This window comes from Nelumbo nucifera, chromosome 1 (assembly GCF_055504915.1).
Source record: "Nelumbo nucifera cultivar China Antique chromosome 1, China Antique-T2T, whole genome shotgun sequence".
NCBI lineage: Eukaryota > Viridiplantae > Streptophyta > Magnoliopsida > Proteales > Nelumbonaceae > Nelumbo > Nelumbo nucifera.
Window position 1 is genome coordinate 110,204,855 of NC_142649.1, and position 72,089 is coordinate 110,276,943.

The window sequence follows — 72,089 nt, forward strand, 5'->3', positions numbered from 1 at the left end:
ATTCAAGTAATCCCATACTGCATGTGCCTTGGGTCTTACCCTGGTGGCTGAGACAGGCCATCCAAACATTTGGTGGCACACCAGTATCAGCCTTGGCAGGATAAATCTTCCCAGACTTATCCAACGGCTGTGAATATTTAAAACTAATACCTGTCTCTATAAGTGTCCTGTTTTAGGGTCTTACACAGAATTAAACCAAACAACATGAAACAAACATGGACTTTATTTATTTCCACTAAATAACAAAAGTACATCAAATCGGATTGAAGCTATGGGCATACAAAAACTGTCTAACATCTTTTTGGGACAATTGTTCATGACAGCCATTGACCAATGTTTTAACTTGGTTCAACCTAAAGAAATCGATGGAACAAGATTCAGTAATTGCAGCTATCTCAATTATTGTTATTTTGGTTTAACTATTTTCACAAATCTTAATGCTATCACTGTTTAACATGGAATGCTATCGTACCCAGTTGAGTGGTGATAAGGGTTGATCGAATGCTGGGTTTGGTCAACTGAATTAGGAAAACACAAGGTTTATTATGGCTATCCTAATAAATCTAAGGTTAAATGCTTGAATGGCAAGAATGCTGAAATTTACCTAGGATCGATGGCCAATCGATTCAACCCGAACCCTTGAACCAGAATTCGGTAAGACTGATTTTCTCTTGTTTGTTTAGTTTGTTATTGCTTTCTTATTCTTTTAATTTTAGTTATTAAATTTTCCCACTCAATTATATTATCTATTCGGCTAAGAGATTATTGTTTAGCTCCCTGTGGGATTCGACCTAGTACCACTTTTACTACAAATATTTTATTGTGGGACTAGTATTAATTTTGAGGGCTTCGACAACCCATCAAAAATTTTGGCACCGTTGCCGGGGAGCAACTTTAATTTCTTAGCTATTACCTTCTTTTTGTTAACCTTCTTGTTTTATGACTCGTGCTTCTCAATGAGGTGAACTCGAGTAGAACCCCGAAATTGAGAGGACCACCCGTCGTTTAAGGAAGGAGGCGAAACAAATGAAGGATCGTTCACCTAAAAGGGTGAACTCAGATTGCGATTTATCTGCTTGTAATCTACTCATCTTCGAAGAAGAAGAAAAAATGGCTGATAGAGAGAGGACATTAAGGGAGTTGGCTGCACCGATTATGAACCAACAACCCTTATGCATAACGTATCCCACTCTTGAGGTAGCCTTTGAACTCAAATCTGGTTTGATTCAACTATTGCCTATATTTCATGGTTTTCCAGGTGAGGACCCTCATAAGCATCTAAAGGAATTCCATGTCGTTTGTTCGAGCATGAAGCCCCAAGGTATGACCGAGGACCAAGTAAAACTCATAGCCTTTCCATTTACTTTAAGAGATAAAGCAAAGGATTGGTTGTATATTCTTCCTCCCGGTTCAGTACGCACATGGGATGAGATGAATAGGATATTCTTGGACAAATGTTTTCCTGCATTCCGGGCTGCAAATATAAGAAAAGAAATATGTGGAGTTCGGCACTTTGGTGGTGAGACACTTTATGAATATTGGGAAAGATTTAAACAACTTGTTGCTAGCTGTCCACATCACCAAATACCCGAATAATTGTTAATCCAATACTTCTACGAAGGGCTGCAGCCCATGGATAGAAGTATGGTCGATGTAGCCAGTGGAGAAGCCTTGGTGAACAAGACACCCAAAGCGGCCAGGGAGTTAATTGTTGGACAGTTTTGTATGCCCTTAGCTTCAATCATTTTGATGTACTTTTGTTATTTAGTGGAAATAAATAAAGTGCATGTTTGATTCATGTTGTTTGGTTTAATTCTGTGTAAAACCCTAAAACTGGACATTTGTAGAGACTCATGTTAGTTTTAAATGTTCACAGCCGTTGGATAAGTCTGGGGAGATTTATCCTGTCAAGGCTGATACTGGTGTGCCACCAAGTGTTGGGATGGCCTGTCTCAGCCATCAGGGTAAGACCCGAGGCACATACAGCATGGGATTACTTGAATCCTTGAACCGGACCAGATTTCCAGTCTTGCCCTGGACCTTGGAGATAGATGGGCAAAACTGGAAAGTTACACCTGACCCCTAGACTCGATTATGACACTTCACTAGGTGCTGGATCAGGATGCCTTTGATATGCCAATCAGTGAGATCCTTAGTGGGGATCAAAACCTGGGTATGTTGGGGCAGTTTGAGAAATCATCTGAGTGGGTGGTCATAGTGACAGAATCAGCCACTTTGTCGGACAAAGGGTAATGATCGGGAATGCACTCTCTCTGATGGAAACCAAACTGCCGGCAGTTGATTTCAATCGTTGGAATTTTGTTTTTGCAAAATTAATATATTTACATATATATGTACGGTTTCAAAATGTTTGCAAATGGTTTTAATTCCCGGGATCCATGTGAGAGGAGAGTGCGGCACTGTTCCTTGCAGCCGAGGGAGAGGTCCTCTCTTGTCGGGCAGTGCTTGATCATTAAGGGCTGAGAGGTTAAGTGTAAGACCATTTAGGATAATACCTGATGGGCTAATCTTGCACCTGCCCACAGTCCCTGGGTTTTTATAAGATGGCTTGGCCCAGGAACCACTTAATGTAAGTGTTGGGCCCATAGGGTTCATACGATGGACTCAAGGGGTTCATTGAGATTTTCAGTGAATTTGGCTGGGCCTTGTATTAAAGGCTGGGCCGAACCCATGTGGCTGGTGTGTAGATCAATGCTTGGGTCCCACGCCATACAAAGAAGCCCAACTGGGCAGCAGATTGGAAACTAATTAAACACTGAATACTTAATGGGCCAAAAGCCCATTTCGAAGTGGGCTGATATGATCACCCATCAATGGGGCGAATTTGAGATTGAAGTTAGCAAAAAGGATTGGGCTCTTAGCCTTATCCACTCTTAGAGACCAAATTCAAATCAGATTTGAATCTGGTAACCTCCTGATAAGATCAGGAGTAAGCTAACTCTATCTGGGAAAGGGATTAAGATTATCCCCTATCCAAATACTGATTTGGATTGGGATAACTCCTAATTAGGAGATTTCTTAATCAAGAAGAAAAAAGAGGTTCTGGTAAGCAAGAAAGGTTCCTGCGAATTGAGATTAGATCTCATTCTCTCCAGAAAAGAAAACAGTTCAGCCTTTTCATTTCTGGAAATCTCCTCCTGCCGCCGCCATCTGCATTATTGCAAGATTTGATCTTTGCAGAAAAGAAAGTCAAGAAACCAGTTCTTGACATCAGTCTTGCAAGAAAGACTGAAAGAATTCAGTGTTTAGTACATCCAGGGGATTCTTGTGAAGGATCCAGTGTGTAGGACGCACCCTGCTGGTTCTGTTCCATCCACAGCTGTGTCATCTTCAGCAGGGACAGATCTTGGAGCATTCTTTGGGCGTGAACACCAACTTTGGGAGATACTGCTTCTCCGGATCAGGTATAATCCTCTCATTTATCTTTTGGTACAGATCTGGTTTGATTAAGGTTCAAGTAGATCCTTGAATATTGTATTCTAAATTCAGGGAATATGATTCCCAGTTGGGAGAAGGTAGGAAATTTTTGAAATTCGCCCCACCCATTCCGTAACCTTTATGGCGTCCATTAGATGGATCCTACCATTCTTTCATTAATCTCCAACATGGCCAAAAATTCACAGCATTTCGGTGCAAGGACAGACGGTACCATTAGAAGGGTTAATGAGGTAAGCCATGTAAATTTAGAAAATCAGATTTCTGACTTGACTACTTTGGTAAGACAACTCGCTGCAGGACATTTACAAACTGCTAGGGTGTGTGGTATTTGTTCGATTCCTGGCCTTCCTACGGACATGTGTCCATCATTACAGGATGGGTCGATTCAGCAAGTGAGTGCCGTAGGAGGATTCTCGGACCAGCCCCAACGAAAGTATGATCCCTACTCCAATTACTACAATCTGGGGTGGAGAGATCATCCAAACCTAAGCTACGGGAACCAAGGAGAACAACAGCAATATCAGCCCCATTTTTTTAGTCGACAGCCCCAGTTTTCATCACCCATCACAGCGCAAGGCCCACCCCCGCAGATACGTCATTAGAAGATATAGTTAAGGCTCTAGCTACTAATACTCAGCAATTTCAACAGGAAACAAGAGCCAGCATTCAGAATTTGGGGAACCAAATCAGCCAACTTGCCACTTCCATTAGCAAGTTGGAGGTGCAGAGCTCCGGGAAACTACCATCACAAACGGTAGTCAACCCCAAGGAGAGTGTAAGTGCAGTGGTGCGAAGAAGCGGGAAGGAACTACAGCTAGAACCTACCTCACCAAGGAAGGTGGATAAAGGATAGGAAGAAGAGAAGGTGCAGGACTCAAGAGTTAGAGAGAACGTTTCAGCCGTGATCAAGAGGACCTTACCAGAAAAACATGCTGATCCAGGTATGTTCACCCTACCTTGTGTGATTGGCAATAAGCAAATCGAGCATGCCATGCTAGACTTAGGTGCATCTATCAACGTCATGCCATACTCGATTTACTATGCTTTGAGATTTGGTCCTTTAAGGGAAACTAGAGCTGTTATCCAATTAGCTGATCGTTCTAATGCCTACCCAGAAGGGATTGTTGAGAATGTAATGGTGCAGGTTAACGATTTAATTTTCCCAGCTGATTTTTACATTCTGAAGATGGAGGAGAACACGACCGAAGGTTCAGCCCCACTTCTATTAGGCAGGCCATTCATGAAAACGGCCAAGACCAAAATAGATGTGGATGAGGGTACCCTCTCCGTCGAATGTGACGGAGAGACTATTAAATTTAATATTTTTTAAGCTATGAAGTACCCAATTGAAGACCATTTGATCTATTCGGTTGACACTTTTGACCCAACTGTGCAGGAAATTTTTGAAAAATATATGAATGAGGAGCTAGAATCGAGTGCACAATTGGATACGAAGGCCCCTATTCCATATTTGAACCCGCCCATGATGGATGGAAGGGGAGCACACCAGAAGCTGCAACCACAAGAGTTAGGGTAGCAAGGGAGAACGTCGAGCATAACGACGTTAAACAATTGCGCTTGTGGGAGGCAACCCATTGTGTTTAGCTAATTTCGTTATTTTGTTTGATTTTGATTTTTTGTGTTTAGCAGGAATCCAACAAGACAAACAGGGAAATACCCCCAAATCCTTCTACTTTATGCATAATCACATACATTGGGGACAATGTATAACTTAAGTGTGGGGGCATTAGGAAAATCTGATGGAAATTTGGGATACCTTACCTTCTTGAAATTTCTGCTCCCTGGAAGCTTGTCCTTGAATGATTTCAACTTATCAAGAATCATGTGCTTAGGCTGAATAGATAAAATAGGATGCAAGCATGACTAACTGAATCTTTCTTGGCTGAATATGGTACCTCATGATTTTAATCGATCAATAGGCAAGATGCATAATTGATTTTCACATAATTATCTGTCAAACATGAGTTGATTATTCTAGAACTTGCTATGTTAGGCATATTGAGACCACGATCAATGAATTCATGGATCAGGAGGTGAGACCCATTGATTCTTGTGCAAAAAAAAAAAAAGAAAAAAATCGTGACTAATGTGAGATGGAGCATAAAATGCACTCACATCTAGAAACGAAAGCAAGTGTGAGATGGAGAATAAAATGCACTCACATCTTGAAAAGATGGCAAGGGTGAGATGGAGCATAAAATGCACTCACCCTAGAACCCCAACCCCATTCTCACCTTCAGATCCTAGGAATTCATACTAAGTGGTGGAGATGTGATACATAACAAGCTTATGGCAATAAGCACATCTTGCTTTGGCTTAAGAAACAAAGAAAGGTAAGTGAATCTGGCTGTATTGGTTTGTTAAAAGCAATGAGTACCCGTTCAGCCAGGGAGTTTCAGCCGGGAAGGTTTGTCTCCTTGACTGTCAATTTAACCTGGGACCATGAAGAAGGGTGATTTGCGATCACTCTTGGATGAGAAGAAGGGGAGAAGGAGATGGAAGAGGGAAGGTTACCAAGTCTGAACTAAAGCATGCAATGAACCAGGCCTCATGTAGAGAAAAAGAAATATTGAAAATCAGTAGTTGGTTTCTTTTGTGTTACTTGAGTTTTTGCCTTGCTCGAGGACGGGCAAAGTTTAAGTGTGGAGGGGTTTGATGAGACTGAAAAGAACCTATTTTTGTCCCCTAATTTTCAACTTTTTACATTATTTTAACACTTAAATGCACTCATTACTCTTGTATTTCGATTCAGGGCAATAAAAAAGGCAATTGGAAGGAAACATGCCAATTCGGGTGATTTTGCACAATTTCGGCGACACTCAGTGATCTGGGCCTAACTCACAATTCCGGACTCCGAATTGGGCAATTTAAGAAGCATTAGAAATAAGAAAGAAAGGCCCACAACTTTTATGTTTTGGGCTTTGACTGATTCGGTCCGCATCGAGTACGAAACTGGGCCTGAAGTCGGAGCAAGTTTGCAGCCAGGCCCATTTAACAGCTGAAGCCCAACTCGTAGAAGAACCTGGAAGCAGCCCAAGTAGCAGAATGCGATTAATTCAAAGAAGATCAAGACTCCCTAAAGATAAGATGATCTCCTAGAAGAAGTTGGAAAACAGCCCTCTCCTTTGGCTATATAAAGAGGGGGGCGAACCAGCTCTAGCATCACTCACTCTCAGATCCAAGAGATCATCAAGAAGACCAAGAAGCTCAAGAAGGCAGTTCGGCTATGGAGAAGCAAAGCAGGGAGATTGCATAGATCATGAGTAGCTGAGCTTCTTTTTTCTGGTTCAAGGGGGGAGGTTCTTTTTTCTGGTTCAAGGGGGGAGGTTCGATTAAACCAGAATTCGGTAAGACTGATTTTCTCTTGTTTAAGTTGCTATTTATTTTCTTTTCTTTTAATTTCAGTATTTAAATTTTCCCACTCAATTATATTATCCATTCGGCTAAGAGATTAATGTTTAGCTCCCTGTGGGATTCGACCTAGTACCACTTTTACTACAAATATTTTATTGTGGGACTAGTATTAATTTTGAGGGCTTCGACAAACCCGTCACCATGCTGTATCTTTTGACTATTTTGTCAATGTAAGCAGATTAGGATAATCCTATTATCCGCTTCAATCTATCTCTATAGAGTCGAAGACCTAGTATATAGGAGGCTTCTCCAAGTTCTTTCATGGAGAATGGTTGTGAAAGCCATACTTTCACCATAGTTAACATTCCTACATCATTCCCAATGAGTAGAATGTCATCTACATACAGAACCAAGAAGGTAACCTTATCTCCACTGTACTTCCTGTAGACACAGGGTTCATCTGGATTCTGCTTGAAGTCAAACGATTTGACAGCAGAGTCAAAACGGATGTTCCAACTTCTAGAAGCTTGCTTAAGTCCATAAATGGATCTATTAAGTTTACATACTTAAGTCCATAAATGGATCTATTAAGTTTACATACAATGTTTTCCTGACCTGTAGCAATGAAGCCTTGCGGCTGGTGGATATAGATATCTTCAGTAAGATCTCCATTCAGGAATGCAGTTTTGACATCCATCTGCCAAATCTCAAAATCATGGTATGCTGCTACAGCTAGCAGGATCCTAATGGATTTAAGCATGGCCACAGGCAAAAATGGGTTCTATGGGCCCAATACTTACCCTAAGTGGTCCCTGGGCCAAGACACCTTGTAACACCCAGGGACTGTGGGCAAATGCAAGATTAGCCCATCAGGTATTATCCTCAATGGTCTTACACTTAACCTCTCAGCCCATAATGATCATATACTGCCCGACAAGAGAGGACCTCTCCCTCGGCTGCAAGGAATAGGGTTGCACTCTCTTCTTATATGGATCCCGGGAATTAAAACCTTCTTACAAACATTTTAGAAACCATAATATATATACTTTTATATCTCATATAAAATATACTTTGCAAAACAAATCTCAACGAATGAAATCGGCTACCGGCAGTCTTGGTTTTCATCAGTGAGAGTGCATCCCCAATCATTACCTTTGTCCGACAAAGGGGCTGATCCTGTCACTATGATCACCCACTCAGAAAAATTCTCAGACTGTCCCAACATACCCAGGTTTTGACCCCCGCTAAGGATCTCACTGATTGGTACATCAAAGACAGCCCAATCTGGCACCTAGTGCAGTATCATAATCGAGTCTAGGGGTCGGGTGTAACTTTCCAGTTTTGCCCATTAATCTCCAAGGTCCAGGGCAATACTAGAAATCTGGTCCAGTTCAAAGATTCAATTAATCCTACAATGTATGTGCCTAGGGTCTCACCCTGGCAGCTGAGACAGGCCACCCCAACTGACTTGGTGACACCACAGTGTCAGCCTTATCAGGATAGGTCTCCCCAGACCGACCCACTGGCTGTGAACATTCTAAACTAACAAATGTCTCATTAAGTGTCCAGTTTAAGGGTATTACACAGAAACATACCAAGGGAACATGAATCAAATATGCACTTTTATTCATTTACAATAAACTCATAAAGTACATCATTCTGATTGAAGCTAAGGGCATACAAAACTGTCTTACACTCATAGCATTCAACTGAACTGGTAAGAGGACTTTGGACGGAGTTTTATTAAGTTGGTTTGGTTAGCATTACATAGTTTCCTAGAAAACTTTATAAAACAGAGCATAGTTGGGGCCAAATTTTAGTCACACCTCCTGTAGTTTACCAAACAAATTTTGAAGTACATACACCTTCTAATTGATTAAGGGTCCGTTTGGTTTGCAGCCGTAAATGGAGGGATGACTAGCAAATAAATGGAGAATGCATGACTAGAACTACAGTCGAAAGTCTAAATGTAGATATGTGGTAATCGAACTATACCTCTTATGGCATGAAATGAGAAACGATGATGCAAAGAATGTGGAAAACTCAGCCTCTCGATGAACTCTCTTTAGCAGTGGAACATTTGTTTGGGCTTTGCTAGAAGTAGCTTTTCTCTTCAAATTTGATGAGGACTGAGATAACCTTCGATTGCTTTTTCTTCTTTCAGAGCTCTCTCACAGTCTTCTCTCCTCTCTTGAGACCTTTGTCCATCCCTCTCTATTTTCTTCTCTCCTTCCTAGCTCTCTTTCTCTCTTATGGGCCCTCTCTATTTTTCTTTTCTTAGAGCTCTCTCTCGACTCTCCATTCGGTAGCCTTCAGGCTTCCCAAAGGAAAATGGCGAGAGAGTGAAACCCCCTTTCCAGCTTCTCTCCTTCGACCCCCTTTGTTAGGAATAGTGCTTCCTATTTATAATGGGAAGGAAGGGGGTTTCTAAACAAAAACTAAGAGAAAGGGGGTTTTTGGTAGGTAAGCTAGGGTTTGGGGGTATTATAGTAATTAGGTCAGAGGGTATTTTGGGAATTGGTTAAAGGGGTAATTTGGGTAACCTGGTCAAGGGTATTTTGGTCATTTGGGTGAAGGGGGCAAATGAAGGGTATTTCAATAATTTTAAAAGAAGGGGTATTTTGGTAATTTTGGAATGGGATATTTTGGTAATTAGGTCAGAGGGTATTTTGGGAATTGGTTACAGGGGTAGTTCGGGTAACCTGGTCAAGGGTATTTTGGTCATTTGGGTGAAGGGGCAAATAAAGGGTGTTTTGGTCATTTGGGTGAAGGAGGCAAATGAAGGGTATTTTAGTAATTTTGAAAGAAGGGGTATTTTGGTAATTTTGGAAGAAGGGTATTTTGGTAATTTTGGGAGGGGTATTAGGTCAGAGGGTATTTTGGAAATTGGACAAAGAGGTAATTTAAGTAACTTGGTCAAGGGTATTTTGGTCATTGGATGAAGTGGCAAATGAAGCGTATTTTTGGTAATTTTGAAAGAAGGGGTTTTTGTACATTTTGGGTCAATTGGTGGGGTCAGATTAGACCAACTGGGCCTGGATTGGGCAGATTTAGAAAAAGTTTGATACGGCTAATCTAGGGCTTCGAAACAAAATCTAGGTGCGATCAAGGGGCAAACTTGGTCTGTTTTGGATGAAACTTCTCATGGTATGGTTTTTGGGTAGTCTAAGGTGATTGGTAAGGTCAAATCGGGTCAAATGAGCTCAGATTGGAAGGGCTTAGGATTCGGTCAATCTGGAGCCTTGAAATGGAACCTTGGTATGATTGAGGGTAAATGGGGGGTATTTTTGGTGAAAATTGGTAAGGTGAAGTATTTGGGGGTTTTGGACTAATTGGCGGGTTAGATTGGTCCAAATGAGTTCTGATCAAGCAAATCTGGAAAGGGCTTGATTCAATTAATCTAGAGCTTCAAAATAGAACCATGGTGTAATGGAGAGGTAAACAAAGGTGTTTTGGGTTGAAATTGTTAGACAGTGTATGCCCTTAGCTCCGATCTGAATGATATACCTTATGACATTTAATGTAAATGAATAAAGTACATATTTGATTCGTGTTATTATGGTATGTTTCTGTGTAATACCCTTAAACTGGACACATATGAGACTCGTGTTAGACAGTTTTGTATGCCCTTAGCTTCAATCCGATTTGATGTACTTTTGATATCTAGTGTAAATAAATAAAGTGCATGTTTGATTCATGTTGTTTGGTATAATTCTGTGTAAGACCCTAAAACTGGACACTTATAGAGACTCGTGTTAGTTTTAAATGTTCACATCCATTGGATAAGTCTGGGGAGATTTTTCCTGCCAAGGCTAATACTGGTGTGCCACCAAGTGTTGGGATGGCCTGTCTCGGCCACCAGGGTAAGACCCAAGGCACATGCAGTATGGGCAAAACTGGAAAGTTACACCTGACCCCTAGACTCGATTATGACACTTCACTAGGTGTCGAATCGGGCTGTCTTTGATATGCCAATCATTGAGATCCTTAGCGGGATCAAAACCTGGGTATGTTGGGACAGTCTGAGAATTCATCTGAGTGGGTGATCATTGTGACAGGATCAGCCCATTTGTCGGACAAAGGTAATGATCGGGAATGCACTCTCTCTTCTGCTCCAGTAAGACTGACGCCATCTTCTGCTCTTGCCTTCTCCTCCTGCTGCCGCCATTGCCAGTTCGTTCTCCACCTGTAGGAGCGATCAAGAAGCGTTCTTGATATCAGTTTTTGGTGAAAAACTGATCTTAAGTCGTGGTCACTCACTCTCCATCGAATTCTTGCTAAAGAGTTTGGTTCTTGTAGAAGAACCACCTGCTGATTCTGCTCCACCCTACGTTGTGTCATCTTCTGTGGGAGCAGTCTTTGGCGTTTTCCTTGGGTGTGAACACCTTCATTGGGAGTTACTGTTACTCCGTATCAGGTATATCCCTTTCCTACCTTTTGGTTTTAGATCTGGTCCGGTTTAGGTTCAAGATTGATCCTTGAAAATGCAGATTTTCTAAAATAGGGAATGTGATTCCCACATGGGAGAGAGAAATTTTTAAAATTTCGCCCCACCTACTTGCAGGGTTTGGCTATCCATATGATGGATCTCTCATCCCTTCAATGGTATCAAATCCATGGTTCAAATATTGAACCAAAATAAATCAGATCTAAACCTGCGCAAATGGGCAGAAGGCGTTCTACCCGATTTGCGCAGATAATTGATTTTCTGGGAAATCAGTTCCCAGATTAAGGGTTGTTGATCTGAAATTAAATCTTTATAAATCTGAATTATATTTAGAATAGTTCTTTATATTTTTCTTGATTTATGGGTTGTTCGTACGGTGGAGATCGAAGTCTTTATTGGCGCAGCAAATCTGCCATTTTGCAGTTCTATTACTTTTTGTCTGTAATTATTTTTTTTTTAATTTCTAGACTGAATGTATAGGAATTCGATCTGATGTAATATTAATAGAAAATTAGGGTTTTTCTACTTTATTTTATTCAAGATCGAAGCTGATTGCGTAGAAGGAGGAGATTTCGCAAATGGAGAAATTGCTATCTACGATTGCAGTTTGAGAAACTGAAAACTGTGATCTAACATTTGTTTTGTAGGTAGCAGATGTGCGAACAGCCTTGGTTCTAATTCTTGATTGTCTTTAATCAGTGATTTAATTTTTCAGATCAAATCTTGAATTAATTCTTGAATTAAAAATCAAACCCTAGACCTATTCAAACCAGATTGCACCCACACCTGTAAAGCCCAGTTTTAAAGTGTTAAAACTGCTTAAGCCCACTAATTGTTTAAAAGCCATATGGGCCGAACTGCTCACTGCTACTCAGTCCATATACCTAATATTATGGATCAAATTGGGATTTAATAATGGGTTTTACAGATATTAATTGATTGGATCAATTTTATCTCTGCATGTGATGTATGGATGTGTGATGTGCAACGTTCATGGGCCATAAGTACTTCGCCCATGCTGATACGACAATGGCTCTTGCGCACAACATGGCTGAATGCACATCATTGCCATGGTGTCCCTAAAGATCATTAGATGATCTCCCTTTGTGGTGGGCCCCACACCTCCCTAAAGAGGATCCGTGTGGAACCCTAGCCGTTTAAGGCCCACCGAAATATGGCTTTATGAAAGTCAGTGGGAGCCACTTTGGTTTGACCTAAATTAAACTAGGGCATAACTTTTGTTCCCTCCTGAAATATGAGTGCATGTGATAGGGAGATTCATACGATGAACTCTCTAAAGGTCTTCCATCATTAGCATGAAGATGGGTCCTTCAAGTAATGAGGAAACACACTATAAAATTGGGTTATCCATGTTAGACAATTTTGTATGCACTTAGCTTCAATCAGAATGATGTACTTTATGAGTTTATTGTAAATGAAAAAAAGTGCTTATTTGATTCATGTTCCCTTGGTATGTTTCTGTGTAATACCCTTAAACTGGACACTTAATGAGACTTGTGTTAGTTTAGAATGTTCACAGCCAGTGGATCGGTCTGGGGAGACCTATCCTGATAAGGCTGACACTGTGGTGCCACCAAGTTGGTTGGGGTGGCCTGTCTCAGTTGCCAGGGTGAGACCCTAGGCACATACAGTGTAGGATAAATTGAATCTTTGAACTGGACCAGAATTCCAGTATTGCCCCGGACCTTGGAGATTAATGGGCAAAACTGGAATGTTACACCCGACCCCTAGACTCAATTATGATACTGCACAGGGTGTCGAATTGGGCTGTGTTTGATGTACCAATCAGTGAGATCCTTAGCGGGGGTCAAAACCTGGGTATGTTGGGACAGTCTGAGAATTCATCTAAGTGGGTGATCATAGTGAGAGGATCAGCCCCTTTGTTGGACAAAGGTAATGATCGGGGATGCACTCTCACTGATGGAAACCAAGACTGCCGGCAGCCGATTTCAATCGTTGAGATTTGTTTTGCAAAGTATATTTTATATGAGATATAAAAGTATATATTATGGTTTCTAAAATGTTTGCAAGAAGGTTTTAATTCCCGGGATCCATATAAGCAGAGAGTGCAACACTGTTCCTTGCAGCTGAGGGAGAGGTCATCTCTTGTTGGGCAGTGTATGATCATTATGGGGTGAGAGGTTAAGTGTAACACCATTGAGGATAATACCTGATGGGCTAATCTTGCATCTGGCCACAGTCCCTGGGTGTTACAAGGTGGCTTGGCCCAGGGACCACTTAGGGTAAGTGTTGGGCCCATAGAGCCCATTTGATGGGTTTCAGAGGGTGCATTGTCCATAATAGTGTATTCGGCCAGGCCTTGTGACAAAGGCTGGGCCGAACCCATGTGGCTGATGTGTAGATCAATGCTTGGGTCCCACGCCATCCAAGGAAGTCCAACTGGCCAGCAGTTAGGAAGGTTAAGTTAGCACATAAGCTTAATGGGCCTAAAGCCCATTTCGAACTGAGCTATTTAATTAGTTAAATATGGGGCGAATTCTGAGATGGACTAGCAGATAGGATAGGGTAGGGTCTTAACCCTATCCACTCAAAGAGTCCTGATCGGAATGTGATTCAGATCTAGAAACCTCCGAATGAGATTAGGAGAAGGCTAATCTAATCTGCAGATAAGATAAGGGTTTATCCTTATCACCTAAAGGGATGTCTGATCCAAATCAGATTTGGATAAGCAAGTCCTAATTGGATTAGGAGCTGATCCTTTAGGGTTACAAGAAAAGAAAGGGGCGGCAGCCTTTGGAAGAGACATTCACATCCTCTTTAGTGCTGAAAACACATAAGAAAGAATTAAGCAATCCTGCAGAATTCTTTCTTGCCGCCTCCTTGTTCTTGCCGCCCTGTTTGCCAGTTCGATCTCCAGTTGTGGGAGAAGTCAAGATTCGATCTTGACATCAGTTCTTTGAGAAAGGATTGATAGGAAGTTGTGCTCACGTGCTATCCTGTTGTTTCTTGCGAATGACGGAATTCTTGGAGAAGAATACTGTTGATTCTGCTCCATCCTGCACTGCGCCATCTTTAGTGGGAGCAGTCTTTGGATCCTTCCTGGGGCGTGAACACCTTCGTTGGGGGATACTATTTCTCCGTATCAGGTACAATCCTCTCCTACTCCTTTTGGTTCAGATCTGGTTCAGTTTATGGTTCAAGAATGATCCTTGAAAATATGATTTTCTAAAGAGGGAATGCGATTCCCAGTTGAAGGGAGAAAAAAAAAATTGAAATTCACCCCTTTATTTCGCAAGATTTGGGCGTCCATACGATGGATCTCTCATCCCTTTAGTGGTATCAGAGCCATGGTTCAAATCTTCAACCAATTTGTTTCAGATCTGAACCTGCGCAAATGGGAGAATTACAATTTGCGATTTGCAGTTTATGAAACTGCAAACTGTGATCTAACCTCTGTTTTGCAGGATGGATTGTGCGAACAGCCCTGTTTGACTGATTCTTGATTTTCTTTTATCAGTATTTAATTTCAGATTATTTTCTTGAATTAAAGATTTAATTAAAGATCAAACCCTAGACCCATTCGAACCAAGATTGGTTCAAATTGTTTGGACCGAATCTAGGGTTTAATCAAGGCTGAAAGTCAACCCTAATTTTTCCCACTAATGGGCCTGAGGATTGATGTTCAATTAAATGGTTAATTTGGCCCAACCTGTAAAGGCACAGTTTTAAATAGTTAAAACTGCTAGAAGCCCACTTAACTCTTAAAGCTATATGGGCTGAACCAATCAACTCTAATTCGGCCCATATACTTAGATAATATTATGGATTTAAATTGGGCTTCAAATGGGCCTTACAGATGATTAATTGATTGGATCAATTTATCCCTGCAAGAGATGTATGGATGTGTGATGTGCTACGAACATGGGCCGTAAGTGCTTGGCCCATGCTCAATCGACAGTGGCTCTTGCGTACACCATGGCTGAATGCACATCATTGCCATGGTGTCCCTTTTGGTCATTGGATGACCTCCCTTTGTGGTGGGCCCCACACCTCATGGAGAGGTTACGTGCGGAACCCCAGTCGATTAAGGCCCACCAAAATCTGGCTTTATGAAAGTCAGTGGGAGCCACTTTGGTTTGACCTAGATTAAACTAGGGCGTAATTAATTGTTCCCTCCAACTAATTGTTAGACAGTTTTGTATGCCGTTAGCTTCAATCAGAATGATGTACATTATGAGTTTATTGTAAATGAATAAAAGTGCATATTTGATTCATGTTCCCTTGGTATGTTTCTGTGTAATGCCCTTAAACTGGATACTTAATGAGACTCGTGTTAGTTTAGAATGTTCACAGCCAGTGGATCGGTCTGGGGAGACCTATCCTGACAAGGCTGACATTGTGGTGCCACCAAGTCGGTTGGGGTGGCCTGTCTCAGCTACCAGGGTGAGACCCTAGGCACATACAGTGTAGGATAAATTGAATCTTTGAACTGGACCAGATTTCCAGTATTACCCTGGACCTTGGAGATTGATGGGCAAAACTGAAAAGTTACACCCGACCCTAGACTCGATTATGATACTGCACTAGGTGTCGGATTGAGTTGTCTTTGATGTACCATTCAGTGAGATCCTTAGCAGGGGTCAAAACCTGGGTATGTTGGGATAGTCCGAGAATTCATTTGAGTGGGTGATCATAGTGACAGGATCAGCCCCTTTGTCGGACAAAGGTAATGATCGGGAATGCACTCTCGCTGATGGAAACCAAGACTGCCGGCAGCCGATTTCAATCGTTGAGATTTGTTTTGCAAAGTATATTTTATATGAGATATAAAAGTATATATTATGGTTTCTAAAATGTTTGCAAGAAGGTTTTAATTCCCGGGATCCATATAAGCAGAGAGTGCAACACTGCTCCTTGCAGCTGAGGGAGAGGTCCTCTCTTGTCGGGCAGTGTATGATCATTATGGGCTGAGAGGTTAAGTGTAAGACCATTGAGGATAATACCTGATGGGCTAATCTTGCATCTGGCCACAGTCCCTGGGTGTTACAAGGTGGCATGGCCCAGGGACCACTTAGGGTAAGTGTTGGGCCCATAGAGCCCATTGGATGGGTTTCAAGGGGTGCACTGTCCATAACAGTGTATTCGGCCAGGCCTTGTGAAAAAGGCTGGGCCGAACCCATGTGGCTGATGTGTAGATCAATGCTTTGGTCTCACGCCATCCAAGGAAGCCCAACTGGCCAGTAGTTAGGAAGGTTAAGTGACCACATATGCTTAATGGGCCTAAAGCCCATTTCGAACTGGGCCATTTAATTAGTTAAATATGGGGCGAATTTTTAGATGGATTAGCAGATAGGATAGGGTCTTAGCCTTATCCACTCAGAGAGTCCAGATTTGAATGTGATTCAGATCTAGAAACCTCCTAATGAGATTAGGAGAAGGCTAATCTAATATGCAGATAAGATAAGGGTTTATCCTTATCACCTAAAGGGATGTCTGATCCAAATCAGATTTAGATCAGCAAGTCCTAATTGGATTAGGAGCTGATCCTTTAGGGTTACAAGAGAAGAAAGGGGCGGCACCCTTTGGAAGAGACATTCACATCCTCTTTAGTGCTGAAAACACTGAAGAAAGAATTAAGCAATCCTACAGAATTCTTTCTTGCCGCCTCATTGTTCTTGCCGCCCTGTTTGCCAGTTCGATCTCCAGTTGTGGAAGAAGTCAAGATTCGATCTTGACATTAGTTCTTTGAGAAAGGAATGATAGGAAGCTGTGCTCACGTGCCATCCTGCTATTTCTTGCGAAGGACAGAATTCTTGGAGAAGAATACTGCTGATTCTGCTCCATCCTGCACTGCGCCATCTTCAGTGGGAGCAGTCTTTGGATCCTTCCTTGGGCATGAACACCTTCATTGGGGGATACTGTTTCTCCGTATCAGGTATAATCCTCTCCTACTCCTTTTGGTTCAGATCTGGTTCAGTTTATGGTTCAAGAATGATCTTTGAAAATATGATTTTCTAAATAGGGAATGTGATTCCCAATTGAAGGGAGAAAAAAAAATTTGAAATTCGCCCCTTTATTCCGCAAGATTTGGGCGTCCATACAATGGATCTCTCATCCCTTCAATCCATTTGCTGTTGGATCTGTTGGAATGTTTCATAAGATGATAGAGGCGTCATAGACCGATGTGGGAGGGGCCTATCCTAAAATGGAAGACTCTCTCACGGTACCTTGGCGTTCACGAATATGATGGGTGAGTACTCACTGGACAGAAAGGTTTAACCTAAAATGGCAATGAACCTTGTCTGATAGAGGCGAAAGGGAAAGCTCATACGATGAGTGGATATGATCCTTCATAGAAAGGTAGTGGGGTTATGCAGCTGAAACAGTTGGTTCCATGCACCCTATGTGATTTCCCACATTTCCAAAGACAATTCGCAGTCTCCGTCACTGAGATGGGAGGGAAATCTCGGAGATGACTAAATGGAAATGGAACATAGATTAAAAGCCATATCTATGTAGATAACATGAATCAAATTAGGTTGTGGACTAATGTTTGCTCTTTATCAGAAATGGCAAACGGACAATTCGCTAAGCTGTTGGACGACAACAAACTTAAGGGACCTAACTCTACTGACTAGTACCGTAATCTTATGTTGTTCCTCACTTCTGAGAAGTTGGACAAAGTAGCTAAGAATCCTGCTCCGGAGCGTCCGGGTGATAGGGGTTCTGAGGCCTGTGGGAGGGACTATTTGGAATGGGAAGAGAAGAATTTCCTAGCCCGCTTCTACATCATAGCCTCCTTGGATAATCCAATACAAAGGCAGTTCAATTAGATTGAATTGTCCAAGGACATATTGGATAGTCTGAGAATGATGTATGAGAAGCATAATCGTTCTACTCGTTAGAAGGTCCTGAAACAGTTCATGACCGCGCAGATGTCCAAGAACCAGCATGTTCATGACCATTGTCTTTGGATGATGGGTTACATCAATGAACTTGAGGCTCTTGGATCCAAGCTTGACCATGTCATGAAGGTAGACGCCATCCTAAATTCTCTGCCCTCTACCTTCAATCAGTTCATCATGAATTACAACATGAACAAGCTGTTTGCATCCAAGAACTCAGCAATATGTTGCAGAGGGCCGAGGAACTGATAAAGAATGAAGGATGAGCCCCTTGCTATGCTTGTTGAAGCTAGCAAATCAGGCAAGAAAAAGATGAAGGCTCAGAGAAAGTCTCAGAAGAAAGTTGCTAAGCCCAAGAAGCAGAAGAAGGACAAAGCATCAGATGCTTGTCACTTCTGCAGACAAATCAGCCATTGGAAGAGGAACTATCCTCAATACCTGGAATCCAAGAAACAAGGTAATTTCGAATCCTATGTCATAGAAACCAATTTGTTGGTAACTTTTGCTTCCTGGTGTACTGACTCCGGGGCTTCGACTCATGCGTGTAACTCACTGCAAGGGTTCAAGATAAGCAGAAGACTGAGTGATGGAGAAGTAACTCTTTACTTGGAGATTTCTGCAAGTGTTGCAGCTACGGCTATAGGAACCGTAGAGTTAATTTTCAGAGAAAGAACAGTTGTACTGAAAGATTGTCTCTATGTACAAAATTTGAGAAGAAATTTGATTTCTATTACAAAATTGTGTGCGGATGGATATTCTGTTTTCTTTATTAATACGATTACTATCAAAAGAAATAACAAATTCATCGCATACGGAGAACTTGAGAATGGTCTCTATGTTCTCCATCCTTTTTTGGAAACTAACATAACTAAAACTACGTCGGTCGATATCCCCAAGAAAAGAACCCGTGATACAGTTAATCTCATGTGCCTGTGGCATTACCGACTTGGCCATATTAACATAGATCGTATGACAAGGTTGGTAAAGAATGGTTCTTTGGATTTTCTAACTATAGAAGATCTTTCCACCTGTGAACCTTGCCTTCATGGTAAGATGACGAAATGACCATTTAACGGTAAGCCTGAAAGATGTACGGGCACGCTTGACCTCATACAGACTGATGTATGTGGTCCCCTAAGTGTTAGGACACGTAACCAGCACGTTTATTTTATAACATTCACCGATGACTACTCTCGGTATGGTTACGTGTACCTAATGAAACATAAGTCTGAATCCTTTGAAAAGTTCAAGGAGTTCAGACAAGAGGTCGAGAAATAGTTAGGGAGAGAAATTAAATCCCTTCGATTAGATCGAGGTGGCGAGTATCTCTCTGATGAATTCAGGAACTACTTGAAGGTCAGCGGGATAGTATCACAGTTGGCTCCTCCTGCTACACCACAGCTAAACAGTGTTTCAGAGAGGAGGAATAGGACCCTATTGGATATGGTTCGGTCACTTCTCGTGCACTCAGACTTACCCACATCCTTTTGGGGTTACGTATTGGAGACTGCATATACGTGCTGAACCGGATTCCAACCAAATCAGTTCCGAAGACTCCCTATGAGCTTTGGACCGGAAAGAAACCAAGTGTAAGACACTTGAAGATTTGGGGTTGTTCAGCACATGTTAAAAGAATGAGTGCGGACAAATTGGAATCCAAGACCAGTCGTTGCCTATTCATAGGCTACCCTAAAGGCTTTGTGGGTTACATATTCTATGACCTAAGAGAACAGAAGGTGTTCTGTAGCCGAAATGCCCATTTCTTGGAGGATGATTACATCCTGAACAATCATCGTCAAGAAGTTGTTTTTGATGAGGAGAACTCAGGGGTAGTGGGAGGTGTCCCACAAGTTACAGGTAGTGACCAACCTAGAAGATCTACCTGTTGGAAAGGAAGGATCCATCATATGGACGCCCGGATATAGCGGAATTGAATGGGCGAATTTCAAACATTTCTTTCCTTCCTACAACTGGGAATCGCATTCCCTATTTTAGAAATCTAATTTTCAAGGATCAATCTTGAATCAAGAACCGAACCAGATCTGAAACAAAATGGTATGAGAGGGAAATACATGATACAGAGAATTAGTATCCCCCAACGAAGGTGTTCACGCCCAGAAAAGTCACCAAAGATTGCTCCCACTGAAGATGGCGCAGTGTAGAATGGAGCAGAATCAACAATGTTCTTCGCAAGAACTGGATCCTTCGCAAGAACCCACTGGACGACAGGCGAGCACAACTTCTTTTCAATTCTTTCACAAAGAACTAAAACCAAGAACGCTTCTTGATGACTCCTACGTGAGTGGAGATGAACTGCTAATGGTGGCGGCGGCAAGAAGGAGGCGGCAGAGAGAAATTGGCAGTCTTACTGTATGCTGATTTCTCTCTTCTATGTTGTGTCTATATCTCAGATGAGTGCGTTTTGAAGCTGCCGCCCCCTCCTCCTTTTATAACCCTAAAGGGATCAGCTCCTAATCCTATTAGGAGATGTTGATCCCCTTAAGTGATAAGGTAAGGACCTAAGGACCTTATCTAATCTGTAGATCATGATCAGCCCTCCTAATTTAATTAGGAGTTTCCAGTTTTGAATCATATTCAGATCTGGACTCTTACTGAGTGGATAGGGACTTTCCCTTATCCTTTAAGGCTGGTCCATATCTCGGATTCGCCCCATTCAAGCCAATTCTAATTAGCCCAGTTCGAATTGGGCTTTTGGCCCATTAAATGCATGTGCTCACTTAAGCCTTCCAAATTGCTGCCCAATTGGGCTTTCTCTGTCACAAGGCCTAGCCGAATTCACTAGAGAGCCCAATGAACCCCTTGAGCCCATCATATGGACTCTATGGGCCTAACACTTACACTAAGTGGTCCTTGGGCCAAGCCACCTTGTAACACCCAAGGACTGTGGACAGATGCAAGATTAGCTCATCAGGTTTAACCCTCAATGGCCTTACACTTAACCTCTCAGCCCATAATGATCAAACACTGCCTGACAAGGGAGGACCTCTCCCCCGACTGCAAAGTACAGTGCTGCACTCTCCTCTTACATGGACCCCGGGGATTAAAACCTTTTGCAAACAATTTTGGAAACCTATAGTATATATATTATATAAATATATTTTGCAAAACAAAATTTCAACGATTGAAATCAATTGTCGGCAGTTTTGGTTTCCAACAGAGAGAGTGCATTTCCCTGATCATTACCTTTGTCCGAAAAAGGGACTGATCCTGTCACTATGATCACCCACTTAGATGGGTTCATGAATCATTTCAACATACCCAGGTTTTGACCCATTCTGACAATAAAAATTACAGGCAAAAACATGAGTATGTGAGGTCCATTAAGCAATATCATATGTGTTATGTCATTCTAGCGTGTAATTCATACGACCCAAAAATGGAACCGTTCTGGCCATCGGCTTTTGGGTTGACAGTTCGATTGTCCAGTTCGGATGGCCCATTCTGACAACAAAATTAAAAAATAAAAAAAAAACAATCAAAAACCATTGAATGGGTCAATGGTTCGACTACCCGAGTCAATGAGACATTGACTGATTCAACAGTTTTTGGCCAGGGACCCGGATTGGGATAAAACAGAACCAGTTGCCTGGACAATTCCCAATTAAAAAAATTAAAAAACGGCCAAAAATCATTGAATGTGTCAACAGGTCAACGGTTCGACCTCTCGAGTCAATGGGTCGTTGACTGATTCAACGGTTTTTGGTCAGAGACTAGGATTGGGGTAAAATGGAACCGGTTGCCTGGACGGTTCCTGGGCCAAAATGCTCGACGGTTCGAGTGTGTGTGGTATGTTCCTTTTTTTTTCATTTTACTGCTTTTTTTTTGTGTTTGGTCTTCTTTAAGATCCTCCAAAATGGTCTAGGGTTTACCACCATTTTATTTCTTTCCTTTAGGTTTTTCTTTAGGTTTTCTTTTGTAATGTTTTTTTTAGTTTTCGTACAAGACAATCTGCTTTATCTCTTTCTTTGATTGCATGTATGTTTAGCTCTGATTCAAAGCTGAACTTTGGACTCGATTTTCTAATTTTTTTCCCTTGGTTTTTCCAGTTTTGTGGATTTACCGCCAATTTTTTTCCGTGTTTAAGGTCACTTTGGATTTGTCGAAAGGTTTTGGATTCCCTTGCAATGTCCACCCTTCCCATGACTATGACTACAAAGTTATTTTGTCTAATTATTGACATATAGAAAAAATGACCCGGAAACAGAATTGTTCTGGCCATTGGTTTCCAGGTCGACGGTTCAATTGTCTGGTTCAAATGGATGGCCCATTTTGACAACAAAAATTAAAAATAAAAATGGCCAAAAACCGTTGAACGGGTCGATGGGTTGATGGTTCGACCATATGCGTCAATTGGTTGTTGACTGATTCAACGATTTTTGGCCAAGGACTGGGTTTGGGGTAAAATGGAACTGGTTGCCTGGACGGTTCCCGGGCTGAACGGTCATACCGTCCAGGTCAACTAGGAGTTTTCGATGTGAAACAAAGGACAACTATGAAGTAGAACTCAAAACTATCACTGTATGATCGTATTCTTTTGTATGAGATGTTTTGTTGAAGCAATATTTAAAAAACGAGCACATGATAATCTCTTTTAAGTCTTTATATGAGTTTTAAGACTTGAGTGCCTATAATTGTAAGTTTCTTATTAAAAAACCATTGTCTTAATGGAATTATCTTTTTTAATGTACAATTCCATTCCAACCCTTGCGAAGTAGGGCCCCTCCGCTAGTATATTTAATTATAATATATTATAAATTCAAAAACGGGTAAAAAATACAAACCAATCAACCGGTTAACCCAATTAGAAAACCATTAATAAATTCATTTGTTTTTAACCTTTAAAAGTTACAACCTAATATCATACGGAAAAAACACCATAGCTTTTTACATGGTTTTCAAAATCGGACCGAACTAGAAAAACCAGGAACTGGTCACCTGACCGGTTCAATTTTTCCCCAAAACTGTTGATTTTGGTAAGCAAACCGCTGAACCGGCCAGTTAACTATTCAAACCGTTTGAATGGTTTAGACTATTTTTCAAATTTTTAAATTTTTTTATTGTTTTGTCAAAACGGGCCAACCATTTGGTTCGACCCGGTAACTAGACCCCTAACTAGTTCGGTCATCGGGTAATTGGTTCCGTTTCAACCTAAAATCATTTTTTAGCCAAAAACCATTGATTTATTCAGTGACCTACTCACTTGGGCAGTCAAACCATTGACATGAACGATGATTTTTTGGTCATTTTTTTTTAAATCAGAATTGGTCATCCATTCGAACCGGATGGTTGGACTGTTCGACCTGGGAACCAGTCCCCTAGAACGATTCCCTATCCCGTCGAATTTTAAAAATCTTGATTGAATGCTATCAATTTTTTAATTTTCATCTTATTAATATTTTGTATTATACAAGGATGTTCTTAGCCTTTTTTTTTTCTTTACATGAAACATACCAACCAATTAAGTAGGGGGGCAATTCGGTGGGTTTGGGTTGAGCTTTATCCCAACTCGTTCAACCCATCAACCCATTAATGTGACCCATTTAAAAAGGAATATAAGTGGGCCGGTTGAACCCAAAGCCACCTTGACCCAATCCAATCGACCCAGCCAATTAATTTGTTAAGTCATTAAAAACAAAATTGTAACCGAAACTAGGAACTGGCATGAGGAAAAATGTAACAGAACGAAGCAAAAAGGAAAAGAAAACAATTTGACCGTTAAGAGAGATCTATTCCATATCGTATTGGATTCGATCTTGATCTCATTTACCACTTTTTAAGTCTTCGGACTGAAACGATGAAGAGCCGAGGTGAAATCGAAGGAAGATTGGGTCTGGTCTGGATTGTGACAAAATACGAAGGGAACAAGAAAACTGAGGAAGTACAGTCAAGGCAGCAGCAAATATTTGTTGCAACGAGCAACGGTTTTGGTCTTGAAGGCTTGAAGGAAAGGACATTTTGGTGTCTTAGAGCAGAAGAGAGGAAAAGATGGCGAAAGCTGCATCAGAGGTTGAAGAACTGCCGAAGGCTATCGTGCGCAGAGTTGTGAAGGATAAACTCGCTGGTCCGTCCAATCAAGACGAAATCAATGCCACAAAGATGCTCTCCTCGCTTTCTCCGAGAGCGCCAGGATCTTCGTTCATTGCGACGTAAGACTTGCTTCCAAATCTTTTTCCGCCCTCCCTCTTTCTCTGTGTTTTTTTGGATCTGGGATTCCAATTAAAATCAACGCTCGTCAAATAATATTACGTCGGGGAAATCGTCTTGTCTTGAATCTTTTTTAGGGTTTCCTGAATTAGCGGCATTTCTTTTCTCCCAACTTTCAATTGTATCTTTATTTCAGATGATTAGGAGCAGATTTTGTTATTGTGGATGGATTATGACTGTTATTTGGGAAATCATTTTGGTGTCTTAGAGGAGAAGAGAGGAAAAGATGGCGAAAGCTGCATTAGAGGAGGAAGAGCTGTCGAAGGCTATCGTGCGCAGAGTTGTGAAGGATAAACTCGCTCGTTCGTCCGATCAAGACGAAATCAATGTCCACAAAGATGCTCTCCTTGATTTGTCCGAGAGCGCCAGGATCTTCGTTCACTACCTCTCTGCTACGTAAGACTTACTTTCAAATCTTTTTCCGCCCTCCCTCTTTCTCTGTTTTTTATTTTATTTTATTTTATTTATTTTTGGGGCTGGGATTCCAATTAAAATCAACGCTTGTCAAATAATTTTGGGTCGGGGAAATTGTCAAATAATCTTTTTCCGGGTTTCCTGAATTAGCGTTTACTTCGGGCTGCATTTCTTTTGTGTTAATTTTTAATAGTATCTTTATTTCAGATGATTAGGAGCGGATATCGTTATTGTGGATGGATTATGACTGTTATTTGGGAAATCAGTAGCATAGTGTCACGGGGCTAACCGGCGAGGCCCCGTGACGTTGTTTTTATTTGGAATTTTTTCAAACATTGTACTCCACCCATCCTATAGCCAATTTCCCCTTTTCTTATTGTGTAATGGACTACGAAATTTTTATGTGTTTGCTTGTAAAGTCTGCACATACTGTGTAATAAGGATAATTTATGCTCTACTGTAGTATGATTAGAATCTTTAAAAGCCACAGACCTCTAGTTAAATGTGGATAAACTTAGACGAAATCCATCAGACTATTCATAGATCATATCAAAATTATCATCTTGAGATTCTTAGCTCCAGTTGGGGAGGGCACATCACGTAGGGCTGGGCATCTTGTGTTTTTACAAGGTCAAAAGCTGGTTCAGGTTCCTATTTAGAGAAGTGAAAGTATGCATCTAGTTTGAAAAATCAGTTAGGTTGATTCCTGGATAGGATAAGAGTATTAATTTGTTTGCAAAAGAAGAGGTTGGGATGGTTGAATTACTGGTGGGGGCTCCAGGTCCCGGGATGCAACAAGAGGCTAATCTCTCTCTCCACCCCTCTGTTTTACTTGTGATTTGCACTTAGTTTGTTTCAGTTATATTCTGTATATAGTCCCCTGCATTTGAATCTTTCCTGAATGGAGGAGTTTCTTCTTCATTGTTAATAAAATTTCTATTTTTATTGCTAATGATAGAAAAAAGGATAAAAAAGGCAGTGGGTCTCTTTCATGCATTTCTTAGTCCTAGGTTTAAAATAAAACACATTGGATGAAGCTTACACCTAACCAGTTGCATTCTTCCACACAATATCAAGAAGAAAAGGATATGAGAGAAGATTTTGGCCAACTCCTTTGGACAAGTCCAAATCTGATGGTGGCTATGTTTGTCCAGTGGGTTGATTTCAGAACTTGAAGATCTTATAAGTGGACAAGTCCAAATCTGTTGTAGAGAAATTGTTGCCAACAAGGGAACAATTTTAAATAGCCAAAGTCTGCATTATTTTTCTTTTGTTCTCTTTTCCTCCGTCCTTCCCTCTCTCTGTCTTTCATCCCAAACACATCTAAGCTAATCCAGCCTTGTTTATATGTTTATCTAATGGGGAAACATATTCTAAATGTTCCATTTCTTTTTTCTTTTGTCTTTTGTCAATGCTTTCGTGAATGCCGATTCCAGCCACGTAACTGTCTAATTTTGTGGCGGTGTTTATTTTTATGAATTCTGTTTGCACATGCTTAGTGGATTTCCTCTTCCATCATTTTGGCGGCTAAGTCGATGATTGTTCCTTCCGAAGCTTCAAATGGTTGTTGCTTTGGAAGTTTGCTACTCAAGATAGGGCTTCCAATGGGTTGGGTTTTGGTAGAACCAGCCTCGAATCGATTATTATTACTATGGACAAATTCATAGACCCGGAACTGAAAACAAGAAGTATTTATTTAAAGAATAAATTAAAATTTGAATTTTGATAATTTAACCTTAATAAAATTTACAGAAATGATTATTATTGATATATTATAAATTAAACATCTTCGCCTTAATGGACAGAAGTGATTCAGAACTGGGCGAGCCGCTTACACCGTTTCTGTATAGGCCTGGCTTCCTTTACCTTCGGAAGCAGGTAAGTGAAATTAATCCTTGGTTTCCTTTTCTAATTTTATGTTGTCCTTGGTTTCTTTTGCTTTATAGGAAAGTTTGAGTCAGCAACTGTGGTAACCATGATGTTCAATGAGGGAATCAAGAAATATTTTGATATGACCCTTCTTTCTTGTGCCTATGCTAGAACTAGGGAACGTACTCAAGGTCTTGTATCTTTTTTTGGTCACACCTATAGATTACTTTTAGCATTCAAAGCTGTTGAAAATATGTTTTGATACAAGTTTAGAATCTTCTAGGTTACTGGTTTAACATCTTGACATGGGTGAGACTCACCAAGGTCTTGCTGTTCTTATTATTGCATGGGTTGAAATTTTTGAAGATTTGGGTCTTGGGACGGAGATTGGATCATTAGAACATTTATTACATTATGAAGAGCAGAACACCTAGAGGGTAGTTCCTTTAGTTCTTCGTCTCCTTTGCATTTGCAACCTGAAGGTATGCCATATGTGATATACAATGTTGTTGAATCCATATAGCATTCAACTGAACTCAAAAGAGGGCTTTGGACGGAGTTTTATTAGGTTGGTTTGGTTAGCATTGCATAGTTTCCAAGAAACCTAATGTGTGGTTTGCTGTTGTGGAGAAGTTGTTGCCAACAATGGAACAATTTTAAACAACCAAAGTCTGCATTCTTTTTCTTTTGTTCTCTTTCCCTCCTTCCTTCCCTCTCTCTGTCCCTCATCCCAAACACATCTAAGCTAATCCATCATTGTTTATATGTTTGTCTAATGGGGAAACATATGGCAAATGTTCTGTTTCATTTTTCTTTTGTCAATGCTTTCGTGAATGCCAATTCCAGCCACGTAACTGTCTAATCATGTGGCGGTGTTTATTTTTATGAATTCTGTTTCCACATGCTTAGTGGAATTCCTCTTCCATCATTTTGTCGGCTAAGTCGATGATTGTTCCTTCCGAATCTTCAAATGGTTGTTGCTTTGGAAGTTTGCTACTCAAGATAGGGCTTCCAATGGGTTGGGTTTTGGTAGAACCAGCCTCGAATCGATTATTATTACTATGGATAAATTCATAGACCCAGAACTGAAAACTAGAAGTATTTATTTAAAGAATAAATTAAATTTTGAATTTCAATAATATAACCTTAATAAAATTTACAGAAAATGATTATTATTGATATATTAATAAATTAAATATTTTAACTAATATTGTCTATCATAATTGGCATTTATAACATAAAATATGGTAAAAGATATTGGAGAATTAAGAAAATCTTGTACATACTTTATAAAACAACTGGTTCCGGGTATGAATTGGTTCAGGACAGGGAATACCATGCACCGACCCAATTATTATTTGAGACAAAATCATGGAACCAGAACCATTATAATTCTAGAACTGTTATAATTCTAGAATTGTAAACGGTTCTGATCTGTTTGTGTTCACTGGGCAAATGCGACCCACTGGCTGCCCTAATTCTTCAATAAGGATCATGGGAAGACAGGAGCTGCAATAAGTCTGGTATTTCTTTTCCTTCTCCACGAGGATTTTTTTTTCTTGGTTGTGACCTTTTCAACGCATTGCCAATGTTGAAACGTTTGCTGTTGTAGGGTATGATTGTATAGTGGGATGTTGATTTTGGACCCAAACAAATCGATAAGTACTTCCACAAAATGACAACCATGCCAATGTGTGTGCATTATTAGTAGTTGGCATTGTCAACTCCAGTATAAAGAATGTCCGTAGGGCTTGTAAGCCAACATTTTTTTTATATGCCAAAAGTTTTTTATATGCTAACATTTCCTTATTGTTGTTTTTATTGTCAATTTTGTTTTGTGTTGTTTTCTTAAACTAATCCGAGACATCTTCAAGCATTGACACTTGTAGGAGGTTATGTCGACGCAAATGATTCAAGTATTTGAGTTGGTGTGTAATAGTTGGCCTTGGCGTTGCATTTGCAGGAACACAAGATTAGAAGGTGAAGTATCTCTGTTTTCACCCGTAGAGTGACATTTTGTTTCATAAAAGCATTTTCAAAGCCTAGTTTCTAAAGTTTTAGAGAAAAAGATTACCAAACTATTAGGCCAATTCTTTATCACAAATGGGTTGGAATATGGTTCAAGGGGATTTTGCTGAACATCTGTTAAACACCTTTCGTCGGGAATATTATTTGTTGTTGATGTTTTTGCGACTCAAAACTAATTGAATGGTTAAGCTTGCTCTATTTAGTACGCTTTTGCCCGTTATGGTAATGTATCATAACATATGTTGTATAGTGTTTATTGTTTTTTAGAATTTTGATGAATTAAATATGCAGCTCAATTTGAAGCTTACTTTATTTTATTAACAGACAAAAAGGAAATCATCTCCAATTTTGGAAGATGCAAAATCTTCAATTGATGTGATTTTCTTCACCACGATCTCATCGGGCTTTATTTGTGTTGCGTCTTGTAGGGAAGATATTACTTGAGCTATTATCTTTGCCTTAATGGACAGAAGTGATTCAGAACTGGGCGAGCCGTACACTGTTTCTGTATAGGCCTTGGCTTCCTTTACCTTTGGAAGCAGGTAAGTGAAATTAATCCTTGGTTTCATTTTCTAATTTTATGTTGCCCTTAGTTTCCTTTGTTTTATAGGAATGTTAGAGGTAGCAACTGTTGTATGCATGTTGTTCAATGAGGGAATCAAGAAATATTTTGATATAACCTTCTTTCTTGTGCCTATGCTAGAACTAAGGAACGTACTCAAGGTCTTGTATCTATATTTTGGTCACATCTATATATTACTTTTAGCATTCAAAGATGTTGACAATATGTTTTGATACAGGTTTAGAATCTTCTAGGTTATTGGGCCAACATCTTGACATGGGTGAGACTCACCAAGGTCTTGCTGTTCTTGTTATTGTATGGGTTGAAATTTTTGAAGATTTGGGTCTTGGGATGGAGATTGGATCATTAGAACATTTATTACATTATGAAGAGCAGAACACCTTGAGGGTAGTTTCTTTAGTTCTTTGTCTCCTTTGCATTTGCAATTTTGAAGGTAAGCCATATGTGATATACAAGTTTGTTGAATCCTCATAGCATTCAACTGAACTGGAAAGAGGGCTTTGGACAGAGTTTTGTTAGGTTGGTTTGGATAGCATTGCATAGTTTCCTAGAAACCTTTAGAAAACAGAGCATAGTTTTATTCTAATGTGTGGTTTGCTATTGTGGAGAAGTTGTTGTCAACAAGAGAACAATTTTAATCAGCCAAAGTCTGCATTTTTTTTCTTTTGTTCTCTTTCCCTTCTTCCTTCCCTCTCTCTATCTCTCATCCCAAACACATCTAAGCTAATCCATCATTGTTTATATGTTTGTCTAATGGGGAAACATATGGCAAATGTTCTGTTTCATTTTTCTTTTGTCAATGCTTTCGTGAATGCCGATTCCAGCCCCCTAACTGTCTAATCATGTGGCGGTGTTTATTTTTATGAATTCTGTTTCCACATGCTTAGTGGAATTCCTCTTCCATCATTTTGTCGGTTAAGTCGTTGATTGCTCCTTTCGAAGCTTCAAATGGTTGTGGCTTTGGAAGTTTGCTACTCACGATAGGGCTTCCAATGGGTTGGGTTTTGGTAGAACCAGCCTCGAATCGATTATTATTACTATGGATAAATTCATAGACCCGGAACTAAAAAGTAGAAGTATTTATTTAAAGAATAAATTAAATTTTGAATTTCGATAATATAACCTTAATAAAATTTCAGAAAATGATTATTATTGATATATTAATAAATTAAATATTTTAACTAATATTATCTATCATATTTAGCATTGATAACATAAAATATATTAAAAGATATTGGAGAATTAAGAAAATCTTGTACATACTTTATAAAACAACTGGTTCCAGGTATGGATTGGTTCAGGACAGGGAATACCATGCACCGACCCAATTATTATTTGAGACAAAATCATGGAACCAAAACCGTTATAATTGTAGAATTGTAAACGGTTCTGATCTGTTTGTGTTCACTGGGCAAATGCGACCCACTGGCTGCCCTAATTCTTCAATAAGGATCATGGGAAGACAGGAGCTGCAATAAGTCTGGTATTTCTTTTCCTTCTCCACGAGGATTTGCTTTTCTTGGTTGTGACCTTTTCAACGCATTGCCAATGTTAAAACTTTTGTTGTTGTAGGGTATGATTGTATAGTGGGATGTTGATTTTGGACCCCAACAAATCGATAAGTACTTCCACAAAATGACAACCATGCCAATGTGTGTGATTTATTAGTAGTTGGCATTGTCAACTACAGTATAAAGAATGACCGTAGGGCTTTGTAAGCCAACATTTTTTTTATATGCCAAAAGTTTTTTATATGCTAACATTTCCTTATTGTTGCTTTTATTGTCAATTTTGTTTTGTGTTGTTTTCTTAAACTAATCCGAGACATCTTCAAGCATTGACACTTGTCGGAGGTTTTGTCGACGCAAATGATTCAAGTATTTGAGTTGGTGTGTAATAGTTGTCCTTGGCGTTGCATATGCAGGAACACAGGATTAGATGGTGAAGTATCTCAGTTTTCACCCGTGGAGTGACATTTTGTTTCATAAAAGCATTTTCAAAGCTGAAGATGATCAAGACTGCTATCAGTCTTGGACACTAAGGTATTTCAGGTTCGAACAAAAGAGAAAGTGAAGAAGAAAGATGAGAAAGATTAGTGAGAGAGCAGTAGAACACAGGTTTGAAAGGAATGACAGATTCAGAATGATCTGCCGCCGCCACTTCAATTTAATATTTATATGTTATGCTAGTTACATGAAAGGACATATTTGCCCTTGGTGTTTACATCATAACACTTAACAATATAAAAAACTAAAAAATAAATAACAGAACTAGAATAATAGAATAATATAACAGATAAACTAGGTATATTTTACCCTACGGACAGAGTGATGTGGGGCCCACACCAGTTTCTCTACACTCCCCCTCAAGTTGGGAGTAAATGTTTATCAATCCCAACTTGGATAGATCCGCTTCTAGCTTCTTTCTTGATACAACTTTAGTGAGGATATCTGCTAGTTGCATACTGGATGTGATGTAAGGGAGGCATATTTTTGAGATGAGACCCTCTCTCGTTCAAAATGTCGATCAACTTCAATGTGTTTGGTTCTGTCATGCTGCACTGGATTATGTGCTATATTAATTGCTGCTTGATTATCACAATACAGCATCAGAGGCTTCTCATACTCAATACCCAACTCCTCAAGTAGAGATCTTAGCCATAGGATTTCAGTCACTCCGTTGGCCATGGACCTGTATTCTATTTTAGCACTAGACCGGGAGACAATACTTTGTTTCTTACTTCTCCAGGAGACAATGTTTCCTCCCACAAGTGCACAATATCCTGAGGTAGATCGTCTGTCATCAACACTCCCAGCCCAATCGGCATCTGTATAGACCTCCACCTTCATGTGGTTATTGTTCTTGAACGGTATACCCCTACCCGGGCATCTCTTCAAGTAGGCTAAAATTCTTTTTACTGCAAGAAGATGTGTGGTTCTAGGAGAATGCATGTACTAGCTGACAACACTAACAACATAAGTAATATCTGGCCGAGTGAGGCAGAGATATAGGAGCTTTCCTACCAACCGCTGGAACATAACTTTGTCTTCAAGCAGCTCCCCACTCTTTGCACTAATCCTGTGGTTCTGTTCAATGGGTGTATCTGCAGGTTTGACACCCAGCTTTCCAGTTTCAGCCAACAGATCTAAAACATATTTCCTCTAAGAGACAAAGATCCCATGTTTAGATCTAACAACCTCAATGCCCAAAAAATACCGTAGTGTACCCAGATCTTTCACCTCAAACTCTTGATGAAGGAGTTGTTTAAGGGACTCAATCTCATATCTGTCATTTCCTGTCACCACAATATCATCAACATATACTGCAAGTAGTGTCAGTGAAGACTCCACCCTCTTGATGAACAGTGTATGATCTGACTGGGCCTGTACATAACCGAACTTTCCAAGAGCTAGTCTGAATCTGTCGAACCAAGCTCTACGTGATTGTTTCAAACCATACAATGCCTTATTGAGCCGGCAGACCTTCTTACATGTCTCTGTATCATAGTATCCAGGAGGCAACTGCATGTAAACCTCTTCTTGCAAATCCCCATTCAGTAAGGCATTTTTAACATCCATTTGGTACAAAGGCCATGTGTGGCTTGCTGCAAGAGATAATAGAACCCGAATGGTGGTCATCTTGGCTACTGGGGCAAATGTCTCCAAGTAATCTATACCATAATTTTGAGTGAACCCTTTTGCAACTAGCCGAGTTTTGTATCTCTCAATGGATCCATCCGCATTGTGCTTCACAGTAAATACCCATCTGCATCCAACTGGCCTCTTTCCATTGGGCAAGTCAACTAGCTCACAGTAAATACCCATCTGCATCCAACTAGCCGAGCTTTTATAGGAATGTTTGAGGCAGCAATTGTGGTATCCCTGATTTTTAATGAAGAAATCAAAAAACATTTTGATACGACCCTTCTTTCTTGTGCCTATGCTAGAACTTGGAAACGTACTCAAGGTCTTGTATCTGTATTTTGGTCACGCCTATAGATTACTTTTAGCATTCAAAGTTGTTGACAATATGTTTTGATACAGATTTAAAATCGTCCTGGTTACTGGGCTCACATCTTGACATGGGTGAGACTCACCAAGGTCTTGCTGTTCTTGTTATTGCATGGGTTGAAATTTTTGAAAATTTGTGTCCTGGGACGGAGATTGGATCATTAGAACATTTATTACATTATGAAGAGCAGAACACCTAGAGGGTAGTTCCTTTAGTTCTTCGTCTCCTTTGCATTTGCAATATGAAGGTAAGCCATATGTGATATACAAGTTTGTTGAATCCTAATAACACTCAACTGAATTGAAAAAGGGCTTTGGACGGAGTTTTATTAGGTTGGTTTGGTTAGCATTGCATAGTTTCCTAGAAACCTTTAGAAAACAGAGCATAGTTTTATTCTAATGTGTGGTTTGCTGTTGTGGAGAAGTTATTGCCAACAAGGGAACATTTTTAAACAGCAAAAGTGTCCATTCTTTTTCTTTTGTTTTTTTTCCCTCCTTCCTTCCCTCTCTCTGTCCCTCATCCCAAACACATCTAAGCTAATCCATCCTTGTTTATATGTTTGTCTAATGGGGAAACATATGGCAAATGTTCTGTTTCATTTTTCTTTTGTCAATGCTTTCGTGAATGTCGATTCCAGCCACGTAACTGTCTAATCATGTGGCGGTGTATATTTTTATGAATTCTATTCATGCTTAGTGGAAATCCTCTTCCATCATTTTGTCGGCTAAGTCGATGATTGTTCCTTCCTTCCGAAACTTCAAATGGTTTTTGCTTTGGAAGTTTGCTACTCAAGATAAGGCTTCCAATGGGTTGGGTTTTGGTAGAACCAGCCTCGAATCGATTATTATTACTATGGATAAATTCATAGACCCGGAACTGAAAACTAGAAGTATATATTTAAAGAATAAATTAAATTTTGAATTTCGATAATATAACCCCAATAAAATTTACAAAAAATGATTATTATTGATATATTAATAAATTAAATATTTTAACTAATATTATCTATCATAATTGGCATTTATAAGATAAAATGTGCTAAAAGATATTGGAGAATTAAGAAAATCTTGTACACACTTTAGAAAACAACTGGTTCCGGGTATGAATTGGTTCAGGACAGGGAATACCATGCACCGATCGAATTATTATTTGAGACAAAATCATGGAACCAGAACCGTTATAATTCTAGAATTATAAACGGTTCTGATCTGTTTGTGTTCAGCGGGCAAATGCGACCCACTGGCTGCCCTAATTTTTGAATAAGGTTAATGGGAAGACAGGAGCTGCAATAAGTCTGGTATTTCTTTTCCTTCTCCACGAGGATTTTCTTTTCTTGGTTGTGACCTTTTCAACGCATTGCCAATGTTGAAACCTTTGCTGTTGTAGGGTATGATTGTATAATGGGATGTTGATTTTAGACCAAAACAAATCGATAAATACTTCCACAAAATGACAACCATGCCAATGTGTGTGCATTATTAGTAGTTGGCATTGTCAACTACAGTATAAAGAATGACCGTAGGGCTTGTAAACCAACATTTTTTTTATATGCCAAAAGTTTTTTATAGGCTTAACATTTCCTTATTGTTGTTTTTATTTTCAATTTTCTTCTGTGTTGTTTTCTTAAACTAATCCGAGATATCTTCAAGCATTGACACTTGTAGGAGGTTATGTCGACGCAAATGATTCAAGTATTTGAGTTGGTGTGTAATAGTTGGCCTTGGCGTTGCATATGTAGGAACACAGGATTAGAAGGTGAAGTATCTCAGTTGTCACCCGTAGAGTGACATTTTGTTTCATAAAAGCATTTTCAAAGCCTAGTTTCTAAAGTCTAAGTGAAGAAGTTTACAAAACTATTAGGCCAAATCTTTATCACAAATGGGTTGGGATATGGTTCGAGGGGATTTTGCTATACATCTGTTAAACACCATTCGTCGGGAATATTATTTGTTGTTGAAGTTTTTACGACTCAAAACTAATTGAATGGTTAAGCATGCTCTATTTAGTACGCTTTTACCCGTTATGGTATTGTATCAGAACATATGTTGTATAGGGTTTATTGTTTTTTGTAACTTTATTTTATTAACAGACAAAAAGGAAATCTTCTCCAATTTTGGAAGATGCAAAATCTTCAATTGATGTGATTTTCTTCACCACGATATCATTGGGCTGTATTTGTGTTGTGTCTTGCAGGGAAGATATTACTCGAGCTATTATCTTTGCCTTAACGGACAGAAGTGATTCAGAACTGGGCGAGTTCCTTACATTGTTTCTGTATAGGCCTTGGCTTCCTTTACCTTTGGAAGCAGGTAATTGAAATTAATCCTTAGTTTAGTTTTCTAATTTTATGTTGTCCTTGGTTTCATTTGTTTTATAGGAATGTTTGTGGCAGCAATTGTGGTATCCCTGATGTTCAATGAAGAAATCAAAAAATATTTTGATACGGCTCTTCTTTCTTGTGCCCATGCTAGAACTTGGAAACGTACTCAAGGTCTTATATCTGTATTTTGGTCACGCCTATAGATTACTTTTAGCGTTCAAAGTTGTTGACAATATGTTTTGATACAGATTTAAAATCGTCCTGGTTACTGGGCTCACATCTTGACATGGGTGAGACTCACCAAGGTCTTGCTGTTCTTGTTATTGCATGGGTTGAAATTTTTGAAAATTAGTGTCTTGGGACAGAGATTTGATCATTAGAACATTTATTACATTATGAAGAGCAGTACACCTGGAGGGTAGTTCCTTTAGTTCTTCGTCTCCTTTGCATTTGCAATATGAAGGTAAGCCATATGTGAAATACAAATTTGTTGAATCCTAATAGCATTCAACTGAACTGAAAAAGGGCTTTGGATAGAGTTTTATTAGGTTGGTTTGGTTAGCATTGCATAGTTTCCTAGAAACCTTTAGAAAACAGAGCATTGTTTTATTCTAAAGTGTGGTTTGTTGTTGTGGAGAAGTTGTTGCCAACAAGGGAACATTTTTAAACAGCAAAAGTCTCCATTCTTTTTCTTTTGTTCTCTTTCCCTCCTTCCTTCCCTCCTTCCTTCCCTCCCTCTGTCCCTCATCCCAAACACATCTAAGCTAATCCATGCTTGTTTATATGTTTGTCTAATGGGGAAACATATGGCAAATGTTCTGTTTCATTTTTCTTTTGTCAATGCTTTCGTGAATGCCGATTCCAGCCACGTAACTGTCTAATCATGTGGCGGTGTTTATTTTTATGAATTCTGTTTCCACAAGCTTAGTGGAATTCCTCTTCCATCATTTTGTCGGCTACGTCGATGAATGTTCCTTCCTTCCGAAACTTCAAATGGTTGTTGCTTTGGAAGTTTGCTACTCAAGATAAGGCTTCCAGTGGGTTGGGATTTGGTAGAACCAACATCGAATCGATTATTATTACTATGGATAAATTCATAGACCCGGAACTGAAAACTAGAAGTATTTATTTAAAGTATAAATTAAATTTTGAATTTCGATAATATAACCCTAATAAAATTTATAGAAAATGATTATTATTGATATATTAATAAATTAAATATTTTAACTAATATTATCTATCATAATTGGCATTTATAACATAAAATGTGCTAAAAGATTTTGGAGAATTAAGAAAATCTTGTACATACTTTAGAAAACAACTGGTTCCGGGTATGAATTGGTTCAGGACAGGGAATACCATGCACCGACCCAATTATTATTTGAGACAAAATCATGGAACCAGAACCATTGTAATTCTAGAATTATAAACGGTTCTGATCTGTTTGTGTTCACTAGGCAAATGCAACCCACTGGCTGCCCTAATTTTTGAATAAGGTTCATGGGAAGACAGGAGCTGCAATAAGTCTGGTATTTCTTTTCCTTCTCCACGAGGATTCTCTTTTTTGGTTGTGACCTTTTCAACGCATTGCCAATGTTGAAACCTTCGCTGTTGTAGGGTATGATTGTATAGTGTGATGTTGATTTTGGACCAAAACAAATCGATAAGTACTTCCTCAAAATGACAACCATGCCAATGTGTGTGCATTATTAGTTGTTGGCATTGTCAACTACAGTATAAAGAATGACAGTAGGGCTTGTAAACCAACATTTTTTTTATATGCCAAAAGTTTTTTATATGCTTAACATTTCTTTATTGTTGTTTTTATTGTCAATTTTCTTTTGTATTGTTTTCTTAAACTAATCCGAGATATCTTCAAGCATTGACACTTGTAGGAGGTTATGTCGACGCAAATGATTCAAGTATTTGAGTTGGTGTGTAATAGTTGGCCTTGGTGTTGCATATGCAGGAACACAGAATTAGAAGGTGAAGTATCTCCGTTGTCACCCATAGAGTGACATTTTGTTTCATAAAAGCATTTTCAAAGCCTAGTTTCTAAAATCTAAGTGAAGAAGTTTACCAAACTATTAGGCCAAATCTTTATCACAAATGAGTTGGAATATGGTTCGAGGGGATTTTGCTATACATCTGTTAAACACCATTCGTAGGGAATATTATTTGTTGTTGAAGTTTTTGCGACACAAAACTAATTGAATGGTTAAGCATGCTCTATTTAGTACGGTTTTGCCGGTTATGGTATTGTATCAGAACATATGTTGTATAGTGTTTATTGTTTTTTAGAATTTTGAGGAATTAAAAATCCAGTTCCATTTGTAGCTTACTTTATTTTATTAACTGACAAAAAGGAAATCATCTCCAACTTTGGAAGATGCAAAATCTTCAATTGATGTGATTTTCTTCACCACGATCTCATTGGGCTTTATTTGTGTTGTGTCTTGCAGGGAAGATATTACTCGAGCTATTATCTTTGCCTTAATGGACAGAAGTGATTCAGAACTAGGCGAGCTGCTTACATTGTTTCTGTATAGGCCTTAGCTTCCTAATAGCATTCAACTGAACTGAAAAAGGGCTTTAGACAGAGTTTTATTAGGTTGGTTTGGTTAGCATTGCATAGTTTCCTAGAAACCTTTAAAAAACAGAGCATAGTTTTATTCTAATGTGTGGTTTGCTGTTGTGGAGAAGTTGTTGCCAACAAGGGAACAATTTTAAACAGCAAAAGTCTCCATTCTTTTTCTTTTGTTCTCTTTCCCTCCTTCCTTCCCTCTCTCTGTCCCTCATCCCAAACACATCTTAGCTAATCCATCCTTGTTTATATGTTTGTCTAATGGGGAAACATATGGCTAATGTTCTGTTTCATTTTTCTTTTGTCAATGCTTTCGCGAATGCCGATTCCAACCACGTAACTGTCTAATCATGTGGCGGTGTTTGTTTTTATGAATTCTGTTTCCACAGGCTTAGTGGAGTTCCTCTTCCATCATTTTGTCGGCTAAGTCGATGATTGTTCCTTCCTTCCGAAGCTTCAAATGGTTGTTGCTTTGGAAGTTTGCTACTCAATAAGGCTTCCAATGGGTTGGGTTTTGGTAGAACCAGCCTCGAATCGATTATTATTATTATGGATAAATTCATTGACCCGGAACTGAAAACTAGAAATATTTATTTAAAGAATAAATTAAATTTTGAATTTCGATAACATAACCCTAATAAAATTTACAGAAAATGACTATTATTGATATATTCTTAAATTAAATATTTTAACTAATATTATCTATCATAAATGGCATTTATAACATAAAATATGCTAAAAGATATTGGAGAATTAAGAAAATCTTGTACATACTTTAGAAAACAACTGGTTCCAGGTATGAATTGATTCAGGACAGGGAATACCATGCACCGACCCAATTATTATTCTAGACAAAATCATGGAACCAGAACCGTTATAATTCTAGAATTATAAATGGTTCTGATCTGTTTGTGTTCACCGGGCAAATGCGACCCACTGGTGGCCCTAATTCTTGAATAAGGTTCATGGGAAGACAGGAGCTGCAATAAGTTTGGTATTTCTTTTCCTTCTTACGAGGATTTTCTTTTCTTGGTTGTGACCTTTTCAACGCATTGCCAATGTTGAAACCTTTGCTGTTGTAGTGTATGATTGTATAGTGGGATGTTGATTTTGGACCAAAACAAATCGATAAGTACTTCCACAAAATGACAACCATGCCAATGTGTGTTCGTTATTAGTAGTTGGCATTGTTAACTACTGTATAAAGAATGACCGTAGGCTTGTAAGCCAACATTTTTTTTATATGCCAAAAGTTTATTATATGCTAACTTTTCCTTATTGTTGTTTTTATTGTCAATTTTCTTTTGTGTTGTTTTCTTAAACTAATCCAAGATATCTTCAGGCATTAACACTTGTAGGAGGTTATGTCGACGCAAATGATTCAAGTATTTGAGTTGGTTTGTAATAGTTGGCCTTGGCGTTGCATATGCAAGAACATTGGATTAGAAGGTGAAGTATCTAGTTGTCACCTGTAGAGTGACATTTTGTTTCATAAAAGCATTTTCAAAGCATTGTTTCTAAAGTCTTAGTGAAGAAGTTTACCAAACTATTAGGCCAAATCTTTATCACAAATGGATTGGAATATGGTTCGAGGGGATTTTGCTATACATCTGTTAAACACCTTTCGCCGGGAATATTTTTTGTTGTTGAAGTTTTTGCGACTCAAAACTAATTGTATGGTTAACCATGCTCAATTTAGTACGCTTTTGCCCGTTATGGTATTGTATCAGAACATATGTAGTATAGTGTTTATTGTTTTTTAGAATTTTGATGAATTAAATATGCAGTTCCATTTGAAGCTTACTTTATTTTATTAACAGACAAAAAGGAAATCATCTCCAATTTTGGAAGATGCAAAATCTTCAATTGATGTGATTTTCTTCACCACGATCTCATTGGGCTTTATTTCTGTTGTGTCTTGCAGGGAAGATATTACTCGAGCTATTATCTTTGCCTTAATGGACAGAAGTGATTTAGAACTGGGCGAGCCGCTTCCTCTGTTTTTGTATAGGCCTTGGCTTCCTTTACCTTTGGAAGCAGGTAAGTGAAATTAATCCTTGGTTTAATTTTCTAATTTTATGTTGTCCTTGGTTTCATTTGTTTTATAAGAATGTTTGAGGCAGCAACTGTGGTATTCCTGATGTTCAATGAAGAAATCAAGAAATATTTTGATATGACCCTTCTTTCTTATGCCTATGCTAGAACTTGGAAAGGTACTCAAGGTCTTGTATCTGTATTTTGGTCAGGCCTATAGATTACTTTTAGCATTCAAAGTTGTTGACAATATGTTTTGATACAGATTTAAAATCGTCTATGTTACTGGGCTCACATCTTGACATGGGTGAGTCTCACCAAGGTCTTGCTGTTCTTGTTATCGCATGGGTTGAAATTTTTGAAGATTTGTGTCTTGGGACGGATATTGGATCATTAGAACATTTATTACATTATGAAGAGCAGAACAGCCAGAGTGTAGTTCCTTTAGTTCTTCGTCTCCTTTGCATTTGCAATACGACGGTAAGCCATATGTGATATACAAGTTTGTTGAATCCTAATAGCATTCAACTGAACTGAAAAAGGGCTTTGGACGGAGTTTTATTAGGTTGGTTTGGTTAACATTGCATAGTTTCCTAGAAACCTTTAGAAAACAGAGCATAGTTTTATTCTAATGTGTGGTTCGCTGTTGTGGAGAAGTTGTTGCCAACAAGGGAACAATTTTAAACAGCAAAAGTCTGCATTCTTTTTCTTTTGTTCTCTTTCCCTCCTTCCTTCCCTCTCTCTGTCCCTCATCCCAAACACATCTAAGCTAATCCATCCTTGTTTATATGTTTGTCTAATGGGGAAACATATGGCAAATGTTCTGTTTCATTTTTCTTTTGTTAATGCTTTGGTGAATGCCGATTCCAGCCACGTAACTATCTAATCATGTGGCGGTGTTTATTTTTATGAATTCTGTTTCCACATGCTTAGTGGAATTCCTCTTCCATCATTTTGTCGGCTAAGTCGATGATTGTTCCTTCCGAAGCTTCAAATGGTTGTTGCTTCGGAAGTTTGCTACTCAAGATAAGGCTTCCAATGGGTTGGGTTTTGGTAGAACCAACCTCGAATCGATTATTATTACTATGGATAAATTCATAGACCCGGAACTGAAAAATAGAAGTATTTATTTAAAGAATAAATTAAATTTTGAATTACGATAATATAACCCTAATAAAATTTACAGAAAATGATTATTATTGATATATTAATAAATTAAATATTTTAACTAATATTATCTATCATAATTGGCATTTATAACATAAAATATGGTAAAAGATATTGGAGAATGAAGAAAATCTTGTACATACTTTATAAAACAACTGGTTCCGGGTATGAGTTGGTTCAGGACAGGGAATACCATGCACCGACCCAATTATTATTTGAGACAAAATCATGGAACCAGAACCATTATAATTCTAGAATTATAAACGGTTCTGATCTGTTTGTGTTCACCGGGCAAATGCGACCCACTGGCTGCCCTAATTCTTGAATAAGGTTCATGGGAAGACAGGAGCTGCAATAAGTCTGGTATTTCTTTTCCTTCTCACGAGGATTTTCTTTTCTTGGTTGTAACCTTTTCAAAGCATTGCCAATGTTGATACCTTTGATGTTGTAGGGTATGATTGTATAGTGGGATGTTGATTTTGGACCAAAACAAATCGATAAGTACTTCCACAAAATGACAACCATGCCAATGTGTGTGCATTATTAGTAGTTGGCATTGTCAATTACAGTATAAAGAATGACCATAGTGCTTGTAAGCTAACATTTTTTTTATATGCCAAAAGTTTTTTATATGCTTAACATTTCCTTATTGTTGTTTTTATTGTCAATTTTCTTTTGTGTTGTTTTCTTAAACTAATCCGAGATATCTTCAGGCATTGACACTTGTAGGAGGTTATGTCGACGCAAATGATTCAAGTATTTGAGTTGGTGTGTAATAGTTTGTTAGACAGTTTTGTATGCCCTTAGCTTCAATCAGAATGATGTACTTTATGAGTTTATTGTAAATGAATAAAGATACATATTTGATTCATGTTCCCTTGGTATGTTTCTGTGTAATACCCTTAAACTGGACACTTAATGAGACTCGTATTAGTTTAGAATGTTCATAACCAGTGGGTCGGTCTGGGGAGACCTATCCTGACAAGGCTGACACTGTGGTGCCACCACGTCGGTTGGGGTGGCCTGTCTCAGCTGCCAGGGTAAGACCCTAGGCACATACAGTGTAGGATTAATTGAATCTTTGAACTGGACCAGATTTCAAGTATTGCCCTGGACCTTGGAGATTGATGGGCAAAACTGGAAAGTTACACCCGACCCCTAGACTCGATTATGATACTGCACTAGGTGTCAGATTGGGCTATCTTTGATGTACCAATCAGTGAGATCCTTAGCGGGGGTCAAAACCTGGGTATGTTGGGACAGTCCGAAAATTCATCTGAGTGTGTGATCATAGTGACAGGATCAGCCCCTTTGTCGGACAAAGGTAATGATCAGAGATGCACTCTCACTGATGGAAACCAAGACTGCCGACAGCCGATTTCAACCGTTGAGATTTGTTTTGCAAAATATATTTTATATAAGATATAAAAGTATATATATTATGGTTTCTAAAATGTTTGCAAGAAGGTTTTAATTCCCGAGATCCATATGAGTGGAGAGTGCAACACTGTTCCTTGCAGCCAAGTGGAGAGTGTATGATCATTATGGGCTGAGAGGTTAAGTGTAAGACCATTGAGGATAACACCGGATGGGCTAATCTTGCATCTGCCCACAGTCCCTGGGTGTTACAAGGTGGCTTGGCCCAGGGACCACTTAGTGTAAGTGTTGGGGCCATAGAGCCCATTTGATGGGTTTCAGGGGGTACACTGTCTTCAGCAGTGCATTCAGCCAGGCCTTGTAACAAAGGCTGGGCTGAACCCATGTGGCTGATGTGTATATCAATTCTTGGGTCCCACGCCATACAAGGAAGCCCAATTGGGCAGCAGTTTGGAAGGCTTTTTGAGTACATAACCTTAAATGGGCCTTAAGCCCATTTCGAACTTGGCTGATTTGATCAATCATTTAAAGGGGGCGAATTCTGAAGCGGGTCAGCTAAAAGGATTGGGCTTAGACCCTATCCACTTAGAGAGTCCAAGATCTTAATGAGATTTAGATCTAAAAACCTCCTAATTATATTAGGAGATAGCTGATCTGATCTGCAGATAAGATAAGGATTATCCCTTATCACTAAGGGACTTCTAATCCAAATATGATTTGGATTAGCAACTCCTAATCTGATTAGGAGCTGATCCCTTTGAGATTATAAAAGGGGAAAGGGGCGGCAGCCTTTTACACGATGATCAACAGCATTCTTCTCTTTGAAGAAAGAGAGATTGAAAGATTTCCTGCATACTACGAATTCTCTCCTGCTGCCACCTTCCTGCCATTGCCATTCCTTCAGTTCGATCTCCAGTTCTTGGGAGCAATCAAGATTTGATTTTGATCTCAATCTTTTGGGAAAAGATTGGTTGGAGCTGTACTCACAAGCCGTCTAGTTGATTCTTGCGAAGGGTCAAATTCTTTTGAAGAACATTGTTGATTCTGCTCCATCCTTTACTGCGCCATCTTCAGTGGGAGCAGATTTTGGATCATTCCTTGGGCGTGAACACCTCCATTGGGAGATAGTATTTCTCCGTATCAGGTATAATTCTCTCCCACTCCTTTTTGGTTCAGATCTTGTTCAGTTTATGGTTCAAGATTGATCCTTGAAAATATGATTTTCTAAATAGGGAATACGATTCCTAGTTGAAGGAAGAGATAAATTTTTGAAATTCGCCCCTTATTCCGCAATCTTTGGGCGTCCATAGGATGGATCTCTCATTCCCTTCAGTGGTATCAGAGCCATGGTTCAAATCTTGAACCATCTAGTTTCAGATCTGAACCTGCGCAAATGGGCAGAAGGTGTTCTACCCGATTTGCGCAGATATGGGTTTTGGGAAATTTTGTTCCCAAAATTAATGGGCGAATAATCTGAAATTAATTTTATATAAATCTGATTATTATTTAGAATTTTTCTTTATGATTTTCTTGATTTATGGGCTGTTCGTACAAGAGGAGATCGAAATCTTGGTTTGCGCAGGGAACCTGCAAGATTTGCAGTTTCTTGATTTATTTATTACATTTGGTCTGTAAATAATTTTTTTTATTTTCTAGACTCAATGTATAAGTATTCGATCTGATGTAATTATTAATAGAAATAGGGTTTCTATTTATTTTAATTTTGGATCGAAGATGGCGGTGCAGAAAGGGAGATTTCGCAGAGAAGAAGATTTCGCAGATGGGAGAATCGCTATCTGCGATTTGCAGTTTGTGAAACTGCATTCTGTAATCTAACCTCTGTTTTGCATGATGGATTGTGCGAACAACCCTGTTTGACTGATTCTTGATTTTCTTTTATCATTAATTAATTTCATATTATTTTCTTGAATTAAAGATTTAATTAAAGATCAAACCCTAGACCCATTCGAACCAATATTGGTTCAAACTGTTTGGACCGAATCTAGGGTTTAATCAAGGCTGAAAGTCAGCCCTAATTTTCCCACTAATGGGCCTAAGGATTGATATTTAATTGAATGGTTAATTCGGCCCAACCTGTAAAGGCCGAGTTTTAAACAGTTAAAACTACTAAAAGCCCACTTAACCATTAAAGCTATATGGGTTGAACCATTCGGCCCATATACCAAGATAATATTAATGGTTAATATTATGGATTTAAAATGGGCTTCAAATGGGCTTTACAGATAATTAATTGATTGGATCAATTTATCCCTGCATGTGATGTATGGATGTGTGATGTGCTACGTACATGGGCCATAAGTACTTGGCCCATGCTCAATCGACAGTGGTTCTTTCGCACACCATGGCTGAAGGCACATCATTGCCATGGTGTCCCTTTTGGTCATTGGATGACCTCCCTCAGTGGTGGGCCCCACACCTCAACATGAGGTCTCGTGCGGAACCCTAGCCAATTTAGGCCCACCAAAATCTAGCTTTATGAAAGTCAGTGAGAGCCACTTTGGTTTGACCTAAAGATAGAACTAGGGCGTAATTATCTGTTCCCTCGAGATAATATGAGTGCAAGTGATAGGGAGATTCATATGATGAACTCTCTAAAGGCCTTCCATCATTAGCACGAGGATGGGTCCTTCAGTAATGAGGAAACGCACCAGAAAATGGGCTATCCATTTTCTGTTGGGCTTGTCTAAGTGTTTCAGAAGATGATAGGGGTGAGACTCACCAAGGTCTTGCTGTTCTTGTTATCGCATGGGTCGAAATTTTTGAAGATTTGTGTCTTGGGACGGAGATTGGATCATTAGAACATTGATAACATTATGAAGAGCAGAACACCTAGAGGGTAGTTCCTTTAGTTCTTCGTCTCCTTTGCATTTGCAATATGAAGGTAAGCCATATGTGATATACAAGTTTGTTGAATCCTAATAGCATTCAACTGAACTGAAAAAGGGCATTGGATGGAATTTTATTAGGTTGGTTTGGTTAGCATTGCATAATTTCCTAAAAACCTTTAGAAAACAGAGCATAGTTTTATTCTAATGTGAGGTTTGCAGTTGTGGAGAAGTTGTTGCCAACAAGGGAACAATTTTAAACAGCAAAAGTCTGCATTCTTTTTCTTTTGTGCTTTTTCCCTCCTTCCTTCCCTCTCTCTGTCCCTCATCCCAAACACATCTAAGCTAATCCATCCTTGTTTATATGTTTGTCTAATGGGGAAACATATGGCAAATGTTCTGTTTCATTTTTCTTTTGTCAATGCTTTCGTGAATGCCGATTCCAGCCATGTAACTGTCTAATCATGTGGCGGTGTTTATTTTTATGAATTCTATTCATGCTTAGTGGAAATCCTCTTCCATCATTTTGTCAGCTAAGTTGATGATTGTTCCTTCCAAAGCTTCAAATGGTTGTTGCTTTGGAAGTTTGCTACTCAAGATAAGGCTTCCAATGGGTTAGGTTTTGGTAGAACCAGCCTCGAATCGATTATTATTACTATGGATAAATTCATAGACCCGGAACTGAAAACTAGAAGTATTTATTTAAAGAATAAATTAAATTTTGAATTTCGATAATATAACCCTAATAAAATTTACAGAAAATGATTATTATTGATATATTAATAAATTAAATATTTTAACAAATATTATCTATCAGAATTGGCATTTATAACATAAAATATGCTAAAAGATATTGGAGAATGAAGAAAATCTTGTACATACTTTAGAAAACAACTGGTTCCGGGTATGAATTGGTTCAGGACAGGGAATACCATGCACCGACCCAATTATTATTAGAGACAAAATCATGGAACCAGAATCGTTATAATTCTAGAATTATAAACGGTTCTGATCTGTTTGTGTTCACCGGGCAAATGCGACCCACTGGCTGCCCTAATTTTTTAATAAGGTTCATGGGAAGACAGGAGCTGCAATAAGTCTGGTATTTCTTTTCCTTCTCCACGAGGATTTTCTTTTCTTGGTTGTGACCTTTTCAACGCATTGCCAATGTCGAAACCTTTGCTGTAGTAGGGTATGATTGTATAGTGGGATGTTGATTTTGGACCAAAACAAATCGATAAGTACATCCACAAAATGACAACCATGCCAATGTGTGTGCATTATTAATAGTTGGCATTGTCAACTACAGTATAAAGAATGACCGTAGGGCTTGTAAGCCAACATTTTTTTTATATGCCAAAAGTTTTTTCTATGCTAACATTTCCTTGTTGTTGTTTTTATTGTCAATTTTCTTTTGTGTTGTTTTCTTAAATTAATCCGAGATATCTTCAGTTATTGACACTTGTAGGAGGTTATGTCGACACAAATGATTCAAGTATTTGAGTTGGTGTGTAATAGTTGGCCTTGGTGTTGCATATGCAGGAAGACAGGATTAGAAGGTGAAGTATCTCAGTTGTCACCCGTAGAGTGACATTTTGTTTCATAAAAGGATTAGCCTAGTTTCTAAAGTCTTAGTGAAGAAGTTTACCAAACTATTAGAACAAATCTTTATCACAAATGGGTTGGAATATGGTTCGAGGGGATTTTGCTATACATCTGTTAAACACCTTTCGTTGGGAATATTATTTGTTCTTGAAATTTTTGCGACTCAAAACTAATTGAATGGTTAAGCATGCTCTATTTAGTACGCTTTTGCCCATTATGGTATTGTATCAGAACATATGTTGTATAGTGTTTATTGTTTTTTAGAATTTTGATGAATTAAATATGCAGTTTCATTTGAAGCTTACTTTATTTTATTAACAGACAAAAAGGAAATCATCTCCAATTTTGGAAGATGCAAAATCTTCAATTGATGTGATTTTCTTCACCACGATCTCATTGGGCTTTATTTCTGTTGTGTCTTGCAGGGAAGATATTACTCGAGCTATTATCTTTGCCTTAATGGACAGAAGTGATTCAGAACTGGGCCAACCGCTTACACTGTTTCTGTATAGGCCTTGGCTTCCTTTACCTTTGGAAGCAGGTAAGTGAAATTAATTCTTGGTTTAGTTTTCTAATTTTATGTTGTCCTTTGTTTCTTTTGGTTTATAGGAATGTTTGAGGCAGCAACTGTGGTATCCCTAATGTTCAAGGAAGAAATCAATAAATATTTTGAAATGACCCTTCTTTCTTGTGCCTATGCTAGAACTTGGAAATGTACTCAAGGTCTTGTATCTATATTTTGGTCACGCCTATAGATTACTTTTAACATTCAAAGTTGTTGACAATATGTTTTGATACAGATTTAAAATCGTCTTGGTTATTGGGCTCACATCTTGACATGGGTGAGACTCACCAAGGTCTTGCTGTTCTTGTTATTGCATGGGTTGAAATTTTTGAAGATTTGTGTCTTGGGATGGAGATTGGATCATTAGAACATTTATTACATTTTGAAGAGCAGAACACCTGGAGGGTAGTTCCTTTAGTTCTTCGTCTCCTTTGCATTTGCAATATGAAGGTAAGACATATGTGATATACAAATTTGTTGAATCCTAATAGCTTTCAACTGAACTAAAAAAGGGCTTTGGACGGAGTTTAATTAGGTTGGTTTGGTTAGCATTGCATAGTTTCCGAGAAACCTTTAGAAAACAGGGCATAGTTTTTTTCTAATGTGTGGTTTGCTGTTGTGGAGAAGTTGTTGCCAAAAGGGAACAATTTTAAACAACAAAAGTCTCCATTCTTTTTCTTTTGTTCTCTTTCCCTCCTTCCTTTCCTCTCTCTGTCCCTCATCCCAAACACATCTAAGCTAATCCTTCTTTGTTTATATGTTTGTCTAATGGGGAAACATATGGCAAATGTTCTGTTTCATTTTTCTTTTGTCAATGCTTTCGTGAATGCCGATTCCAGCCACGTCACTGTCTAATCATGTGGCGGTGTTTATTTTTATGAATTCTGTTTCTACATGCTTACTGGAAATCCTCTTCCATCATTTTGTCGGCTAAGTCGATGATTGTTCCTTCCGAAGCTTCAAATGGTTGTTGCTTTGGAAGTTTGCTACTCAAGATAAGGCTTCCAATCGGTTGGGTTTTGGTAGAACCAGCCTCGAATCGATTATTATTACTATGGATAAATTCATAGACCCGGAACTGAAAACTAGAAGTATTTATTTAAAGAATAAATTAAATTTTGAATTTCGATAATATAACCCTAATAAAATTTACAAAAAATGATTATTATTGATATATTAATAAATTAAATATTTTAACTAATATTATCTATCATAATTGGCATTTATAACATGAAATATGCCAAAAGATATTGGAGAGTTAAGAAAATCTTGTACATACTTTATAAAACAACTGGTTCCGGGTATGAATTGGTTCAGGACAGGGAATACCATGCACCGACCCAATTATTATTTGAGACAAAATCATGGAACCAGAACCGTTATAATTCTAGAATTATAAACGGTTCTGATCTATTTGTGTTCACCGGGCAAATGGGCCTTAAGCCCATTTCGAATTGGGCTGATTTGATTAGTCAATTAAAAGGGGCGAATTCTGATATGGATCAGCTGATAGGATTGGGCCTAGACCCTGTCCACTTAGAGAGTCCAAGATTTAAATGAGATTTAGATCTGAAAGCCTCCTAATGGGATTAGAAGCTGGTCCCTTTAAGATTATGAAAGGAGAAAAGGGCGGCAACAGTTAAGGATTGATGTTTAATTCTCTTCAGAGCTGAAAATCACTTGAAGAGAGATTTTTGCACCCTACGAATTCTCTCTTGCTGCCTCCTTCCTGTTGCCGCCATCACCTTCAGTTCGATCTCCAGTTCTTGGGAGAAATCAAGATCTGATCTTGATTCCAATCTTTTGGGAAAAGATTGGTTGGAGCTGTACTCACAAGCCATCTAGTTGATTCTTGCGAAGGGTCAAGTTCTTTTGGAAGAACATTGCTGATTCTGCTCCATCCTACACTGTGTCATCTTTAGTGGGAGCAGATTTTGGATCCTTCCTTGGGCGTGAACACCTCCATTGGGAGATACTGTTTCTCCATATCAGGTACATCCTCCCTCCTATTCCTTTTGGTTCAGATCTGATTTGGTTCATGGTTCAAGATTGATCGTTGAAAATATGTTTTCTAAAATAGAGAATTCGATTCCCTGCAAAGATGGGAGAAATTTTTTTTTTGAAATTCGCCCAGTCCATTCCACAAGACTTGGGCGTCCATGTGATGGATATCCCATCCCTTCACCTTTCTCCATGGTGATCTTGTAGAGGAGGTATATATGGAGCAACCACCTGGGTTTGTTGCTCAGGGGAGGATGGTAAGGTATGCAGATTGAAGAAGACAATTTATGGACTGAAACAATCGCCGCGTGCTTGGTTTGGGAAGTTCAGTGAAGTGGTGAAGAGTTTTGGAATGAAGCAGTGCCAGGTAGATCACTCAGCGTTCAGCTATGACTCAGAAGCTGGGAAGATTCTATTAGCGGTCTATGTGGATGATATTGTCATTATTGGCAGTGATGAATTGGGGATTTGCAAATTAATGGTATTTCTGCAAAATCATTTCCAAACAAAAGATCTTGGAACATTGAAATATTTCTTGGGAATAGAGGTTGTCAGGTCAAAACAAGGTGTAAATCTGTGCCAAAGAAAATATGTTCTGGATCTATTGGAAGAAACAGGACTGTTAGGTGCAAAACCGGCTGAGACCCCTATGGAACCAAATGTTAAGTTGAGCAGTGATACAGGAGAAGTATTTGAAGATCCTGGAAGGTATAGACGACTAGTGGGGAAGCTGAACTATCTGACTATCACGAGACCCAACATATCCTTTGCAGTTAGTGTGGTGAGCCAATTCATGCAGAACCCTCGTATACCTCACTGGGATGCAATTCTTAGAATTGTGAGGTATCTGAAAGGAGCTCCAAGTCGTGGACTATTGTATAAACCAGGAGGAAAACTTGAAGTAGTGGGGTATACAGATGCAGACTGGGCAGGCTCAGTGAATGATAGAAGATCTACTATGGGCTATTGCACATTTCTTGGAGGAAATCTTGTGACGTGGAAGAGTAAAAAGCAGACAGTTGTGGCCAGAAGTAGTGTTGAAGCTGAGTATAGGGCCATGGCACATACTACCTATGAGTTAGTGTGGTTGAGGAATCTTCTACAAGAAATTGGGTTTCACATGGATAAACCTATGAGACTGTATTGTGACAACCAAGCTGCATTCCACATCTCCTCAAATCCTGCATTTCATGAGAGAACAAAGCACATAGAGGTTGATTGCCACTTTGTGAGGGAGAAGGTCCTTGCTGGAGAGATAAACACTAAACATGTGGGCTCGAATGATCAATGGGAAGATTTATTTACAAAAGCTCTAAACTCAGGGAAAGTGAACCATCTATGTAACAAGCTGGGATTATATGACATATATTTTCCAGCTTGAGGGGGACTGTTAAAGTGAGCCGAATAGGGTAGTTTAGTAATCTCATATCAGTTAAGTACTTTGCTTATGTGGCTGTTTCATTAGAGTACTCTGCCCCACACTTAAGTGAGGGCAATTTAGTCTTTGTAAGTGTAATTAGAACCTAATAAACATAAGGGGGTCGACTGAATGGGACACTAATCAGTTTTGACTAAACCCTCCTGTTCTCTCTCTCTCTTGTCTTCTTCCTCATCTTCTTCTTCCTTCTTCACTGGTTTGGATTACTGTAGCTGCTCCAAAACAATTTCCTTCTTATCTGTTAATAAAATAAAGTAAGCTTCAAATGGAACTGCATATTTAATTCATCAAAATTCTAAAAAACAATAAACACTATACAACATATGTTCTAATACATTACCATAACGGGCAAAAGCGTACTAAATAGAGCATGCTTAACCATTCAATTAGTTTTGACTCGCAAAAACTTCAACAACAAATAATATTCCCGATGAAAGGTGTTTAACAGATGTATAGAAAAATCCCCTCGAACCATATTCCAACCCATTTGTGATAAAGAATTGGCCTAACAGTTTGGTAATCTTCTTCTCTAAGACTTTAGAAACCAGGCTTTGAAAATGCTTTTATGAAACAAAATGTCACTCTGCAGGTGAAAACTGAGATACTTCACCTTCTCATCCTGTGTTCCTGCATATGCAACGCCAAGGCCCACTATTACACACCAACTCAAAAACTTGAATTATTTGCGTCCACATAACCTCCTACAAGAGTCAATGCTTGAAGATGTCTCGGATTAGTTTAAGAAAACAACACAAAAAAAAAATTACAATAGAAACAACAATAAGGAAATGTTAGCATATAAAAAAAATGTTAGCTTACAAGCCCTACGATCATTCTTTATACTGCACTTGACAATGCCAACTACTAATAATGCACACACATTAGCATGGTTGTCATTTTGTGGAAGTACTTATCGATTTGTTTGGGTCCAAAATCAACATCCCACTATACAATCATACCCTACAACAGCAAAGGTTTCAACATTGGCAATGCGTTGAAAAGGTCACAACCAAGAAAAGCAAATCTCCATGAAAAAGGAAAAGAAATACCAGACTTATTGCAGCTTTTGTCTTCCCATGATCCTTATTCTAGAATTAGGGCTGCCAGTGGATCGCATTTGCCCGGTGAACACAAATAGATAAGAATCGTTGATAATTCTTGAATTATAACGGTTCTGGTTCCACAATTTTGTCTCAAATAATAATTGGGTCGGTGCATGGAATTCCCTTTCCATAACCAATTCATAACCGGAACTAGTTGTTTTATAAAGTATGTACAAGATTTTCTTAATTCTCCAATATCTTTTAGCATATTTTATGTTATAAATTCCAATTCTGATAGATAATATTAGTTAAAATATTTAATTTATTAATATATCAATAATAATCATTTTCTGTAAATTTTATTATGTTTATATTGTCGAAATTCAAATTTTAATTTATTCTTAAATTAAATACATCTTCTTTTCGGTTCCGGGTATATGAATTTGTCCATAGTAATAATAATCGATTCGAGGTTGGTTCTACCAAAACTCAACCCACTGGAAGCCCTATCTTGAGTAGCAAACTTCCAAAGCAACAACCATTTGATCCTTCGGAAGGAACAATCATCGACTTAGCCAACAAAATGATGGAAGAGGAAATCCACTAAGCATGTGGAAACAAAATTCATAAAAATAAACACCGCCACAAGATTAGACAGTTACGTTGCTGGAATCTGCATTCACAAAAGCATTGACAAAAGAAAAATGAAACAAAACATTTAGAATATGTTTCCCCATTAGACAAACATATAAACAAGGCTGGATTATCTTAGATGTGTTTGGGATGAGGGACAGAGAGAGGGAAGGACGGAGGTAAAGAGAACAAAAGAAAAAGAATGCAGACTTTGGTTGTTTAAAATTGTTCCCTTTTTGGCAACAACTTCTCTACAAACACATACCATTAGTAAACCCTTTCATGCAGATTACTTATCCGATGCGTACAGACTCATTTCTAACTAGAAAATGTACTAAAATAAAACGAAGAAAGCATCTAGATCAAATTTCCACCAAAGAGTCGCAATCAATAAATAAAAGAAGAAACTAGTACCCAAAACAATCATTGGAAACAGCGAACCATTATCTTCTGCAACAGAAATAAATAACAAAAACATTTCGTTGAATTTTTTACATGGGGACATTCAAAAGGAAAGTAGTCTCATAACATTGTCAATTACCATTTCATGCGCGTACTGGAATGGCATTCCCCCATTTGAGGGAATGGCCATTCCCTCCCCTCCCTCCCTTGGGAATCAAATCCCATTCCTGCTGATTTAAATTCCCATTCCCATTCTTGTCTGAACCAAATAAACTATGGGAATGGATCATTCCGATTCCGATTCCGGAGGATTTCGATTCAAATTCCATTTACAGCTGCAAACCAAACAGACCCTTAATCAATTGGAAGGTGTATGTATTTGAAAATCTGTTTGGAAAACTACAGGAGGGACTAAAATTTGGCCCCAACTATGCTCTGTTTTATAAAGTTTTCTAGGAAACTATGCAATGCTAAACAAACCAACCTAATAAAACTCCGTCCAAAGCCCTCTTACCAGTTCAGTTGAATGCTATGAGGATTCAACAAATTTGTATATCACATATGGCTTACTATCAAATTGCAAGTGCAAAGGAGACCAAGAACTAAAGGAACTACCCTCCAGGTGTTCTGCTCTTCATAATGTAATAAATGTTCTAATGATCCAATCTTCGTCCCAAGAACAAATTCTTCAAAAAATTCATCCAATGCAATAACTAGAACAACAAGACCTTGGTGAGTCTCACCCATGTCAAGATGTTGGCCCAGTAACCTAGAAGATTCTAAACCTGTATCAAAATATATTGTCAACAGCCTTGAATGCTAAAAGTAATCTATAGGTGTGACCAAAATACAGATACAAGACCTTGAGTACGTTCCCTAGTTCGAGCATAGGCACAAGATAAAAGGGTCATATCAAAATATTTCTTGATTTCTTTATTGAACATCATGGATACCACCATTGCTGCCTCAAACATTCCTATATGGTAAATTCCAAATTCCCATTCCCGTCTGAACCAAATAAACTATGGGAATGGACCATTCCGATTTAGATTCTGGAGTATTTTGAATCTGATTCCATTTACGGCTGCAAACAAAACAGACCCTTAATCAATTGGAAGGTGTATGTACTTCAAAATCAGTTTCGAAAACTACAGGAGGTGTGACTAAAATTTGGCCCCAACTATGCTCTGTTTTATAAAGTTTTCTAGGAAACTATGCAGTGCTAAACAAACCAAACTAATAAAACTCCGCCCAAAGCCATTTTACCAGTTTAGTTCAATGCTATGAGGATTCAACAAATTTGTATATCACATATGGCTTACCTTCAGATTGCAAGTACAAAGGAGACCAAGAAGTAAAGGAACTACCAACTAGGTATTCTACTCTTCATAATGTAATAAATGTTCTAATGATCCAATCTCCGTCCCAAGACCCAATTCTTCAAAAAATTCATCCAATGCAATAACAAGAACAACAAGACCTTGGTGATGTTGGACAGTTTTGTATGCCCTTAGCTTCAATCATTTTGATGTACTTTTGTTATTTAGTGGAAATAAATAAAGTGCATGTTTGATTCATGTTGTTTGGTTTAATTCTGTGTAAAACCCTAAAACTGGACATTTGTAGAGACTCATGTTAGTTTTAAATGTTCACAGCCGTTGGATAAGTCTGGGGAGATTTATCCTGTCAAGGCTGATACTGGTGTGCCACCAAGTGTTGGGATGGCCTGTCTCAGCCATCAGGGTAAGACCCGAGGCACATACAGCATGGGATTACTTGAATCCTTGAACCGGACCAGATTTCCAGTCTTGCCCTGGACCTTGGAGATAGATGGGCAAAACTGGAAAGTTACACCTGACCCCTAGACTCGATTATGACACTTCACTAGGTGCTGGATCAGGCTGCCTTTGATATGCCAATCAGTGAGATCCTTAGTGGGGATCAAAACCTGGGTATGTTGGGGCAGTTTGAGAAATCATCTGAGTGGGTGGTCATAGTGACAGAATCAGCCACTTTGTCGGACAAAGGGTAATGATCGGGAATGCACTCTCTCTGATGGAAACCAAACTGCCGGCAGTTGATTTCAATCGTTGGAATTTTGTTTTTGCAAAATTAATATATTTACATATATATGTACGGTTTCAAAATGTTTGCAAATGGTTTTAATTCCCGGGATCCATGTGAGAGGAGAGTGCGGCACTGTTCCTTGCAGCCGAGGGAGAGGTCCTCTCTTGTCGGGCAGTGCTTGATCATTAAGGGCTGAGAGGTTAAGTGTAAGACCATTTAGGATAATACCTAATGGGCTAATCTTGCACCTGCCCACAGTCCCTGGGTTTTTATAAGATGGCTTGGCCCAGGGACCACTTAATGTAAGTGTTGGGCCCATAGGGTTCATACGATGGACTCAAGGGGTTCATTGAGATTTTCAGTGAATTTGGCTGGGCCTTGCATTAAAGGCTGGGCCGAACCCATGTGGCTGGTGTGTAGATCAATGCTTGGGTCCCACGCCATACAAAGAAGCCCAACTGGGCAGCAGATTGGAAACTAATTAAACACTGAATACTTAATGGGCCAAAAGCCCATTTCGAAGTGGGCTGATATGATCACCCATCAATGGGGCGAATTTGAGATTGAAGTTAGCAAAAAGGATTGGGCTCTTAGCCTTATCCACTCTTAGAGACCAAATTCAAATCAGATTTGAATCTGGTAACCTCCTGATAAGATCAGGAGTAAGCTAACTCTATCTGGAAAAGGGATTAAGATTATCCCCTATCCAAATACTGATTTGGATTGGGATAACTCCTAATTAGGAGATTTCTTAATCAAGAAGAAAAGAATTGAGATTTCGAATGAACCAAGAGAGGGAAATCAGATTTCGATCCAAGAGGTTCTGGTAAGCAAGAAAGGTTCCTGCGAATTGAGATTAGATCTCATTCTCTCCAGAAAAGAAAACAGTTCAGCCTTTTCGTTTCTGGAAATCTCCTCCTGCCGCCGCCATCTGCATTATTGCAAGATTTGATCTTTGCAGAAAAGAAAGTCAAGAAACCAGTTCTTGACATCAGTCTTGCAAGAAAGACTGAAAGAATTCAGTGTTTAGTACATCCAGGGGATTCTTGTGAAGGATCCAGTGTGTAGGACGCACCCTGCTGGTTCTGTTCCATCCACAGCTGTGTCATCTTCAGCAGGGACAGATCTTGGAGCATTCTTTGGGCGTGAACACCAACTTTGGGAGATACTGCTTCTCCGGATCAGGTATAATCCTCCCATTTATCTTTTGGTACAGATCTGGTTTGATTAGGGTTCAAGTAGATCCTTGAATATTGTATTCTAAATTCAGGGAATATGATTCCCAGTTGGGAGAAGGTAGGAAATTTTTTGAAATTCGCCCCACCCATTCCGCAACCTTTATGGCGTCCATTAGATGGATCCTACCATTCTTTCAGGTGAGTCTCACCCATGTCAAGATGTTGGCCTAGTAAATTAGAAGATTCTAAACCTGTATCAAAACATATTTTCAACAGCTTTGAATGCTAAAAGTAAACTATAGGTGTGACCAAAAAAAATACAAGACCTTGAGTATGTTCCCTAGTTCTAGCTTAGGCACAAGAAAGAAGGTTCATATCAAAATATTTCTTGATTCCCTCATTGAACATCATGGATACCACAGTTGTTGCCGCAAACGTTCCTATAAAACAAAGGAAACCAAGGACAACATAAAATTAGAAAATGAAACCAAGGATTAATTTCACTTACCTGCTTCCAAAGGTAAAAGAAGCCAAGGCATATACAGAAACAGTGTAAGCGGCTCGCCCAGTTCAGAATCACTTCTGTCCATTAAGGCAAAGATAATAGCTCAAGTAATATCTTCACTGCAAGACGCAACAGAAATTAAGCCCAATGAGATCATGGTGAAGAAAATCAAATCAATTGAAGATTTTGCATCTTCCAAAGTTGGAGATGATTTCCTTCTTATCTGTTAATAAAATAAAGTTAGCTTCAAATTGAACTGCATATATAATTCATCAAAATTCTAAAAAACAATAAACACTACACAATATATCTTCTGATACATTAACATAACGGGCAAAAGCCTACTAAATAGAGCATGCTTAACCATTCAATTAGTTTTGAGTCGCAAAAACATCAACAACAAATAATATTCCCGAAGAAAGGTGTTTAACAGATGTACAGCAAAATCCCCTCAAACCATATTACAAACCACTTGTGAAAAAGAATTCGCCTAAAAGTTTGGCAATGCGTTGAAAAGGTCACAACCAAGAAAAGCAAATCCCCGTGGAGAAGGAAAAGAAATACCAGACTTATTGCAGCTCCTGTCTTCCCATGATTCTTATTCTAGAATTAGGGAAACCAGTGGGTCGCATTTACCCGGTGAACACAAACAGATCAGAACCGTTTATAATTCTAAAATTATAACGGTTCTGGTTCCATGATTTTGTCTCAAAGAATAATTGGATCGGTGCATGGTATTCCCTGTCCTGAACCAATTCATACTAGGAACCAGTTGTTTTATAAAGTATGTACAAGATTTTCTTAATTCTCCAATATCTTTTAGCATATTTTATGTTATAAATGCCAATTCTGATAGATAATATTAGTTAAAATGTTTAATTTATTAATATGTCAATAATAGTCATTTCCTATAATTTTTATTAAGGTTATATTATTGAAATTCAAATTTTAATTTATCTTTAAATAAATACTTCTAGTTTTTAGTTTCGGGTCTATGAATTTGTCCATAGTAATAATATTCGATTCGAGGTTGGTTCTATCAAAACCCAACCCACTGGAAGCCCTATCTTGAGAACCAAACTTCCAAAGCAACAACCATTTGAAGCTTCGGAAGGAACAATTATCGACTTAGCCGACAAAATGATTTCAGAGGAATTCCACTAGGCATGTGGAAACAAAATTCATAAAAATAAACACCGCCACATGATTAGACAGTTATGTGGCTAGAATCGGCATTCACGAAAGCATTGACCAAAGAAAAATTAAACAGAACATTTGTCATATGTTTCCCCAGTAGACAAACATATAAACAAGGATGGATTAGCTTAGATGTGTTTGGGATGAGGGATAGAGAGAGGGAAGGAAAGAGGGAAAGAGAACAAAAGAAAAAGAATGCACACTTTGGCTGTTTAAAATTGTTCCCTTGTTGGCAACAACTTCTCCACAACAACAAACCACACATTAGAATAAAACTATGCTCTGTTTTATAAAGGTTTCTAGGAAACTATGCAATGCTAACCAAACCAACCTAATAAAACTCCGTCCAAAGCCCTCTTACCAGATCAGTTGAATGCTATGAGGATTCAACAAATTTGTATATCACATATGGCTTACCTTCAGATTGCAAGTGCAAAGGAGACCAAGAACTAAAGGAACTACCCTCCATGTGTTCTGCTCTTCACAATGTAATAAATGTTCTAATGATCCAATCTTCGTCCCAAGACCCAATTCTTCAAAAATTTCAACCAATGCAATAACAAGAACAACAAGACCTTGGTGAGTCTCACCCATGTCAAGATGTTGGCCCAGTAACCTAGAAGATTCTAAACCTGTATCAAAACATATTGTCAACAGCTTTGAATGCTAAAAGTAATCTATAGGTGTGACCAAAATACAGATACAAGACCTTGAGTACGTTCCCTAGTTCTAACATAGGTACAAGAAAGAAGGGTCATATCAAAATATTTCTTGATTTCTTCATTGAACATCATGGATACCATAGTTGCTGCCTCAAACATTCCTATAAAACAAATGAAACCAAGGACAACATAAAATTAGAAAAGAAAACCAAGGATTAATTTCATTTATCTGCTTCCAACGGTAAAGGAAGCCAAGGCCTATACAGAAACGGTGTAAGCGGCTCGCCCAATTCAAAATCACCTATGTCCATTAAGGCAAAGATAATAGCTCGAGTAATATCTTCACTACAAGACACAACAAAAATTAAGCCCAATGAGATCGTGGTGAAGAAATTCAAATCAATTGAAGATTTTGCATCTTCCAAAATTGGAGATGATATCCTTCTTATCTGTTAATAAAATAAAGTTAGCTTCAAATTGAACTGCATATTTAATTCATCAAAATTCTAAAAAAACAATAAACACTATACAACATATCTTCTGATACATTACCATAACGGGAAAAAGCATACTAAATAGGGCATGCTTCAACAACAAATAATATTCCCGACGAAAGGTATTTAACAGATGTACAGCAAAATCCCCTCGAACCATATTCCAAACCATTTGTGAAAAAGAATTCGCCTAACAGTTTGGTAATCTTCTTCTCTAAGACTTTAGAAACCAGGCTTTGAAAATGCTTTTATGAAACAAAATTTCAATCTACCGGTGAAAACTGAGATACTTCACCTTCTAATCCTGTGTTTCTGCATATGCAACGCCAAGGCCCACTATTACACACCAACTCAAATACTTGAATAATTTGCATCAACATAACTTCTTACAAGTGTCAATGCTAGAAGATGTCTCGGATTAGTTTAAGAAAACAACACAAAAAAAAAATTGACAATAGAAACAAAAATAAGGAAATGTTAGCATATAAAAAATTTTGGGATATAAAAAAATGTTGGCTTACAAGCCCTACGGTCATTCTTTATACTGCAGTTGACAATGCCAACTACTAATAATGCACACACATTGGCATGGTTGTCATTTTGTGGAAGTACTTATCGATTTGTTTGGGTCCAAAATCAACATCCCACTATACAATCATACCCTACAACAACAAAGGTTTCAACATTGGCAATGCGTTGAAAAGGTCACAACCAAGAAAAGCAAATCCTCGTGGAGAAGGAAAAGAAATATCAGACTTATTGCAGCTCCTATCTTCCCATGATCCTTATTCTAGAATTAGGGCAGCCAGTGGGTTGAATTTGCCTAGTGAACACAAACAGATCAGAACCGTTTATAATTCTAGAATTATAACGGTTCTGGTTCCATGATTTTGTCTCAAATAATAATTGGGTCGGTGCATGGTATTCCCTGTCCTGAACCAATTAATACCCGGAACCAGTTGTTTTATAAAGTATGTATAAGATTTTCTTAATTCTCCAATATCTTTTACCATATTTTATGTTATAAATGCCAATTCTGATAGATAATATTAGTTAAAATGTTTAATTTATTAATATATAAATAATAATCATTTTCTGTAAATTTTATTAAGGTTATATTATCGAAATTCAAATTTTAATTTATTCCTTAAATAAATACTTCTAGTTTTCAGTTCCGGTTCTATGAATTTTTCCATAGTAATAATAATCGATTCGAGACTGTTTCTACCAAAACCCAACCCATTGGAAGCCCTATATTGAGTAACAAACTTCCAAAGAAACAACCAGTAATTCAACCATCCCAACCTCTTCTTTTGCAAACAAATTAATACTCTAATCCTATCCAGGAATCAACCTAACTAATTTTTCAAACTAGATGTATACTTTCACTTCTCTAAATAGGAACCTGAACCAGCTTTTGACCTTGTAAAAACACAAGATGCCCTGCCCTACGTGATGTGCCCTCCCCAACTAGAGCTAAGAATCTCAAGATGATACTTTTGATATGATCTATGAATAGATTGAAAGAATGGTAGGATCCATCTAATGGACGCCAAAAAGGTTGCGGAATGGGTGGGCGAATTTCAAAAATTTTCCTACCTTCTTTCAACTGGGAATCATATTCCCTAAATTTAGAATACTATATTCAAGGATCCTACTTACCTTGGTGGCCGAGACAGGCCATCCCAACACTTGGTGGCACACCAGTATCAGCCTTGGTAAGATAAATCTTCCCAGATTTATCCAATGGCTGTGAACATTTAAAACTAACACGAGTCTCTATAAGTGTCCAGTTTTAGGGTCTTACACAGAATTGTACCAAACAACATGAATCAAATATGCACTTTATTTATTTCCACTAAATAACAAAAGTACATTAAATCAGATTGAAGCTAAGGGCATACAAAACTGTCTAACAACTAAGAATCTCAAGATGATACTTTTGATATGATCTATGAATAGACTGATGGATTTCGTCTAAGTTTATCCACATTTAACTAGAGGTCTATGGCTTTTAAAGATTATAATCATACTACAGTAGAGCATAAATTATCCTTATTACACAGTTATGTGCAGACTTTACAAGCAAACACATAAAAATTTCGTAGTCCATTACACAATAAGAAAAGGGGAAAATGGCTATAGGATGGGTGGAGTACAATGTTTGAAAAAATTCCAAATAAAAACAATGTCACGGGACCTCGCCGATTAGCCCCGTGACACTATGCTATTGATTTCCCAAATAACAGTCATAATCCATCCACAATAACGAAATCTGCTCCTAATCATCTGAAATAAAGATGATGAGAGTAGAATTTATCATATTTTTATCCCCAATCATTCAGTCTTTTATACTAAATTAACATCTAATTGGACTCATATCTCTTGTATTTTGGTCCAGGGTATGAAAGAAGGCATCAAGAGCAAAGAAAGACAAATCAGATGATTTTTCACAGTTTCGACAATGTTCAGTGATTTAGGTCTAATTCGCGTCTCCGAACTCCGAATGGGTTGATACAAGATCCATTGGAAAGATAAGAGAAAGAGCCACAACTTTCATGTTTTGGGATTTCGCAGATTCTGCCTGCATCAAAGTCACTTCCGGGCCCGAAGTCGGGGAAATTTCGTAGGAAGGCCCAATCCGCAGCTGAAGCCCAACTCGCAGAAAAGCCTGGCTGAAGCTCAATTCACAGAGGAGGTCTATTACGAATCCAAGAACAAGAAACTAAGAAGAATCCTTGTAGATCTAAATTCTTGATGTAATCTTAGAGTGAAAAAGGGATTGAGTTCAAGAGATAAAAGGATAGGATTAGAATTAGGATAGGACTTTCTATTTCTTGTAAAGATCAACTTCAAGAGAAAGTAGGAGACCACCCCCTCCCCTTTAATCTATATAAAAGAGGGAGCGGACCAGCTTTAGGACTGACTTGATCACTGAATCATTCAATCATTCAACTTCTGATTTGAATCAAGGAGCAAGGAGCAATTAGTCAAGAAGGGTTCAAGAAAGGTTCAAGAATTCAAGAAACTTCAAGAAGAGGAGATCTCAGCACCATGGGCGAATTCAAGAGTTTTTTCTTCTCCTTTGTTTGTTTTAATTCTTCCATTATAAACTGATTTGTTTTCTTGCTAGGGCTGTGGAAAGCCTAACCATGTTAATGAATATATTTTTATCTTCTTGATTTATCCAAGATTGTGATTTCCATATAGTCTATGAATTATTGTGCTTAATGCAATTAAGAGCTTGGCCACCTCTTAATTGATTTGGGTTATGTGAATGAATTGAGAGAGGAATTCACATAATTGACAGAATAATTCATAGTGTGAATTGAATGGTATATAGAGATATATATACATGATTCATCTGAATTTAATGGTTTTCTTGGACTTAATGCACTTCCATCTTGAGAGCTCTACTCGAGAGATCGAAGGGTTACCTGATGGGCGTAGGTTTAGTTTATCTTGAGAGAGAATATTAAATAAATTTATGAAAATCTCAGCTTATGGGAATAACAATTAGTCTTGGATAATTGGACCCATCAATATTCATTATATTGGTTAGGTGGACCAAAAGTCCTAGCGATTTCATCATTTCATATTCAGTTAGTGATCACCTTTGTTTCCATTTTCTCTTTGTTCCAGTTTTTATTTTCAGTAGTTCTTGTTTCCTTAAATCTAAATTTCGACTGTCCAAATAATTAGGGAAGACTATGATTCTAATACTTATTTTGTTAAATCCCCGTGGGAACGATATTATTATACTACTTGATAACTAGTGCACTTGCTAGAGTTATATATTTATAGCTATCAAGTTTTTGGCGCCGCTGCCGGGGATTTAATCCTAAAATAATATTAGAATTTGTTAACCTTGATTAATTTGGACCTTTTATTTCTGTTATTATTTTTATTTTTATTTTTATTTGTTTGCTCGAATTTTTTTCAATTTACTAGTGCATGACATGCACTAGACAGGAAGGGTTAGCCGAATTCGATCCTGAGATTGAAAGGACCCTTCGTTTGTTGTAAAGGGCCAAAAAAGGAAAATCAAGAGAAGAGGTTGTTATTTGCGAACCAGCCATAGAGATAGAAGGAGAGATGGTAGAAGGAAATCGCACCCTCTTGGACTATGCTTGTCCAAACATTGATGGGGCGACATCCAGCATTTGCAAGCCTACCATCCACGCCAATAATTTTGAAATAAAACCTGCAATAATTCAAATGATCCAAACTAGTATTCAGTTTAGTGGGTTACTAAGTGATGACCCTAATGCACACATCGTTAACTTCCTTGAAATATGTGATACATTTAAACACAATGGAGTTAGTGATGATGCAATTAGGTTAAGATTATTTCCTTTTTCATTGCGTGATAGAGCTAAAGATTGGCTCAACTCACTCCCTACAGGAAGCATCCCCACTTGGAATGATTTAACCCAGAAATTTTTGGCTAAATATTTCCCACCCTCCAAAACAGCAAAATTAATTAATGATATTACCACTTTTGCTCAATTTGAGAGGGAGTCATTGTATGAAGCATGGGAATGATTCAAGGAAATGCTTAGGAAGTGTCCTCACCATGGGATACCAACTTGGCGACAGATTCAGACTTTTTACAATGGCATTAACCCCTCTAATCGATCTATTATTGATGCAGCCACAGGTGGTACGATCATGAGGAAAACACCGGAAGAAGCTTATGACCTAATAGAGGAGATGGTGTCAAACAGCTACCAGTGGAGCAATGATCGAACCAATCAAAGGGGAGTACACCATATCGATTCCCTTGCAGCCATATCTACACAACTTGCTAGTCTGAATAAGAAGTTTGATGCTTTTAATATTGCAGCCATTAATACACCATCTAGCATCCCATGTGATTTATGTGGTCAAATAGGACATACTAATTCTGATTGTCAATTAAATAGTCCTTGTATTTCCCATGATAATGCTAATTTTAGCTCTCATGCTGGCAGGTCAAACTTCAACACATACTCCAATACATACAACCCAGGGTGGAGGAGTCATCCCAACTTCTCTTGGAGCAACAATCATCAAAAGGCACCCATGGGATTCCAACCACAACCGCCCCCACAAGAGAAAAAGAGCAATCTGGAGGAGATGATTTCTAAGTTCATCAACACTGCTGAAGCAAAATTCCAAAGCCATGAAACAGCAATTAAGAACTTAGAAGTTCAAATGGGGCAGGTTGTGAGCATGTTATCAAAGAGGAAAGAAGGAAGGCTGCCTAGCAACACAGAAAAAAATCCTAGAGAACATGTGAATGCCATAGCCCTAAGAAGCAGGAAGACAATCGGTGAAACCCAAGAAGATGACAAGGAAGCTGAATCGGCCAATCTGCAAAAGGAGAATGAGGGAAGTACCCCTAAACTAAATTTACATGAAATCCAACTCCCTATTCCCTACCCAAGAAGAGTTTTGAAGGCCAAATTTGATAAACAATTTGAAAAATTTTTAGAAGTGTTTAAAAAGATTCACATTAACCTTCCTCTTCTTGATGTGTTATCGCAGATGCCCAAGTATGCAAAATTCCTGAAGGAGGTGATGTCCAACAAAAGAAAATGGGAGGATTGCGAGATGGTAAAATTAAATGAAGAATGTTCAGCCATTCTTCAAAATAAGCTACCACCAAAACTGAAGGATCCAGGGGGTTTCTCTATACCTTGCACCATAGGAAATGCTGAATTCGATAAAGCCTTTTGTGATCTTGGTGCTAGTATAAATTTAATGCCCTATTCTATTTTTAAGAGACTTGGATTACATGAACTAACATCTACCACCATTACCCTACAACTGGCTGATCGAAGCATCAAATACCCTCGGGGAATAACGGAAGATGTCTTAGTTAAAGTAGGGAATTTCATCATCCCTGCTGATTTCATTGTGTTGGATATGGAGGAGGATAGATCGATGCCATTAATTCTAGGGAGACCCTTTCTTGCAACCGGTAATGCTTTAATTGATGTACAAAAGGGTCAACTTACTCTTAGGATTAATGGAGAAGAAATGATATTTAATGTTTTTCAAACCCTGAAGTATCCTAACACTAAAGAACATGAAGTTTATGTAATTGACTCCATTGATGTGGTGGCAGTAGAAATTAATAAATCAAAGATAGATGACCCACTTGCAAACTGTCTCATTAATTCTAGTAATAACATGTAGGTAGTGGAGGACGAAGTAGAGGAGGTAATAAACTATTTAGAGGCCGACCAAGAAGAATGCAAGCCAAGAAAAGAGAAGTTTCTACCATTAGATGGGCTGATCCCCTCTAAACAACTATTACCCTCCATCAAAGCACCTCCAGCTTTGGAACTCAAACCCTTACCTTTTCATTTAAAATATATGTTTTTGGGTGACAATTCCACCTTACTTGTAATCATCTCTTTTGATTTGATAGGCCTCCAAGAGGAAAAGCTTGTGAGGGTACTCAACCAACACATATCGGCCATAGGATGGAGCATTGCAGACATAAAAGGAATCAGCCCATTGGTATGCACACACAAAATTCTGATGGAGGAAGGCTATAGTCCCAAGGCACAACCACAAAGGAGGCTGAATCCAAAAATGCAACAGGTGGTAAAGGCAGAAATTCTGAAATGGCTCGAAGCAGGTATTATTTATCCAATTTCAGACTCATCATGGGTAAGTCCCGTTCAAGTCGTACCAAAGAAAGGTGGGATGACTGTAATCATAAATGAAAATAATGAATCAACTCCCACAAGAACAATAACTGGCTGGAGGGTGTGCATAGACTATCGAAAATTAAATGAGGCCACCAGGAAAGATCACTTTCCACTGCCATTTATTGATCAGATAATAGAGAGACTTGCAGGGCATGAATACTATTGCTTCCTGGATGGCTACTCCGGGTACCTTCAATTACCCATTGCACTAATAGATCAGGAAAAAACCACTTTTACTTGCCCTTACGGGACCTTTGCCTTTAGGAGAATGCCTTTTGGACTGTGCAATGCCCCTGCCACTTTCCAACGGTGTATGATGTCATTATTTGCTGACTTCATCGATGACTTCATGGAAGTCTTCATGGACGATTTCTCTATTTATGGATCATCGTTCGATGAATGCTTAATTAATTTGGAAAAGGTACTCCAAAGGTGTGAGGAATCTAACCTCGTTTTAAACTGGGAAAAATGCCATTTCATGGTTAGAGAAGGAATCGTTCTAGGGCATAAGGTGTCCTCCCGGGGCATCGACGTTGATAAAGCTAAAACAGAACTGATTGAAAAATTACCTCCACCACAATCAATAAAAGATGTTAGGGGCTTTCTCGGGCATGCCGGTTTTTATAGGCGGTTCATCAAAGATTTCTCCAAAACCGCCAGGCCCCTAACAAATATGCTAGTTAAGGATGTGCCTTTTGATTTCACTGATGATTGTTTGCAAGCATTCAATACCCTTAAAGAGAAATTGATTCAAGCACCGATTGTATCAGCTCCTGAATGGGAACTACCCTTTGAAATAATGTGTGATGCAAGCAATGATACCTTAGGCGCAGTTTTAGGGCAAAGAAAGGATAAGAAATTTCATACCATTTACTATGCAAATAGGACCATGAATGAAGCACAAAAAATATTCCACTACCGAAAAAGAACTACTTGCAATAGTATTTGCTATTGAAAAATTCAGATCCTATTTACTCTTATCTAAAGTCATCATATTCACTGACCATGCTGCCCTGAGGTATCTTCTTGCTAAGAAGGATGCAAAACCTAGGCTGCTACGATGGATCTTGCTGTTACAAGAATTTGATTTAGAAATTAAGGATAAGAAGGGTAGTGAGAATACGGTAGCTGACCATTTATCAAGGCTGGATGAAAAGTATGTTGAAAATATTGATAATTCAGCCTTACATGATGAATTCCCATATGAGCAACTCTATGCAATTAATGATAAAAATGAACCTTGGTTTGCTGATTTGGCTAATTTCTTGGCAGGGAATGTGATGCCTCTTCACCTGACATATCAACAGAGAAAGAAATTTTTCTCTGATGTGAAATATTACTTGTGGTATGAACCTTACTTGTATAAAATCTGCAGGGACGGCTTGATAAGAAGATGTATTCCTGAGGAGGAAGTACAAAGTGTCATACAATTCTGCCATGACAAAGAAGCCGGAGGTCACCATGGAGCACCAAGAACTGCTTCAAAAATTCTTCAAAGCGGTTTGTATTGGCCATCACTCTTTAGGGACGTATTCAAATATGTAAGTGCTTGCGATCATTGCCAAAGGACAGGTAATATCTCCCGAAGAAATGAGATGTCCTTGAGCAACATACTTGTCTGCGAAATATTTGATGTCTGGGGCATCGATTTCATAGGACCTTTTCCAAAGTCTGTTAATAATTCTTATATACTTGTGGCTGTGGACTATGTGAGCAAATGGGTGGAAGCATGTGCCTACCCTACTAATGATACTTGAGTTGTCATTAAATTCATGAAAAAATTCATATTTACTCATTTTGGAACACCTCGAGCCATCATAAGTGATAGGGGAAAGCACTTTTGCAATAGGCAATTTGAACAACTGTTAAATAAGTATGGTGTTACACACCGAATTGCAACCCCTTACCACCCTCAGACCAACGGCCAAGTAGAGGTTTCTAATAGGGAATTAAAGCAGATTTTAGAAAAAACAGTTACCACATCCAGAAGAGAATGGTCCTTAAAGTTAGATGATGCACTTTAGGCTTACCGTACTGCATTTAAAACCCCAATTGGTATGTCGCCCTACCAACTAGTTTTCGGCAAAGCATGCCATCTACCCGTTGAGTTGGAACATAAATCTTATTGGGCTACCAAATTTCTAAATTTTGAATTAAGCAATGCAGGTGAGGCAAGGAAACTTCAGCTCAACGAGTTAGATTAATGGAGGAATCACGCCTACGAGAATGCCCGCACCTACAAAGAAAAAACCAAGGCATGGCATGATTCTCGAATTGCTGGGAAGGAGTTCAAGGAAGGAGATAAGGTGTCGCTCTTTAATTCTCGCCTAAAGCTATTTCCTGGGAAATTGAAAACCAGATGGAGCGGACCTTTTGAGGTGGCTAAGGTATTCCCGTATGGAGCAATCGAACTACATAATGATGATGAGAGTACATTCAAGGTAAATGGACACCGGTTGAAACATTATATTGAAGGAGAGCAACCCATCCACCATGGGTCCGTTCTCTCCTTAAAACCACCATGAAGGAAAGGTGAAAGTCAAGCTCACGACTTAAAACGAGCGCTTGTGGGAGGCAACCCATTAAGTTTGTTCAGTTTTTTTTTCTTTTTTCTTATGAGTGTGTTTTTCTCTTTTTAGTATCTCACATCTACAGGATCTCAACGAGGCATTCAGGGAAGTCCTCTTAAATCTCTCTCCTTGTTCTTTTGATGCATTCCATACATTGAGGACAATGTATATCTTAAGTGTGGGGGAGGAGTAAGGGGTTGATAAAATTTTTTTCGAACTCTAGCATGCTTTGATCATCATTTTTTACCTTTCCTTTTGAAATTTCTGCTCCTTAGAGACTTGTTTTTGAATGATTGCAAATCACCTTGAATCATGTGCTTAGGGAGGATAGACAAGGAAGGATACAGGCAAATCTAGCTGAAATTTCTAGATAGGGAAGGCATCTCAGTAGTTTGAATGATCAACGGGCAAGATGCAATACAGAGTTGACCCTTGTGAGCATTTGGTTTCTAATGGACAAACAGGGATTGATTATTCTAGAACTTGTTTTGTTAGGCATGTTGAGACCACAATAATGAGTTCATGTATTGGAACGTGTTATCCGAAAAAAAAAATTTGAAAAAAAAAAACTCGTGTGAGATGGAGCATAAAATGCACTCACACCGAGAGAAAAAGAGCTAGTGTGAGATGGAGCATAAAATGTACTCACACTAAAAGAATAAAAGGGTGAGATGGATCATAAAATGCACTCATCCCTAAATCCCAAACCCTAATTCACCTTTTGATGCATTGCACTCATGATAAGTGGTGGAGATGTGATACATGAGCAAGCTTATGGTAATAACATTCCTTGTTTCGTTCTGAAGAATCATGAGAGGGTATTTTTTGAATCTTGCCACATGTGATTATGAAAACAAAGAGGGCTTACTCTAGCCCTAAATTATTCATGCGAAGAGATGCTTGTTTCCCTTGATTATCGATCTCACTTGGGGACATGAGGATTGGCGATTTAAGATTATTCATTGACAAGTTAAAAAGGAAAAGAAGTGGACGAATGGGAGGACCATTCATACTGAATCAAGGCATGCGGGAGAACAAATACCCTGTTGAGAGAATTCCAAAACAAATCTTTTAGTTAGTTTGTTCTTGTTTTAAGTTTGTTTTGAGTTTTGTCTTGCCCGAGGACGGGCAAGAGTATAAGTGTGGGGGATTTGATGAGAGTAGAATTTATCATATTTTTATCCCCAATTATTCTGTCTTTTATACTAAATTAACATCTAATTTGACTCATATCTCTTGTATTTTGGTCCAGGGTATGAAAGAAGGCATCAAGAGCAAAGAAAGACAAATCGGATGATTTTTCACAATTTCGACAACATTCAGTGATTTGGGCCTAACTCGCGTCTCCGAACTCCGAATGGGTTGATACAAGATCCACTAGAAAAATAAGAGAAAAGGCCACAACTTTCATGTTTTGGGCTTTCGCAGATTCGGCCTGCATCGAAGTCAATTCTGGGCCCGAAGTCGGGGAAATTTCGTAGGAAAGCCCAATCCGCAGCTGAAGCCCAATTCGCAGAAAAGCCTGGCTAAAGCCCAATTCGCAGAAGAGGTCTATTATGAATCCAAGAACAAGAAACTAAGAAGAATCCTTCTAGATCTAAATTCTTGATGTAATCTTAGAGTGAAAAAGGGATTGAGTTCAAGAGATAAAAAGATAGGATTAGAATTAGGATAGGACTTTCTATTTCTTGTAAAGATCAACTTCAAGAAAAAGTAGGAGACCACCCCCTCCCCTTTAATTTATATAAAGGAGGGGGTGGACCAGCTTTAGGACTGACTTGATCACTGAATCATTCAATCATTCAACTTCTGATTTGAATCACGGAGCAAGGAGCAATCAGTCAAGAAGGGTTCAAGAAAGGTTCAAGAATTCAAGAAACTTCAAGAAGAGGAGATCTCAGCACCATGGGCGAATTCAAGAGTTCTTTCTTCCCCTTTGTTTGTTTTAATTCTTCCATTATGAACTGATTTGTTTTCTTGCTAGGGCTGTGGAAAGCCTAACCATGTTAATGAATATATTTTTATCTTCTTGATTTATCCAAGATTGTGATTTCAATATAGTCTATGAATTATTGTGCTTAATGCAATTAAGAGCTTGGCCACCACTTAATTGATTTGGGTTATGTGAATGAATTGAGAGACGAATTCACATAATTGACAGAATAATTCATAGTGTGAATTGAATGGTATATAGAGATATATATACATGATTCATCTGAATTTAATGGTTTTCTTGGACTTAATGCACTTCCATCTTGAGAGCTCTACTCGAGAGATCGAAGGGTTACCTGATGGGCGTAGGTTTAGTATATCTCGAGAGAGAATATTAAATAAATTTGTGAAAATCTCAGCTTATGGGAATAACAATTAGTCTTGGATAATTTGACCCATCAATATTCATTACATTGGTTAGGTGGACCAAAAGTCCTAGCAATTTCATCATTTCATATTCGGTTAGTGATCACCTTTGTTTCCAATTTCTCTTTGTTCCAGTTTTTATTTTCAGTAGTTCTTGTTTCCTTAAATCTAAATTTCGACTGTCCAAATAATTAGGGAAGACGGTAATTCTAATACTTATTTTGTTAAATCCCCGTGGGAACGATATTGTTATACTACTTGATAACTAGTGCACTTGCTAGAGTTATATATTTATAGCTATCAAAAGATACTATTAAAAATTAACACAAAAGAAATGCAGCCCGAAGTAAACGCTAATTCAGGAAACCCTGAAAAAGATTATTTGACAATTTCCCCGACCCAAAATTATTTGACAAGCGTTGATTTTAATTGGAATCCCAAACCCAAAAATAAATAAAATAAAATAAAATAAAATAAAAAAATAGAGAAAGAGGGAGGGTGGAAAAAGATTTGAAAGTAAGTCTTACGTAGCAGAGAGGTAGTGAACGAAGATCCTGGCGCTCTTGGACAAATCAAGGAGAGCATCTTTGTGGACATTGATTTCGTCTTGATCGGACGAACGAGCGAGTTTATCCTTCACAACTCTGCGCACGATAGCCTTCGACAGCTCTTCCTCCTCTGATGCAGCTTTCGCCAACTTTTCCTCGACACCAAAATGATTTCCCAAATAACAGTCATAATACATCCACAGTAACGAAATCTGCTCCTAATCATCTGAAATAAAGATACAATTGAAAGTTGACAGAAAAGAAATGCCGCTAATTCAGGAAACCCTAAAAAAGATTCAAGGCAAGACAATTTCCCCGACGTAATATTATTTGACGAGCGTTGATTTTAATTGGAATCCCAGCTCCAAAAATACACAGAGAAAGAGGGAGGTCGGAAAAAGATTTGGAAGCAAGTCTTACGTCGCAATGAATGAAGATCCTGGCGCTCTCGGAGAAAGCGAGGAGAGCATCTTTGTGGCATTGATTTCGTCTT

The 72,089-nt window shown here is 38.5% G+C and overlaps 1 long non-coding RNA gene and 1 other non-coding gene across 10 annotated transcripts; one reads left to right on the forward strand and one right to left on the reverse strand.

The window, feature by feature from the left end:
• The first annotated feature begins 23,861 nt into the window (after positions 1 to 23,861).
• On the forward strand, positions 23,862 to 47,999 carry LOC104590959 (uncharacterized). Of its 9 annotated transcripts, XR_016078839.1 has the most exons (11): positions 23,862 to 24,335; positions 24,602 to 24,789; positions 28,566 to 28,656; positions 29,133 to 29,246; positions 35,492 to 35,607; positions 37,514 to 37,604; positions 38,081 to 38,229; positions 39,545 to 39,651; positions 40,127 to 40,242; positions 47,079 to 47,185; positions 47,657 to 47,999. It is a non-coding gene; the product is annotated as an uncharacterized LOC104590959 (long non-coding RNA). The 9 variants fall into 9 exon arrangements; XR_016078840.1 differs by lacking the exon at positions 47,079 to 47,185; XR_016078843.1 differs by lacking the exons at positions 47,079 to 47,185; positions 47,657 to 47,999 and adding an exon at positions 34,963 to 35,053 and having other exon boundaries at positions 40,127 to 42,272.
• Positions 48,000 to 63,892: 15,893 nt separating this feature from the next.
• LOC148803692 (small nucleolar RNA R71) lies at positions 63,893 to 63,999 on the reverse strand. The gene has a single exon (XR_016081690.1). It is a non-coding gene; the product is annotated as a small nucleolar RNA R71 (small nucleolar RNA).
• Between the last annotated feature and the right edge of the window lie 8,090 nt (positions 64,000 to 72,089).